At 42.3% G+C, this 58,192-nt stretch overlaps 1 protein-coding gene across 2 annotated transcripts; it reads left to right on the top strand.

Moving 5' to 3' along the window:
• The first annotated feature begins 35,827 nt into the window (after positions 1-35,827).
• On the top strand, positions 35,828-56,685 carry st8sia4 (ST8 alpha-N-acetyl-neuraminide alpha-2,8-sialyltransferase 4). Of its 2 annotated transcripts, none has more exons than XM_064943533.1 (5): positions 35,828-36,057; positions 42,296-42,421; positions 45,454-45,711; positions 47,625-47,918; positions 52,268-56,685. In XM_064943533.1, the coding sequence occupies exons 1-5, from the start codon at positions 35,945-35,947 to the stop codon at positions 52,545-52,547; spliced, it is 1,071 nt and encodes a 356-aa protein (XP_064799605.1). In that variant the 5' UTR covers positions 35,828-35,944; the 3' UTR covers positions 52,548-56,685. The 2 variants fall into 2 exon arrangements, with proteins under 2 accessions (XP_064799605.1, XP_064799606.1); XM_064943534.1 differs by having other exon boundaries at positions 36,050-36,122.
• Positions 56,686-58,192: the final 1,507 nt, after the last annotated feature.

The raw sequence follows: 58,192 nt of genomic DNA, 5'->3' as shown, positions 1-58,192 counted from the left end.
GTTTTCTCTTTGCATGCACATATCACTGTATCATCTGCATACATTTGAACTTCAGACCCAGTACAGACAGAAGGCAGCTCATTAATATACAGGCTGAACAGGAGGGGCCCCAGTATTGACCCTTGGGGCACGCCCACATCATAGCTAAGAGTGGGTGACAGCTCATTGCTCACTCTGACACACTGAGTTCTGCTTTCAAGGTATGATTTCATCCAACTCAAGGCATCTGGGGAAAAGTTGAACTTGGAAAATTTTGTGATGAGAACCTCATGGTTATTAACAGTATCAAAAGCCTTCCTTAGGTCCATGTTGAGATGTGTCTGTTACTTGAACTCCATGAAGCATTTATTTGGCCTGCAATTTCTGAGGCTGGTAACTCCAATGAACTTATCCTAACTCAGGGTCTTCCATTTCTGTGGCGGTCCTCACGAGAGTCAGTTTCATCATAGAGTTTTATGGTTTTTGTGACTGCACTTCAAGGAACTTTCAAAGTTCTTGACATTTTCCGTATTGACTGACCTTCATGTCTTAAAGTAATGATGGACTGTCGTTTCTCTTCGCTTATTTGAGCTGTTCTTGCCATAATATGGACTTGGTCTTTTACCAAATAGGGCTATTTTCTGTATACCCCTCCAAATCAAATAAAAAAAATGTTTTATTAGTCACATGTGCATTTTCAAAACAATACAGATGAGAATAAGAGATAAATGTAACAAGTAATTAGCAGCAGTAAAAAATAACAATATATTAATGGGGGTGCCGGTACAGAGTCAATGCGCGGGGGCACTGGTTAGTTGAGGTAGTATGTACGTGTAGGTAGAGTTACTAAAGTGACTATGGATAGATGACAACAGAGCGTGGCAGTGGTGTGTGTGTGGGGGGGGCAGGCAGGCAGGCAGGCAGGCAGGCAATCTACAGTTGAAGTCGGAAGTTTACATACACCTTAGCCAAATACATTTAAACTAAGTTTTTCACAATTTCTGAAAAACTGAACCGATGCTTCAGGTCCACAAAGGCTTTGTCGACAGCTGGAGACCATTTGAACGGTGAGTGCCATGATGGGGGGCCGCCAGGGTGCTGTAATCCCGAATGAGACGGCGGTAGAAGTTAGCAAACCCAAGAAACCTCATACCTCTGGACGTTGGTTGAGGCCAATCCACCACTGTCTTCACTTTTCCAGGATCCATCTGAACGTTGCCCTCAGCAATGACATCCCAGAAAGGTGATAGAAGACCGGTGGAACTCACACTTCTCGGCTTTCACAAACAATTGGTTCTCCAGGAGGCGCTGAAGGACCTGTCTGACATGGAGTACATGTTCTTGGAAAGATCCGGGAAAAAACGGGATGTCGTCCAGGTAGACAAACACAAACCGGTTTAGCATGTCCCAAAGCAGATCATTGACCAAATCCTGGAAGACAGTTGGTGAGTCAAAATGGCATGACCTGGTATTCATAATGTCCACTGGCTGTGTTGAAGGCTGTCTTCCAATCATCACCCTTGCATATCCAAACCAGGTGGTAGGCATTCTGAAGGTCCAACTTGGAAAACATTGAAGCCCCCTGGAGAGATTCAATCGCCAAGAAGAGGTAGGGGTAACATTTTTTGACAGTGATATTGTTAAGTCCCCGGTAGTCAATGCATGGGTGCAGAGTCTTGTCCTTCTTCTCTACAAAGAAAAACCCTGCACTGGCAGTAGATTCAGAAAGACGGATGGCCCCAGTGGCCAGAGACTCCTCTATGTACTCCTCCATAGCTTTGGTCTCTGGTCCGGACAGAGAATACAACCAACCCTGAGGTGGTATAGTGCCTGGAAGAAGGTCAATGGCACAATCACAAGGACTGTGCGGGGGAAGAGAAGTAGCACATGCCTTACTGAACACTTCCAGGAGGTCATGGTATTCAGTAGGAATAGCAGAGACATCCACAGTCTTGCTAACATCCTGAGGAGGACGACTTGGGGAAGGTAGTGCTGCTTGAACTACAACTCTGACTGGACCACAAGCTCCATCCTAACACATGACTGTGTTTTTGTAGCCAGGAAAATCCCAACACAATCGGAACATGGGGAGATCCCCCTCCTGAGTCAAGGATGTACAATGAATCTCTGTGGCTAGACAGATGGTGCTACCGTCCCAGTCCAAGTTCAGAAGCCTTGTACTCCTCAACACCTCCCTGTCTTCTTATCAGTCAGGAGAAGCCTTGAGATTATGAAGTGCATATTCATGCAATCTGCTGCAGTCCACTAGATTCAGACAGGTCCCCCTTTGGGCTCCTGAGTGGCGCAGGGGTCTAAGGCACTACATCTCAGTGCAAGAAGCGTTACTACAGCCCTTGGTTCAATTCCAGACTGTATCACATCTGGCTGTGAATGGGAGTCCCATAAACCGAAACATGGGGAGATCCCCCACCTGAGTCAAGGATGTACAATGAATCTCTGTGGCTAGACAGATGGTGTTGCCGTCCCAGCCCAAGTTCAGAATCCTTGTACTCCTCAACACCTCCCTGTCTTCTTATCAGTCACTTTTCGGCAGGGGAACACTATTTGGCATGACAGACCCCCTATGGGTCCTGGTCCAAAGTAGTGCACTATATAGGGAATAGGGTACCATTTGGAACGTAGGTTATGATTTAGTTGATGGATGGTACTCAGTCATGGATCTGAAGGGAATGGATCATTGTTACTTTTTTCTTTTGTTCTCCCCTCTGAAAAGAAAAAACAGACAATGCAATTACATAAACAACAGGTAGGTATTAACACACAACTGACTGTGTGTTGTCAGAAAGTAACCACACTTCTCAGCGGTGTGAGAAGATAAGAGGTGGAAGGCCAAGGTTTTTTTTTCTGGATTCTTTAGCAAAAACTGTAACATTTCAAAGACATTTCTGTCAAATAAAATGTTGGGAACCGTTTTTCTAACATATTAATACCCCACTGAACACTCACTTCTGACGTCTGACTTGGGTTGTGTTACTGAGCTGTTGCATCTCATTGCATGTGCTCTTATATCCCCATGACAACCATAGGCCTACTCAAGCCCCTTGATTTGAAAGGAATGTCATTATTCATTTCACTCCATCATTCCCATTCAGAACTGTTCATGTATAATTTATCAAAGAGACTATTCATGTATACAGTTTAATGGTGTGTAGATCAGTATGCAATGAAAAACACTTACATTACTTATTTGAAAATGCACGGAAAATTCTCTTTTGATTTAATTAAATAGAGACAACATTGAAGTACAAATGTTTTTATATAATAATAATATTTGTTGGTATTACACTATATGGGTAAGTTCTGACTTGATATTCACATCAAACAGTCAGTTGTTCAATATTCTTTGCTTTGGTTATCAAATTATCTATTTTTAATCATTTATTTAAGTCAAATTGAAATATACATTTCTTTTCATGATGCCTTCTAAGACCCTCCCTTCAAAGTACATGTTCCTGTCTAGGGTTACTGTAATGTAAAGATTAAATTGGAGTACAATAACTTTGTTGTGCAACGAAACCCATCAGGCCTTGCCACGATAGAAAAGGAATATTCATTTCCCAACATTACAGTAAGATATACAAACTGAATAGCGCCATTCATTTCCCAACATCATCACAGTAAGGTATACACATGGAAAGGAATTGGCTCTGAAGGAGAAAAAACATTTCTCTCTTCCTCATTTCTCCGTCCACCATCCTTTCCCCTACGTCTTCTCTTACACAAGGCTGTATGTTTCTTACCCATCATGCATGTATGGATGGTTCTTTTCCAGGCATATGAGGCTCTCTGTTTTTATTGCCTTCTGCCAGTCGTGATCCTGGGAGAGAGAGGGTCAATTCCTCACAGGCTGCAGTGGTGATCGATTGTGGACCTCCAAGGGTTCATTACTGGCTGGCCTACATGTTTGCGCTCTGCTCTCTCTACAAAGCCTTGGCAGAGACAAGTATGCACACACTGTATTCACACACGATGTGAAATGGTTAGCGGGGTGCGCGCTAATAGCGTTTCAATCGGTGACTTCACTCGCTCTGAGACCTTGAAGAAGTTGTCCCCCTTGCTCTGTACCCCTTGCTTTTGTGGAGCAATGGGTAACGATGCTCCAAGGGTGGCTGTTGTCTATGTGTGCAGGGGTCCCTGGTTCGGGGCGAGGAGAGGGACGGAAGCTATACTGTTACATTGATGCTGTTGACCCGCATCACTGGTTGCTGCGGAAAAGGAGCGGGTAAAAAGGGGGGTGAGTGTAACTGATGTGAAATGGCTAGCTAGTTAGCGGGGGCGCGCTAATAGCGTTTCAATCGGTGACGTCACTCGCTCTGAGACCTTGAAGCAGTTGTTCCCCTTGCTCGGCCGCGGCTTTTATGGAGTGGTGGATAACGATGCTTCGTGGTTGGCTGTTGTTGATGTGTGCAGAGGTTCCCTAGTTTGAGCCCAGGTAGGGGCGAGGAGAGGGGCGGAAGCTGTACTGTTACACTCAGATCCTCAAAAGGTTCTACAGCTGCAACATTGAGAGCATCCTGACTGAATGCATCACTGACAGGTATGGCAACTGCTCGGCCTCCGATCGCAAGGCACTACAGAGGGTAGTGCGTACGGCCCAGTACATCGCTGGGGCCAAGCTTCCTGCCATCCAGCACCTCTATACCAGGTGGTGTCAGAGGAAGGCCCTACAAATTGTCAAAGACCCCAGCCACCCTAGTCATAGACTGTTCTCTCTGCTACCGCATGGCAAGCGGTACACCTCTGCTGTTTTCAATCAAGATCTCAGTGATCACTGCCTCATTGCCTGCATCAGTAATGGGTCTGAGACCAAACGATCACCCCTCATCACTGTCAAACGCTCCCTGAAACACTTCTGCAAGCAGACCTTTCTAATCGACCAGGCCGGGTTATCCTGGAATGACATTGACCTCATCTCGTCAGTAGATGATGCCTGGCTATTCTTTTAAAGTGCCTTCCTCACCATCAAAAAATAAGCATGCCCCTCTCAAAAAATGTAGAACTAGGAATAGATATAGTCCTTGGTTCACGCCAGACCTGTCTGCCCTTGACCAGCACAAAAACATCCTGTGGCATTCTGCATTAGCATCGAATAGACCCCCTGATATGCAACTTTTCAGGGAAGTTAAGAACAAATATACACAGGCAGTTAGGAAAGCTAAGGCTATCTTTTTCAAACAGAAATTTGCATCCTGTAGTACTAAATCGAAAAAGTTCTGGTACACTGTAAAGTCCATGGAGAATAAAAGCACCTCCTCCCAGCTACCCACTGCTCTGAGGCTAGGAAACACTGTCACCACCGATAAATCCACTATAATTGAGAATTTCAATAAGCATTTCTCTACGGCTGGCCATGCTTTCCACATGGCTACCCCTACCCCGGTCAACTGCCCGGCACCCTCCACAGCAACCCACCAAAGCCCCCACCCTTTCTCCTTTACCCAAATCCAGATAGCTGATGTTCTGAAAGAGCTGCAAAATCTGGACCCCTACAAATCAGCCGGGCTAGACAATCTGGACCCTCTTTCTAAAATGATCTGCCGAAATTGTTGCAACCTCTATTACTAGCTTGTTCAACCTCTCTTTCGTATCGTCTGAGATTCCCAAAGATTGGAAAGCTGCCACGGTCATCCCCCTCTTCAAAGGGGGTGACACTCTAGACCCAAACTGCTACAGACCTATATCTATCCTACCCTGTCTTTCTAAGGTCTTCGAAAGCCAAGTTAACAAACAGATTACTGACTATTTCGAAACCCGACATACCTTCTCCGCTATGCAATCTGGTTTCAGAGCTGGTCATAGGTGCACCTCAGCCACACTCAAGGTTCTAAACAACATCATAACCTCCATCGATAAGAGACATTACTGTGCAGCCGTATTCATCGACCTGGCCAAGGCTTTCGACTCAATCACAACATTCTTATTGGCAGACTCGACAGCTTTGGTTTCTCAAATGATTGCCTCACCTGGTTTACCAACTACGTCTCTGATAGAGTTCAGTGTGTCAAATCAGAGGGACTGTTGTCTGGACCTCTGACAGTCTCTATGGGAACGGCACCGCAGTACCTCCAGGCTCTGATCAGGCCCTACACCCAAACAAGGGCACTGCGTTCATCCACCTCTGGCCTGCTCGCCTCCCTACCACTGAGGAAGTACAGTTCCCGCTCAGCCCAGTCAAAACTGTTCGCTGCTCTGGCCCCCCAATGGTGGAACAAACTCCCTCACGATGCCAGGACAGCGGAGTCAATCACCACCTTCCGGAGACACCTGAAACCCCACCTCTTTAAGGAATACCTAGGATAGGATAAAGTAATCCTTTCACCCCCCCCCTTAAATGATTTAGATGCACTATTGTAAAGTGGCTGTTCCACTGGATGTCATAAGGTGAATTCACCAATTTGTAAGTCGCTCTGGATAAGAGCGTCTGCCAAATGACTTAAATGTAATGTAAATGTGTGCCACAGGGTTCAATTCTCGGACTGACTCTCTTTTCTATATACATCAATGATGTTGCTCTTGCTGCTGGTGACTCTCTGATCCACCTCTACGCAGACGACACCATTCTGTGTACTTCTGGCCCCTCCTTGGACACTGTGTTAACTAACCTCCAGACGAGCTTCAATGCCATACAACTCTCCTTCCATGGCCTCCTACTACTCTTAAACGCAAGGAAACTAAATGCATGCTTTTCAATCGATCGCTGCCCGCACCTGCTCGCCCGTCCAGCATCACTACTCTGGACGGCTCTGACTTAGAATACTTGGACAACTACAAATACCTGGGTGTCTGGTTAACTGTATCTGTAAAGAGCCCATCTATCTACCTATCTCATCCCCATACTGGTATTTATTTATTTATTTTGCTCCTTTGCACCCCAGTATCTCTACCTGCACATTCATCTTCTGCCGATCTACCATTCCAGTGTTTAATTGCTATATTGTAATTACTTCTCCACCATGGCCTATTTATTGCCTTAACTTACCTCATTTGCACTCACTGTATATAGACTTTTTGTTTTATTTTGTTCTACTGTATTATTGACTGTATGTTTTGTTTATTCCATGTGTAACTCTGTGTTGTATGTGTCGAATTGCTACGCTTTATCTTGGCCAGGTCGCAGTTGGTCGCAACAACCATAAACCACCGTCAACAGAATAATTCAATAAATGGGTCAAACAAAACTCGGTAAATACCAGCATACCGTTGCACAAGCACTTCAACAAACAATTACGTTGCATAAGCACTTCAACAAACAATTACGGACAAGGACATGGGGGGAACAGAGGGTTAAATACACAACATGTAATTGATGGAATTGGAACCAGGTGTGATGGAAGACAAGACAAAACCAATGGAAAATTAAAAGTGGAACTGCAATGGCTAGAAGGTTGGTGACGTCGACCGCCGAACGCCACCCGAACAAGGAAGGGCCAACTTCGGCGGAAGTTGTGACAATTGGTAATGGTTTCTTTAGTAATGGTTTCTTTGCAGAAATTTGACCACGAAGGCATGATTCACACAGTCTCCTCTCAACAGTTGGTGTTGAGATGTGTCTGTTACTTGAACTCTATGAGCATTTATTTGGGCTGCAATTTCTAAGGTTGGTAACTCAAATGAATGTGTCCTCTGCAGCAGAGGAAACTCTTTTCATAATAATAATAATAAGGAAATGGTTCAATAATGTGTCCACCTTATAATGCCAACTTTGATACTTTGGAATAGAATTAGCCTTCCCGTTGAGTTAGTGAGTTAGCCTTCCCGTTGTGGTAGTGAATTAGCCTTCCCGTTGTGGTAGTGAATTATAACTTCCCGCGCCGACAGAGATGGCCGCCTCACTTCGCGTTCCTAGGAAACAATGCAGTTTTTTGTTTTTTTTACATGTTATTTCTTACATTGGTACCCCAGGTAATCTTAGGTTTCATTACATACAGTCGGGAAGAACTACTGAATATAAGAGCAACATCAACTCACCATCAGTACGACCAGGAATATGATTTTCCCGAAGCGGATCCTGTGTTCTGCCTTCCACCCAGGACAACGGAATGGATCCCAGCCTGCAACTCAAAACAAAGACGTCGTAAAAGAGGGAAACGTAGCGGTCTTCTGGTCAGGCTCCGGAGACGGGCACATCGCACACCACTCCCTAAAACCTTGGATCATTGCTATTCTAACTTCCGCGACGCATATAAGGCCCTCCCCCACCCTCCTTTCGGAAAAGCTGACCACGACTCCATTTTTTTTTTGCTTCCTGCCTACAGACAGAAACTAAAACAAGAAGCTCCCGCGCTCAGGTCTGTTCAATGCTGGTCCGACCAATCTGATTCCACGCTTCAAGACTGCTTCGATCACGTGGATTGGGATATGTTCCACATTGCGTCCAACAACAACATTGACGAATACGCTGATTCGGTGAGCGAGTTCATTAGAAAGTGCATTGACGATGTCGTTCCCAGAGCAATGATTAAAACATTCCCAAACCAGAAACCGTGGATTGATGGCAGAATTTGCGTGAAACTGAAAGCGCGAACCACTGCTTTTAACCAGGGAAAGGTGACCGGAAACATGACCGAATACAAACAGTGTAGCTATTTCCTCCGCAAGGCAATCAAACAAGCTAAGCGTCAGTATAGAGACAAAGTAGAGTCACAATTCAACAGCTCAGACACGAGGTATGTGGCAGGGTCTACAGTCAATCACGGATTACAAAAAGAAAACCAGCCCCGTCACGGACCAGGATGTCTTGCTCCCAGGCAGACTAAATAACTTTTTTGCCCGCTTTGAGGACAATACAGTGCCACTGACACAGCATGCAACCAAAACCTGCAGACTCTCCTTCACTGCAGCTGACGTGAGGAAAACATTTAAACGTGTTAACCCTCGCAGGGCTGCAGGCCCAGACGGCATCCCCAGCCACGTCCTCAGAGCATGCGCAGACCAGCTGGCTGGTGTGTTTACGGACATATTCAATCAAACCTTATCCCAGTCTGCTGTTCCCACATGCTTCAAGAGGGCCACCATTGTCCCTGTTCCCAAGAAAGCTAAGGTAACTGAGCTAAACGACTACTTCCGTCATCATGAAGTGCTTTGAGAGACTAGTCAAGGACCATATCACCTCCACCCTACCTGACACCCTAGACCCACTCCAATTTCCTTACCGCCCAAATAGGTCCACAGACGATGCAATCTCAACCACACTGCACACTGCCCTAACTTTTCTGGTCAAGAGGAATACCTATGTGAGAATGCTGTTCATCGACTACAGCTCATCATTTAACACTATTGTACCCTCCAAACTCGTCATCAAGCTTGAGACCCTGGGTCTCGACCCCGCCCTGTGCAACTGGGTACTGGACTTCCTGACGGGCCGCCCCCAGGTGGTGAGAGTAGGTAACAACATCTCCACCCCGCTGATCCTCAACACTGGGGCCCCACAAGGGTGCGTTCTGAGCCCTCTCCTGTACTCCCTGTTCACCCATGACTGCGTGGCCATGCACGCCTCCAACTCAATCATCAAGTTTGCGGACGACACAACAGTGGAAGGCTTCATTACCAACAACGACGAGACGGCCTACGGGGAGGAGGTGAGGGCCCTCGGAGTGTGGTGCCAGGAAAATAACCTCACACTCAATGTCAACAAAACAAAGGAGATGATTGTGGACTTCAGGAAACAGCATAGGGAGCACTCCCCTATCCACATCGATGGGACAGTAGTGGAGAGGGTAGTAAGTTTTGTTTCAAATATTTTTTATTAAACACACAGAAGAATGGTGTATAGGTATACAAGACAGGTATACAATTCTTATCTAAACATAAAGGAGCAGACAGGAACAAGACCCAGAGTTCTAGGTACAAAACAAATAATACAAAACACGACACAGAACAAGGACACGTAGAAAGAAAGAGGGAAGATGTCCCCCCCCCCCCAACTGCTCGGGTGGCAGGGCCAGCACATGCTGCCCAAAGGTAGATTCAAATATTACAATTGCGAGTGAGTTAATAAGTACAAATTCACAGCGCCGATCTGTCCAAGTAGGAGAGGAAAGGCTGCCAGATTTGATCAAATGTTGATAAGTTATTGTTCAGAATATATCTAATTCTTTCTAAGTGTACAGTGTTTGCCAATTCACTGAGCCATAATTTGGTAGAGGGCGCTTCCCTCCTTTTCCAAAACAACAAGATTAGTTTTTTTGCCGAAATGAGACCGTACGAGATTAGTTGATTTTGGGGTTGGTTAATCCGTTTCGGGACTCAGATACTCCCAGGATTATCAGAAGCGGGTCTGGATCTATTGAAGTCTCCAAACATTTCACACCAATAACCATGCAAGCTAGAGCATTGGGCAAAGCAGTGGAGTAGTGTACCCTGCGCAGCCTGACATTTATCACACATAGGGGAAGCATGTGTGGATATACGCCAAGCTCTCTTCCCAGTCTGCCACAGAAATGTCAGTCCCTAGTTCTTCCTCCCATTTTGCCTTGATGGCATCTGTAGAAGGTGTGCTAACAGATTGAAAAGCATCATATAGACCCGATATCAGTTTATCTGAGGTAGGGCATATTTTTATGCATCTGTCAAACATGGAAGGTTTAGCATTCCCAAATGTTGGGAGGTGTTTTCTAACGTAGTCTCTAATTTGTAGGTATCTGAAAAAATTACTTCTGGGAAGATTATAAGTTTCCCTCAGCAACTCAAAGGAAGCAAAGGTCCCTTCTATGTATAGATCCCCTATGGTACTTATCCCCAGCTCTCCCCATCGCTCAAAGGTGTTATCAAGGTTAAAGGGGGCAAAGGAGGGATTCCTGGCGACAGGGAGCATGAATGACATTGGTCTAAGCTCAAAGTGGACTTTAATTTGCTTCCAGATTCGGTCTGTGCTATGTATAATAGGATTGTTACAATAAAGTGACATCTCCAGATTGACAGGCGACAAAATCACAGCCCCAATAGAGAAGGGGTGACACTCCTCACGCTCTATATTAAGCCAGCTGGATGACAGAAGTGCGTCATCCAGCAGAAACGTAACAGCGCGGAGGTTAGCGGCCCAGTAATAAAATATAACATTTGGGAGAGACAATCCTCCTTCCATCTTGGATTTACAGAGGTGTTTTTTACCTATCCTGTGTGTTTTATAATCCCAGATGAAAGGATTGATAATTGAGTCCAGTTGTTTATGAAAGGATTTAGGTATGAATACTGGGACGTTCTGATATAGGTAGAGCAGTTGTGGGAGGAAGACCATTTTAATGGCATTAATTCTTCCGAGCAGAGAAATTGGGAGAGTTCTCCAAAATAGTATGTTTGCTTTGAGTTTTTGTATTAGAGAGGGGAAATTCTCTTTAAATAGTAAGGAGTATTGTTTGGTAACTACAATTCCTAGGTAGGTAAATTTTTCTGAAGATAACTTAAATGGGAGATGTTCTAGCCAGGAGGTGTTTTGCGACCGTATGGGCATTAATTCACTCTTGTTCCAATTTATTCTGTATCCCGAGAAGGTACCAAACAAATTGATCACATCAAGAATAGATGGGATACTAGCCTGGGGTTCTGTTACATAGAGGAGGATGTCATCTGCGTATAGGGAAATCTTATTTAGAGTATCTTTAGTATTATAGCTATGTATTGCTGCATGAGATCTAATCGTCTGAGCGAGCGGTTCGATAATTAGGGCGAAGAGCATAGGCGACAGCGCACAACCCTGCCTTGTCCCCCTGTTAAGGGTAAATCGGGGCGACAATGATTGGTTAGTGAGTATTCTGGCACAGGGGTTCCTATATAAAAGCTGGATCCAATTTATGAACTCATCTCCAATATTACATTTCTGTAGGACCTTGAATAGATAGGGCCACTCAACTTGGTCAAAGGCCTTTTCGGCGTCAAGAGATATGACGGCAAGGTCCACGTTGGGTAACCTCTGAGAATACATAATATTGAAGAGGCGCCTGCGATTGAAGAATGAGTTTCTGTTAGGGATAAAGCCGGTCTGATCCGAATGGACTAGAGTGCTAAGCTTGTTAGCCAGAGTTTTTGCTAAAATATTTTGGTCTGTATTAAGGAGAGATATTGGTCTGTATGACCCTACCTCTTCTGGATCTTTACCCTTCTTATGTATAACTGTAATGAATGCTTTGTCCAAAGTAGAAGGGAGAGCTCCATCCTCATTGGCCTGAACCAACATTTTGTGCAGGTAGGGAGAGAGCATGTTGCTGAATGTTTTATAGAATTCACCAGGGTATCCATCTGGGCCCGGGGTCTTGCCACTCTTTAGAGATTTAATAGTTTCTCGAATTTAATCAAGAGATATTTCCTTATTCAGGAAGTTAGAATCTTCCTGGTTCAGGGCAGGAAGATTACAGTCCTCCAAAAATGTTTGCATAATTAAGGGGTTAGGATCCGCTTTAGATGTGTATAGAGTCTCATAAAACTGCCGGAATCTGTCATTGATGTCTTTGGGGGAAGAGAGTAATTCCCCAAATGCAGATTTAACTTTGTGAATCATTCGGTCACTCACATTTTTTCAAAGTTGTCTGGCGAGTAATTTGTGTGGTTTGTCACCAAACTCAAAATATTTTTGCTTGGCATAGAGAAAAGATTTAGCAATTTTAGCTGAGAGATTCTGATTATATTCAAATTGTATTTTATGTTTCTCCATAGATGGGTGGCTAGCATTCTCCCTATCCAGTAAGTGAATTTGTCCCTCCAGTTCTTCCAGTTTTCCTCTGTTTCGCCTACTCCTGGCAGCCTGAAAGGAGATGATACAGCCTCTCAGATAAGCCTTCAGTGTTTCCCACAATAATGCTGGGGAGGTCTCTGTGTTGTCGTTGGTATCAAAGAAAATGTAATTTGGTCTTTAAGATATTCACAGAATGTTGGTTCTGTGAGGAGCTGAGGATTCAACCTCCAGACCCTCTCGTTTGGTACAATGTCACCCAATCTCAGGGAGAAGGTGAGTGGACTGTGGTCCGAGATTATAATATCATGATACCTCACATTACAGGTATAGGGGAGTAGTCTAGCATCCAACAAAAAGTAGTCAATTCGAGTGTAAACATTGTGAACATGAGAGTAAAAGGAGTATTCCCTACCCATAGGGTTAGCGATCCTCCATATATCAAATAAGTTCGAATTTTTTATGTAAGTATTCAAGAATTTGCTTGAATAGGAGGTAGGGGTTCGAAGGGTAGAGGATCTATCCAAATACTGGTCTAGCACACAGTTAAGGTCCCCTCCAATGACCAGGTTAGTATGGGAGATATCTGGAATCAGGGCAAGGACTCTTTTGAAAAAAGAGGGGTTATCAATGTTTGGCCCATAGATATTTAGTAGAGTTACTGAGGTAGAGTGGATTTCTCCTACTGCGATCACATACCGACCCTCTTTATCAGCAATAGTGGTTTTATGTAGAAAGGGAATTCCTTTCCATACCAGAATCGCTGTGCCTCTCGTTTTGGCAGAGAAGTTAGAGTGATACACTTGCCCCACCCACCTACACTTAAGTCTGCTATGAGAGTTATTCTTCAGATGGGGTTCTTGTAAAAATACAATATCTGAAGAGAGTGCTTTCAAGTGGGCTAGGACCTTGCCTCTCTTAATTGGTTCGTTTAAACCCTTGACATTCCAGGAAGTGAATGTAAGCCCCGCCCTCCTTTCGTTTGTAATTCCTATGGTGGCCTGCATACCATGTAACTTGATAAAAGGTAAGAAAGCGCACCAAACCATCACGATCAGCATATGTAGCACCTACACCCGAGCAGTATCCAACCCACCCCTCCCCCCTGCAGGCACCTTTACTTCCCACCCTGTTCCCCTAATTTCCCCAACATTTATCCCCCCCTCCCCCATCAACCCACATTTAACAGGCATGCACAAACAGGAGAGAAAAAAAAGGAAAAATAAAAATAATAAACACATTGTCTGGCCGATGCCAAAAAAGCACGGCGCGACCTCGAACAAGAGGTAAAACAAAAATAAAATCCCAACTATACGTTCACCTCTCACTATCCTAGAACTTCTACTAACATATGAACTGAGGAGGCTCCCGCGAATAAAGTGTTCAATTGGCATCTAATAAACCTAAACAGAATAAGTTGCAATTTAAACATATTGCGCATTTAAGCGTCATCCTGGGTCAATCCCAGAGCTAAACAAGATATAGCCTCAAGATTATATTGCTAAACACTGCCGGTCAAAAAATAAACCATCCGCAACCGACATAGTCAGCCGTACCTTTACATACTGTGGGTCAGGAGATCGGAACAAGGATTTGCTAAATTAAACGCCCCCCCCCCATTAAAAATAAAGTATTTCATAAAAAAATAAATTAAATAAATAAAATAAATAAATAAAAATATTTATACATATACATACACACATATATACATATACATACATACCCACACAAAAAAATCATATATAAAAAAGAATATGTATATACATCCATATGCACACATACACATACAAACATTCCTACCCCAGAATAACAATCTACACTGATTTAAAATATACACATACATAATACTAAAATGCTAAGAGAAAATAGTAATAAAGTACAAATAGTAATTATATGTACGCACACCTACACAGACATAAGCACTGCGTCTGCCCCTTCCCAACCATCACCTCCAGTCCCCTGCAAGCAATAAATAAATGGTATGGTAGTAAGAATAATGTAAGGATTGTAAAATAAATAACGAAACAAAACAAAAGTGGGGGAATATAAGTATATCCATCCGAAGGTGTCAGTGATCAAACCTGGAAGTAAAAATATGCATCGCTCTGAGCTCAGCCGGGATGAAAGTGAATTTAACGTTAAATGAGAGCTCTGACCGCCATCCATTGGTTGGCTCAGCGTCTTACGTGTTCGGTAGCCCTTGTTGAGCCCGTTTAATACGGTTTCACCCAATATGGTATAGTATGGATTCGAGTCCATGAGCAGACCCAACACGCAATGACAAGGCACTAACCTGTACGGGGGATTGGTGTCTATCCCGGATAAACTTCTCTGCGTCCAAAACCGAGGAGAGACAAATCTTCTCACCTGAAGGCGGGGTATTTCTTAGTCTTGCAGGGAAGAGTAAGGCTGGGCGAAGATCGAGTTTGTAGAGTTTGGTCATGACATCTCTGTAGTCGGCGCGATGCTTTGCCACATCGGGCGCATAATCCTCATATACACGGAATGGATGCCCTTTATGTGACAGGTTGCCCCTCATTCGAGCTTCACGCAGGATAAAATCATTGGTCTTGAAACTGTGACAACAGATGATTACTGGGCGAGGACGTTGGCCCGGTCCAGGCACTGGGACAAGGGAGCGATGTGCACGGTCCAGCTGGGGATCCGAGTCCGAAATTGATAGAAAATATATCACTAGCCACTTTAAACAATGCTACTTAATATAATGTTTACACACCCTACATTACTCATCTCATATGTATATACTGTACCCTATATCATCTACGGCATCTTTATGTAATACATGTATCACTAGCCACTTTAACTATGCCACTTTGTTTACATACCCTACATTACTCATTCCATATGTACAGTGGGGCAAAAAGGTATTTAGTCAGCCACCAATTGTGCAAGTTCTCCCACTTAAAAAGATGAGAGAGGCCTGTAATTGTCATCATAGGTACACTTCAACTATGACAGACAAAATGAGAAAGAAATCCAGAAAATCACGTTGTAGGATTTAAAATAAAAAAATAAAAAATGTAATTTAAAAAAAGAGGGGCCAGAAGTACACAGAATGGTGTCGTCTGCGTAGAGGTGTGTCAGAGAATCACCAGCAGCAAGAGCGATATCATTGATGTATACAGAGAAGAGAGTCAGTCCTAGAATTGAACCCTGTGGCACCCCCATAGAGACTGCCAGAGGTCCGGACAACAGGCCCTCCGATTTGACACACTGAACTCTATCAGAGAAGTAGTTGGTGACCAGGCGAGGCAATCATTTGAGAAACCAAGGCTGTCGAGTCTGCCAATAAGAATGTTGTGATTGACAGAGTCGAAAGCCTTGGCCAGGTCGATGAATACGGCTGCACAGTATTGTCTCTTATCAATGGCGGTTATGATATCGTTTAGGACATTGAGCGTGGCTGAGATGCACCCATGACCAGCTCTGAAACCAGATTGCACAGCGGAGAAGGTACGGTGGGTTTTGAATTGGTTGGTATTCTGTTTGTTAACTTGGTTTTCGAAGACCTTAGAAAGACAGGGTAGGATAGATATAGGTCTGTAGCAGTTTGGGCCTAGAGTGTCATTGGCGGGTTGCTGTGGAGGGTGCCGGGCAGTTGACCAGGGTAGGGGTAGCCAGGTGGAAAGCATGGCCAGCCGTAGAGAAATGCTTATTGAAATTCTCAATTATAGTGGATTTATCGGTGGTGACAGTGTTTCCTAGCCTCAGAGCAGTGGGCAGCTGGGAGGAAGTGCTCTTATTCTCCATGGACTTTACAGTGTCCCAGAACATTTTTGAGTTAGTACTACAGGATGCAAATTTCTGTTTGAAAAAGCTAGCCTTAGCTTTCCTAACTGCCTGTGTATATTTGTTCCTAACTTCCCTGAAAAGTTGCATATCACGGGGGCTATTCAATGCTAATGCAGAACGCCACAGGATGTTTTTGTGCTGGTCAAGGGCAGACAGGTCTGGAGTGAACCAAGGACCATATCTATTTGTAGTTCTACATTTTTTTGAATGGGGCATGCTTATTTAAGATGGAGATGAAGGCACTTTTAAAGAATATCCAGGCATCATCTACTGATGGGATGAGGTCAATGTCATTCCAGGATATCCCGGCCTGGTCGATTAGAAAGGCCTGCTCGCAGAAGTGTTTGACAGTGATGAGGGGTGGTCGTTTGGTCGCAGACCCATTACGGATGCAGGCAATGAGGCAGTGATCGCTGAGATGGTGTATTTGGAGTGCGAGTTAGTTAGGATGACATCTATGAGGGTGCCCGTGTTTTGGATTTGTACCTGGTAGGTTCATTGATAATTTGTGTGAGATTGAGGGCATCAAGCTTAGATTGTAGGATGGCCGAGGTGTTAAGCATGTCCCAGTTTAGGTCACCTCGTAGCACGAGCTCAGAGGATAGATGGGGGGCAATCAATTCACATATGGTATTGAGGGCACAGCTGGGGGCAGAGGGAGGTCTATAGCAAGCGGCAACAGTGAGAAACTTTTTTTCTGGAAAGTAGAATTTTTAGAAGTAGAAGTTCGAATTGTTTGGGTACAGACTTGGATAGTAATACAGAACTCGGCAGGCTATCTTTGCAGTAGATTGCAACACCGCCCCCTTTGACAGTTCTATCTTGGCGGAAAATGTTATAGTTGGCGATGGAGATTTCAGGGTTTTTGGTGGTTTTCCTAAGCCAGGATTCAGACATGGCTAAGACATCCGGGCTAAGACATCAGAGTGTGCTAAAGCAGTGTGTAAAACAAACTTAGGGAGTAGACTTCTAATGTTAACATGCATGAAACAAAGGCTTTTATGGTTACAGAATTCAACAAATGAGAGCACCTAGGGAGTGGGGCTAGGCACTGCAGGACCTGGATGAACTTCTACATCACCAGAGGATAAGTAGGATAAGGGTACGGCTAAATGCTATATGAACTGGCCGTCTAGCACGTTCCGAACAGAGAGTAAAAGGAGCAGGTTTCTGGGCTCGATGGCATAGATTCCAGGCATAATGTACAGACAAAGGTAGGGTAGGATGTGAGTACATTGGAGGTAAACCTAGGCATTGAGTAATGAAGAGAGAGAGAGTCTCTAGAGATGTTTAAACCAGGTGATGTCATCGCATATGTAGGAGGTGGAACAACATGGTTGGTTAAGGCATATTGAGCAGGGCTAGAGGCTCTACAGTGAAATAAGACAGTAATCACTAGCCAGGACAAGGCATATTGATATTAGAGAGAGGCATGCGTAGCCAAGTGAACATATGGGTTCAGTGAGTGGTTGGTCTGACTGGGGACACGGCGACTCAGACAGTTAGCAGGCCGATGCTAACAAGCTAACAGTTAGTAGGCCGGGGCTAAACAAGCTAGCAGTTAGCAGACCGAAGCTGGCAATCTAGCAGTTAGCAGACCAGGTTAGCATGCAAGCAGTGTGTTATAGCCTTTGGTTTTTCCATTTATATTTTGAGGTTGGCTGTTAGCACGTTAGCATCTGGGGTGCACCGATTGGTGTCACCTCGTTAGTCAGTATGTATTACACATGTGCTGGTTGGTTGTCCAGTCAGTGAGAAGGTGTTTCACCTGTGCTGGCCCAGGTGCTATTTAAAAGTGGCTTGACCAGTGCTCCAGTGGTGTTGAGAGACATGGCGGGTTAACAATTTTAGTTGACTCTCCATATTCGATTTCTAGACAAAGTTTATCTGATCTTAATAGTTTTCATTTTGCTCTACCATTTTGGTTTGCTTCCTGTCTCTAAGTTTGGTGTTGGTTTTCATGTTGTTTGACTGTTATTGGGCAAATTTAGTGGGCGAAATGGTGGGATTCTTTTAGGTCCCAGTTGTTGTTGCTAGTCAACTTTCAGTGGACACCTCCATGTGTCTTTCAGAACCTCTCCTAAAACCACACCTGTTCCACTTTGCCTGTTGTCAGTGACTCTTTGTTAGTTCCCCTTTCTGTTTGAGCAAGAATTTTGGGTTTTCTTGCTGGGGAATGTAACAAAATGGGGGCTCATCTGGGATCTTGTTTCCCATGAGTATGGTAGTCACTCTGATCACCTACTCTGAAGCTTTGCTGTGCCCAGATATTTGATTGTTCAAAATACACTTTTGTGGTAGAGTTTCTGTCACTGACAACCACCCTGAGGAGTTATAACATTGGTGGAATCAATTGAAAAGTTGCATAAACACACAGACTTATAAAATTAAAAAAGTTATGGACTTTAACATTTGGAAACATTTGTGGAAAAACCTACATGGGAAATTGCTCCACACCTGGTATTCTAGCAGAGAGACTGAGAAGTTTCACAGGTGTAAACATTGTAGAAGCTCTGGAGCTATCATCTGCTTTTAATTCATCCTCAGAATGGTCTGCGGCACCTCAGCAGGGGCAGAAGCCAATCAGATTCCAGAACGGCAAAGGAGAGTGGGGGACATTTGACATGAGTATTTCAATCAGATGAAAATATAGGTCCAGCCTGGTCAGCCTAGGGTAACTAGGGAAATAATTGGCAATCTCACCATTGGGGAGGAGGGACACATCAGGGTCTAGATAGGAGACTAGTTTGATTGCAGGCTGGGAGATATCAGGCTGTTGTCATCAATCAATCCAGCGTTATTGAAATGCAGCAGTGGGAAGAGATTCTAGTTTCCATGTTTATTAACAGCTGTCATGGATGGATGGGCCCGATGACAAACAATTGAAAAGAGAAATGAGGCTGAATGAATGTTGAATGTATATGTGCATTGCTTGTTGATCAGAAAGCCAAGTTTTTCTGTTATCCCATGTCTGGGTTTCAGTTATTGACTTTCAGTTATTGATATAAAGGCTTTACGAATGCTTTATGTAAGCTATGTACCACCACTCTAAAATAAAGTGTTTTCGAACGGATTTTTGCAAGACACACCAGTAATATGTGACCAAAGAAATGAACAAAAACTGATGTACGTGATTGGTGGAGGTTTTTTTTTCTGCCAAATCATTTTGACACTTTATCAAAAATGTAATATTGTACGAACGGAGAAGATTTCAGGTGGATGAAAATAATCGATTAATGTTGCTTTACTTGTAGGAATAAGATAGCCATAGTAATATTTTCTCTGTGTAAAATCAGAACAGAAGTGAAATATGTCATAATGTCACCAATAACCAGCACAGATATAGTACTGTCTGGTATGTGTATAAGTTAGCATAACTTATCATTGTGATTTTCTTGGATAGTTATCTATGCGCCAACCAACCACTGAAAAGAATGATGACACTCTGACAGTGAGAATTCAGTAGGGAAATCTGTCACGGAGAGATTTACAGAGATTAAGGGCTTTAAATCGAACCCCTCAAGCGTTGTGTTGACTTGACAACAAAGATGATAGCTGTCATCAGTACCAAAAATTGCTTGTTGTTACAGTTTTGTTCTTCAAATCAAGCTGTCAGTGACAGAGAGAGAGAGAGACCTCTGAAGTCCTGATCTGCTCGCTTTCTGAAAGACACAGAAGTCAGCAGCTGGGTTTAATATCTTAGATTTCCAAGAACATGGTGCCGTTTTTTTTCTGGAAGTTCACGATTTTTCTTACCGAATGCATCCAGTGTTATGGATGAGGACTAATGAAACATTCAAAGGTGGAAGTCTTGGGCAGAGCTGGCTGAGAATATATTTAAGATGAATGGATCACTGCTTCTCCTCCCCTAGGGAGACAAAGCCTTGCGTTGGTATATTAGTGAACCGGAACCCAGCCCACAGCCATGTGGTGTATGTTAAATCATGGTCTCAGTTGGTAGAGCATGGCGTTTGCATGGCCAGGGTTGTGGGTTAGATTCCTGGGGCCACCCATACGTAAAATATATGCACACACGATTGTAAGTAATATATTATTATATTTACAAAGCATGGTGAGAAGAATAAATCTACAATACAGAATCAATACACTATACAGTTGGCAGGGAGAGGGAGAGAGAGGGATAAGGTATTTATGGTAGTTAGACCTTTTCTAGAGGGGATTACACAAGTCAAGGACACTGTGCTACTGTCAAGTGAGTTATGGGTAAGAGAAACACTTCTAACAGAGAATGACAGCTCACTTCACTGTCCCCCAAAAAACAAGATGGGAGCCTGAAGAAGAATGGAACAACTTCCCCCTGATGTGCAATGGTGGGATGAGGGCTCCAATCAGGGGGATGTAGTGCTGCCTAACCTGTGGGGTTGGAGGTGGTGCTAAGATGGACAACTGCGTCACAAATGACATCCTATTCCCTACATAGACCACTATTGGTCAAAAGTAGTGCACTATATAAGGAATAGGGTGTCATTAGGGATTGCTTCACAGTGTTTTGCATCCAATACTGTACTGTGTATGTACAGCTGCTGTTACCATACCAACTGATGTCAACAAACATGACGTGCAAAGTGGTGTTGCATCAGCAGAGAAGTGGGAGTCTTCGCCCAGACCCTAGAGGTCCAGAGAAACAGAGATGTTGAACTGAGCCTTGTACTCACTGGTAACAGGTGCAAAAACAGTACCGCTGAGTTGGTTCTAGTGAGAGACAACAGGACTCTTCTGGAAGAGGGACACATTTATTTGTGTTTTATTTGGTAACCCCATGATGATATTCAATATTTGTTCTTCACATATTTTCTAGATTAGGGAACAGGTGCATTAGTACAAATGAAATGTAATTTAGCTTAATTTCACCATTTTGAACATGTTTTTTTTTTAAACATGCATTTTCCCAACACAGCAGCAATGTTAAACTTCCGGCCTGTTGACTAAGATAAAGCTGGTGTATCCAATCCCCCCCAAAAAATGAAAGTAGAGGCACAACCCAGATGGTGGATGGTGGTTGTAATACCTGTTTACAATCACATTGACCAAGATACCCTCAACTTCTCAATTCTGTCTGGAAAAATACAACTATTCATCTTAAGGAAACATAGACATTACATTTATAGTACCATTTGGAAAGAAAATCAACTAAAGGCTGTGAACAAACGTAAAGCACTAAAAGGGAACAAGGTGCCATTTTGGACACAGACTGAAGTTGTCCTCCCCATTCTCCTCTAGTGTTGGCATGTGACGGACAGAGTGTCAGAGGAGTGATGAGTGGGGACTGAGTGCCCGGGAGTGACTCAAGTCCTTGATTGATTACAGTCAGTGAGGGCGAATTCTGGACAAAGAACTAAGAGTGAGGTAGAGGGAAAAAGAATAAGCTGAACCTTAAGGTTGTCCGTCAGGCATACACACTGTAGTTCTCCAGTTCTGAAATGAAACAGTGTTTACACGGAACTTTTGTAAATGGATGTTGATGAAACATGGCACGGGATTGAGCGTGCATTACAAATGACTCCCTATTCCCCCTATACTGAAACTGTTATGGATCAGGGCTCACGGAGTCAAAAGTAGTGCACTAAACAGGGACTAGGTGCGATACGTGATACATGACTACAACACTGTAATAACAACATTGTATCACATGTTGTTCATTTAGTAATCACTTTGTAATCCGGTTCAGCAGTTTTACACAAGTGGATGGTGGAACAGTCCTGGCATCATTAGTTTTAACAACCACATCCTCTCAACGCCGTAGCAAATACTAAACACGCCACAACATGGTAATACAATGTCAATAGAGCAAAGTGTACATAAAAAGGTGTGAGAGCAAATTGTTACAGTAGAAGGGTGTGTACGAGAGTCATCTAAAACAACAATACACGTTTTCCTTTTGTAGATGCCATTATGCCATGCCTAAACCTACTGAAAAGGTAATTGCTGTAGAAAAGGAATAATGTTCTCACCTCTTACCTACAATTAATGTAGAGAATAAATATAATACCACAACTTTGTCTACTAGTCATCAATCAATCTAATTGATTTATAAAGCCCTTTTTGTTTTAAACATTTGTTTTTACATCAGTAGATGTCACAAAGTGCTTGTACAGAAACCCAGCCTAAAACCCCAAACAGTGACATCCTACTGTATGCAACTTGAGATCCACTGTACGTATTCATACGAATAGCTCTAGACCTGTCGAAAAAGACATTACCGAATGAAGGCAGAAAAGGCTACCCAAATGGACCCAAATGAGGAGAATAAATCACATTAGATAAACAGTGTGTCATAAAAAAACATTGCCTAGAGCAACCCACTGTCAGAGTCCACATAATGAAGCATTTTAGGGTGTGCATTGAAACCGGAGGAGATAAAATGTGCTGCATCGTAATTACTTGGGTTACATAAACTCTGGGGGCGAGATTTGCAAGACACACAATTGTGCTCAGCTGGTTAAGAATTCAGGAAATGTGTGCCCTTTGACTGCCTTATGTTGTTGTTGTTTATCTATCTCGTCAGGGTAAATATAGTGTGTGGTTGGATATGGTGAATTTAAAACTGTCTTAGACTGGATCTTTGAGTGTGCCTCTCTTTGTCCTGACCTGTTCTTCTGTTTCACCCTCTCGTTTGGTCACTTAACTGGAATGGGGTCGATGAGGACCTTATTAACTATACTGTGCGTTTTGAATTCGTACAAAGTAAAAGTTTGCACTAGTGATTTTGAGTAAGAGAATCATTATCAGATTGTAGTGAAATAAGGTAGAAAAAAAATCAAAAGAAGAATAAGAACTTTTACATTACAGGTTTATAAAGTCATTAATTAGAACTTTACATTATGGGTTTATAAAGTAATTGATTAAAACTTTACATTAAGGGTTTATAAAGTCATTGATTAGAACTTTACATTACGGGTTTATAAAGCCAATTTATTTTTAGCTTTCATTCCTCCTTGAGAAGAACAGGTGCAGCCTTTAGTAAATGAGGATCAAAGTGTAGTGTGAGTACATCAATAACTAATCAAGATGGGAGCCAGGCTGCTCTTTTTTTTAAACTTTCTGAACAAAGCCCTATAGGATGATCATACTGTAGTTCTGCTCTGGTGAATCACACCTGACCTGCACCTGTATGATAACCACTGGGACAACTCAAGACGCGACAAAGGACAACCCTGTGACAGAAATAATTATTTTTTAACTGTTTTTTTTTTACAGAACACAAGTGGCAGCAACATGCTGAATTGTGAGAACAATTTACATTAGAATTGCCCAATTTTTATATTCCAACTCAAACACAATAAGAACAGATGAAGCCAAGGAAAGATGAAAATAGAACAATAATATTCAAGATAAACAGCAGGCCAACCATGGCTGGGATGGCATTGCAAAGGAAACATTCAGTTCCAGTCTGGGTGTAGTGTATGTAGGCCAGGGTTTCACAAACTATGTGGAGGAAATTCTACTTTTAACAAATAATGAGGAGAGGCAAAGTCAACAATCAATCTAGGTATTACTTTTATTAAAAAGGTATTATAATAAGGAGTCTGGTCGCACCACCCACAAGTGAATGGGAGTGAAAGCACCCCGCACAAAGAGTACGGAAGCCTTGTAGAGTTAAGCTATCTTATGCAAGCATCTGCAAAACACGTGATCTTATGTATGTGTGTACAGAAGGAGAGACAAAACTGGGTTACGGGGTACAGACTATAATGAAAAGGTTTTCTCAGTCTGTCGCAACTGAGTGAGGACAATAAGTGCCAAAGTTACAGGATGTCACTGCAGACATCACTCACTCCAGACATCACTCACTGCAGACATCACTCCATCACTCCAACGGTTCCCCCAAGTTGAGCAAGTAAGCGCCTTTGAGTGTCGGCCAAAAGTATATACAGTGGAAAGAAAAAGTATGTGAACCCCTTTGAAATTACCTGGATTTCTGCATAAATTAGTTATAAAATTTGATCTGATCTTCATCTTAGTCACAACAATAGACAAACACAGTGTGCTTAAACTAATAACACACAAATTGTTGTATTTTTCTTGTCTATATTGAATACATTATTTAAACATTCACAGTGTAGGTTGGAAAAAGTATGCGAACCCTGGGGTTAATGACTTTTCCAAAAGCAAATTGGAGTCAGCTAACCTGGAGTCCAATCAATGAGATGAGATTGGAGATGTTGTTTAGAGCTGCCCTGTCCCCTAAAAAACACTCACAAATTTGAGTTTGCTATTCGCAAGAAGCATTGCCTGATGTGAACCATGCCTCGAACAAAAGAGATCTCAGAAGACCTAAGATTAAGAAATGTTGACTTGCATAAAGCTGGAAAGGGTTACAAAAGTATCTCTAAAAGCCTTGATGTTCATCAGTCCATGGTAAGACAAATTGTCTATAAATGGAGAAAGTTCAGAACTGTTGCTACTCTCCCTAGGAGTGGCCGTCCTGCAAAGATGACTGCAAGAGCACAGCGCAGAATTCTCAATGAGGTTAAGAAGAATCCTAGTGTGTCAGCTAAAGACTTACAGAAATCTCTGGAACATGCTAACATCTCTGTTGATGAGTCTACGATACTATATGTAAAACACTAAACAAGAATGGTGTTCATGGGAGGACACCACAGAAGAAGCCACTGCTGTCCAAAAAAAACATTGCCGCATTGTCTGAAGTTCGCAAAAGATCACCTGGATGTTCCACAGCGCTTCTGGCAAAATATTCTGTGGACAGATTAAACTAAAGTTGAGTTGTTTGGAAGGAACACACAACACTATGTATGGAGAAAAAAGGTACAGCACACCAACATCAAAACCTCATCCCAACTTACAAGTATGGTGGAGGGAGCATCATGGTTTGGGGCTGCTTTGCTGCCTCAGGGCCTGGACAGCTTGCTATCATCGACGGAAAAAATTAATTCCCAAGTTTATCAAGACATTTTGCAGGAGAATGTAAGGCTATCTGTCCGCCAATTGAAGCTCAACTGAAGTTGGGTGATGCAACAGGACAACAACCCCAAACCCAGAAGTAAATCAACAACAGAATGGCTTCAGAAGAAGAAAATAAGCCTTCTGGAGTGGGCCAGTCAAAGTCCTGACCTTAACCTGATTTAAAATGCTCTGGCATGACCTCGAGAGCGGTTCACACCAGACATCTCAAGAATATTGCTGAACTGAAACAGAAAGATGAAAATGGTAAATATGAATGGTCCAAAATTCCTCCTGACCGTTGCGCAGGTCTGATCCGCAACTACAGAAAACATTTGGTTGAATTTATTGCTGCCAAAGGAGGGTCAACCAGTTATTAAATCCAAGCGTTCACATACTTTTTCCACCCTACACTGTGAACGTTTACACGTGTGTTTAGTAAAGACATGAACATGTATAATTGTTTGTGTGTTATTAGTTTGAGCAGACTGTGTTTGTCTACTGATGTTTGTCTAAATTATATGACCAATTTATGCAGAAATCCAGGTAATTCCAAAAGGTTCACATACTTTTTCCTGCCACTGTATGTCCTACCCCTACAGAACCTTTCGACCAGAAACAGGCTCCAAACAGAACAACAGCTCTATCACTGGTGTGCAGAATATAACACCAGTTAAGCTAAGAGGAACCAGTTAGTTTCTGTCAACTCTTGGCTGAGCGCCCAAACATCATGGGGTCATTCTACACACACAGGGAACAGTTAGAACAGGCCTTTTATTAATACACACACAGTTTTCTATCATATGAGTTAGTTTCTTTAACAATCTCAATCCCAATGCCTAGGTTTAAAGAAGGATATTTTAGTACACAAGCGTTAGTAAGGTTTAACAGAAAATGCCCTCACAACTCTTAGAAAAAAGGGTTCCAAAAGGGTGCTTCAGCTGAACACATTTTGGTTCCAGATTTAACCCTTTTTGGTTCCAGGTAGAACCCTTTTCCCATGTAGAATTCTCTGTGAAAAGGGTTCTACCTGGAACCAAAAAAGGGTCCTCCAAAGAGTTATCCTAATGGGGACAGCGAAGAACCCTTTTATTTTTTTTTGTAAGTGTGTACCAGTTGATCATTGAGGAGCAGTCTGGTGTAAACTAACAGATGATCGTTGAGGAGTGGGTCTGGTGTAAACTAACAGATGATCGTTGAGGAGTGGGTCTGGTGTAAACTAACAGATGATCGTTGAGGAGTGGGTCTGGTGTAAACTAACAGATGATCGTTGAGGAGTGGGTCTGGTGTAAACTAACAGACGATCGTTGAGGAGTGGGTCAGGTGTAAACTAACAGATGATCGTTGAGGAGTGGGTCTGGTGTAAACTAACAGATGATCGTTGAGGAGTGGGTCTGGTGTAAACTAACAGATGATCGTTGAGGAGTGGGTCTGGTGTAAACTAACAGATGATCGTTGAGGAGTGGGTCTGGTGTAAACTAACAGATGATCGTTGAGGAGTGGGTCTGGTGTAAACTAACAGACGATCGTTGGAGTGGGTCAGGTGTAAACAAACAGACGATCGTTGGAGTGGGTCAGGTGTAAACAAACAGACGATCGTTGGAGTGGGTCAGGTGTAAACAAACAGTGGGAGCATATGGCGGTAGGGATCAGATTCTATAAGAGATCTTACGAAGGATCTTGAGAGACATTATCTGCATGTGTGTAGTGCTGGTAGGTCCAGTTTGCTGCGTCTGAGTGGGAGGTGTAGTCTGTGCCAATACACCTTGGCACAGCTCTTCTCTGGACTCTCTTGGCTAAGCCAGCATATTCCACTGGTGGTCGGATGTAGGTGGTGAATACCGTTACCAGGTTCTCCTTGGGGATGTGGAAGTGTTTAAGGCATTACTGGATGAACAGGCGTCGGCTGGCCTTTTCACCGATGTGCTCAACCTGTGTTGTCCATCTTCGATTGCCATGGATGAAGATTCCTAGGATCTACATTCTGGAGTTCTGTTTTGTTAGTTGAAAGGGGTGGTAGTTTGGGTGGTGACTTGATGGAGTGCACGTGGAGCACTTTGCACTTCAAAGGGTGCAGAACCATGTGTCTCCCCACTGACCACGTTTCCAGGTCAGACAGGTTTTCTTGAATGTTGGAAGGTGTTGTTAGTGTTCTGGTTTCTAGTAAGGTAATCCACAAACGTCCATTCCTTGACTGCTGTTTGCCTGGCTGGACCGTTGATGTATGCAATAAAGATTAGCGGACCAAGCAGAGTTTCTTGAGGTATGCCACAAGATACATTATACTGACACTGTCCGACAGCACACCATGATAGATCAGCAGACCAAACAGAGTTCTTTGAGTTAGGCCACAATGTAAACTGACACAGCATGATTCCTCACCACCTGGGGTCTATTAGAGAGGAAGTTGCCTATCCATCTGGCGAGTGATGGTTGTAGCCCAAGGTCTAACATCCTGATGAGGGCGAGGTTGTGACAGACACGGTCAAACGCTTTACTCAAGTCAGTGGTCCCCAGGGAGCAGATGGAACCATTCTTATCCCTCGACTTGAAGAGCTCTTTAGTTACCTAGATCTGCCAGACAATGCGTTGTTGTTCGGCCTAGTAGACATCCCTACTGCTGGGTGTTAATCTGGGGTAGGACATCAGTCAGAGCCCATCCAGTGATCAAGCTCTAAGCTACTTTGCTCAGTTAGTGAGATATGCCATATTTCACTGATAGAGGGTGGCTTAATTTCTTGTTAAGGGGACCACTGTAAGTTATTTTAATTCATCAGGAACGATGCCCTCTTGTAAAGATTAAGAATGTAGGTTAAGAATGTAAATCAGTGGTATGCTCAGTTCATATGCAAACTCTTTTATTCGTCTGCCTGGGATTTCATCTCGGCCCGCTTCCCTACGGGTTTTAACTAAGAAAGCCCGTTGTGGAGAACTGCTGGACAACAACAAGACCCAACACATTTCTTGTACATTTGTTCTGATGAGTGTAGCAACCAAGTAATATAACAGCATGGAAGCAAAATTAGGGATCGATCTCAATGCAATTTCCATTTCCTTTTACAAATTTCACAACCTATCGCTATTAACAGTTCGGTGGACTCCGAAACCGCAAAACAGATTGATGTGTTTATCACTTGTAGTTATTTCCCTTCCAACAGCACACTGAAACAGCGGCTTCCCTTCCGATAGCACATCGCAACAGCTGCTTCCCTTCAGACAGCACACCAACAACAGCGGCTTCCCTTCCGATAGCACACCGCAACAGCTGCTTCCCATCCGATAGCACACCGCAACAGGAGCTTCCTTTCCGATGGCACACCAACAACAGCTGCTTCCCTTCCGATAGCACACTGCAACAGCTGCTTCCCTTCAGACAGCACACCAACAACAGCTGCTTCCCTTCCGATAGCACACTGCAACAGCTGCTTCCCTTCAGACAGCACACCAACAACAGCTGCTTCCCTTCCGATGGCACACCAACAACACCTACTTCCCTTCCGATAGCACACTGCAACAGCTGCTTCCCTTCAGACAGCACACCAACAACAGCTGCTTCCCTTCCGATAGCACACTGCAACAGCTGCTTCCCTTCAGACAGCACACCAACAACAGCTGCTTCCCTTCCGATGGCACACCAACAACACCTACTTCCCTTCCGATAGCACACTGCAACAGCTGCTTCCCTTCAGACAGCACACCAACAACAGCTGCTTCCCTTCAGACAGCACACCAACAACAGCTGCTTCCCTTCCGATAGCACACCGCAACAGCGGCTTCCCTTCCGATAACACACCGCAACAGGAGCTTCCCTTCAGACAGCACACCAACAACAGCTGCTTCCCTTCAGACAGCACACCGCAACAGCTGCTTCCCATCCGATAGCACACCGCAACAGCTGCTTCCCATCCGATAGCACACCGCAACAGCTGCTTCCCTTCCGATAGCACACCAACAACACCTACTTCCCATCCGATAGCACACCAACAACAGCTGCTTCCCATCCGATAGCACACCAACAGCACCTGCTGTCATGCCTGCTCCCGCTCTCCCTCTCCTGCGCTCGAGGGTGCCAGACTGCCTATCATTACGCACACCTATCCCCTTCGTTACGCGCACCTGCGCCTCATTGGACCCACCTGAACTCCAGCATTATTTGATTGCCTCCCTTTTATCTGTCTGTTTCCTCTGTTTGTTCCCTGTGTCTGCATTGATGTCGTTACTTTGTCCCCTGTCCAGACGCTGTTCCTGTCCTGTTTCATGCCCGTTATTTATTAAATGTTCTCCCTGTACCTGCTTCCATTCCAATAGCACACCACAACAGCTGCTTCCCTTCCGATAGCACACTGCAACAGTTGCTTTCCTTCCAGCTGCTTCCCTTCCAATAGCACACCACAACAGCTGCTTCCCTTCCGGTAGCACACTGCAACAGCTGCTTCCCTTCCAGCTGCTTCCCTTCCAATAGCACACCACAACAGCTGCTTCCCTTCCAGCTGCTTCCCTTCCGGTAGTACACTGCAACAGCTGCTTCCCTTCCGGTAGCACACCACAACAAATGCTTCCCTTCCGAAAGCACACCACAACAAATACTTCCCTTCCGTAAGCACACCACAACAAATGCTTCCCTTCCGTAAGCACACCACAACAAATGCTTCCCTTCCGTAAGCACACCACAACAAATGCTTCCCTTCCGTAAGCACACCACAACAAATGCTTCCCTTCTGAAAGCACACCACAACAAATGCTTCCCTTCCGATAGCTTAACACAACAACTGCTTCCCTTGACCACGTGCTGTGATGCATGATGTTCCAGACAGCCTTATGCAGTCTCAGGTTTCATATTAGGAGGTTTGGGCGAGATGGCGATTCCTTTAAAAGGCTCCCTGAACGGTGCTGGATTTACTGTAATCTGAACACCTTCTCTAAAGTGCTTTCTACATGCACCACACACAGGTCTGCTATGGCTTTTTCTAAAAGGACTACAGTCTGCTCTACATTTGCCTTATGTCTCTCATGACTCAATTTGTTCCTGCTGAAAGCTTGACAAGTGCACTGAAGACCACTTTCCTAGTAGGTTGTATTAACCTAGTGTTTCTCAAATCTCTCCAGCTCCAGTTCCACTTACTTGATGTATTCCAGTACAAGCATACTTGATTCATTGGTTCACTGATTCACTGATTCAATTGGTCAACTCATCATCAAGCTCTTGATCAGCTGATGCAGGTGTCAGCTCTGAAACACATAAAACATGTGGAACTGGCTGAGGGTAAGAGAAAGAGTTCTCAACGATGACATTCTATTCTAAAAACGCACCTCATGTACTCCTGGGACTGAACAGCCTTTCACCAAGTGTGAATTATTTCGGTGTGTAATGCGCCAGTACTTAATTCTCAACTATCCGTGTTTGTTCAATTACACACCTCTTTGCAGTCCTCTTCCTGAATGTGAGAGTGGAACCAGTCGACTATTATTAGGTATTTATTTTTCTACCTTTCTCTGTTCTCCCTTTCTCTCTCTGCTGTCCATCAGTCCCCTCTCCCTAACTTGTTCTGTCCATCATCTCCTTAATTTAATTTAACAGCCCACCCGGGTCTGTAAGCAATTAGATTCTCTCTCTCCTGCTTTACCTCCATCTCCTCTTTCTTTCCATTCATTGTTTCAGCTTTCAAAATCAATCTTCAGGAGCTTTCCTTAACCTCCCGTGCTTAACCTCCCGATGTGTACATCTCTTCTCCCATATTCTGTTTTTCGCCAGGGCCTAAAAAAGCTGGACATCTTTTTTTTGCTGTTGCTTGGAGCTGCCTCATCTACAACCTTATAGCCATTTTCTTTTCTAATCTGATCCCCCTGGCTCTCCTCAATCTCAAATGTTATTCTGTTTCCTCTGTCGCCTTCTGCTGCAACCTTTTATCTATGATCTATGTCTTGGATCACATCTGGCTCCTCTGCTCCCTAATATTTCCTGCCTACACAATTTGTTGATTTGCCTCGCCTACGCCATTTTGGCTCGAGTCCGGCAGTCCTGGGTTCAAAATCGATTTGAAATCTTTAAAATACTTTGAGCGTTTGCATTAGCCTGCCTAGAGTGCTTGGTGGGTGAGATTTGCAGTTTGGGATTTTTCTATTGATTCCATTGCAACAGGCAGGCTCAGTCAAGCTCAGCTAAAGTACTTGAAATGATTTCAAATAGTATTTGAACCCAGGTCTGGAGTCCGGACGCTTTTTGTTCTTCACACTTTGTCTACTGTCAGGAAGCAGTGTTGCTCTTTTTTTTGGTCTATTTTTATTTATTTATTTATTTTTACAGCTGCTGTGCATATACCAAGCAGACACGTTTGATTTCTCTGTTTGATTAATATTCACTTGAATCTCAGATATTGTCTGAAGTCTTTGAAATAAAAATGTTGTAGGAATGTGAATGCTAATGATATAAACGAGGAACGGTCTTCTCGGCCACATATTTATCATCTGCCACTTTTTTTGTGTTGACCTGAAAAATAATTAGTGTGACTAATTTAGATGAATTTAGATGAATTGAAGATTAATTGAAAAGCTGATGTTGCCAAACAGACAATGGACATGTTCTATTTTACCCAATCAATTTTTAATCAGTTTGATGAGAATTTTAATCTGCACCTCTAATTAGTAAAGAGCTCAGTAAGAGGGAAAATCAGCAATCACATTAGGTCCATGGAAACAATTAAAAGACTTAGGGAGCTTCAACTCTTTCTGTCACCGGTATGAGTAAGGAGTAAACAGTCTCTCGTGAAAAGTGTGACATTTCCTTCTTTGTTCACGAGAGCGTCTTGTGTTTATTTTCTTTCCCGTGGCAAATAATAGTGGAAAAGAATGTGAAATGCCAAAATGAATTAAGTATATATTCGGTCCATTCCATGCCACAAGGCTACACCTGGGCCAGTGTTCATAAAGTGTCTCGAGAAGTATTGATCCAGGATCAGATCTCTGATGTCCATGTAAAAATCTGTCGTTCTATGGCAAGGCAGTTAACCCACTGTTCCCAGAGGCGCTGAAGACGTGGATGTCTATTAAGGCAGCACCCCGCACCTCTCTGATTCAGAGGGGTTGGGTTGAATGCAGAAGACACATTTCAGTTAAATACATTCAGTTGGACAACTGACTAGCTGTCCACCTTTTCCTTTTCCCATGTAATCTTATTTATTGTGATCTAAAGGCAATACTGATCGTAGATCAGCACTGCTACTCTAAGACGTTCTGAGAGTAAGGGAGCAGATCGGAGTGGGGTTTTGTATATTATATAGTTTTCACTTACCAACAAGTATGTCAGTTCAACTCACTCTTGGCTCTCTTCAAATTTCATCACCTGTCAATCTTTAATATATATATTTTTATTTATTTAACTAGGCAAGGCAGTTTAGAACAAATTCTTATTTACAATGACGGCCTAGTCCGGCCAAACCCTAACCCGGACGACGCTGGGCCAATTGTGTTCTGCTCTATGAGACTTCCAATCACAGCCGGTTGTGATGCAGCCTGCAATTGAACCGGGTTCTGTAGCGACACCTCAAGCACTGAGATGCAGTGCCTTAGATCGCTGTGCCACTCGGGAGCTCAATATAGTTTAACAGGCATAATTTTGAAGGGCTATAGAGCTAACAAAATATTGTTTTACAGGAACTATACTACCAGGTATGATACTGCGAGGGTGATCTCAACCATATCTCCTATCCATAGATTTCACCGAATGTCATTTTGAATGACACTTGAGAATTTTATTGTGACGATCGCCGACCCAATTACATATAAAGCATATTTCATCATGTATTTTCATTCTTCGGAATTTTTCCTTCAATTATTCTTAGAACTGTTCCAGTTGTATCATGGGATTTCACCATGAAAGACCTTACACCACTTTTTGTTTTATTTTATTACTTTTTTCAGTTTTTGTTGGCTCAGGGATACCTCCTGGTGCAGTATCGGAACCCCTCAGATTTCAAGCCCATTGTCTATCACGCTCTATTTGTCGCTAATGAATATAATACGCTTATCACTCTCTATTTGTCAAGAATGAATAGAATAAGCTTATCACTCTCTATTTGTCTCTAATGAATAGAATAAGCTTATCACTCTCTATTTGTCTCTAATGAATAGAATAAGCTTATCACTCTCTATTTGTCAAGAATGAATAGAATAAGCTTATCACTCTCTATTTGTCAAGAATGAATATAATACGCTTATCACTCTCTATTTGTCTCTAATGAATATAATACGCTTATCACTCTCTATTTGTCTCTAATGAATAGAATAAGCTTATCACTCTCTATTTGTCTCTAATGAATAGAATAAGCTTATCACTCTCTATTTGTCTCTAATGAATAGAATAAGCTTATCACTCTCTATTTGTCTCTAATGAATAGAATAAGCTTATCACTCTCTATTTGTCAAGAATGAATAGAATAAGCTTATCACTCTCTATTTGTCTCTAATGAATAGAATAAGCTTATCACTCTCTATTTGTCAAGAATGAATAGAATAAACTTATCACTCTCTATTTGTCTCTAATGAATAGAATAAGCTTATCACTCTCTATTTGTCAAGAATGAATAGAATAAGCTTATCACTCTCTATTTGTCAAGAATGAATTGAATAAACTTATCACTCTCTATTTGTCTCTAATGAATGGAATAAGCTTATCGCTCTCTATTTGTCAAGAATGAATAGAATAAGCTTATCACTCTCTATTTGTCTCTAATGAATAGAATAAGCTTATCACTCTCTATTTGTCAAGAATGAATAGAATAAGCTTATCACTCTCTATTTGTCTCTAATGAATACAATACGCTTATCACTCTCTATTTGTCAAGATTGAATAGAATAAACGTATCACCCTCTATTTGTCTCTAATGAATAGAATAAGCTTATCACTCTCTATTTGTCAAGAATGAATAGAATAAGCTTATCACTTTCTATTTGTCAAGAATGAATAGAATAAGCTTATCACTCTCTATTTGTCAAGAATGAATAGAATACGCTTATCACTCTCTATTTGTCTCTAATGAATATAATACGCTTATCACTCTCTATTTGTCTCTAATGAATATAATACGCTTATCACTCTCTATTTGTCTCTAATGAATAGAATAAACTTATCACTCACAATTTGTCTCTAATGAATATAATACGCTTATCACTCTCTATTTGTCTCTAATGAATAGAATAAGCTTATCACTCTCTATTTGTCTCTAATGAATATAATACGCTTATCACTCTCTATTTGTCTCTAATGAATAGAATACGCTTATCACTCTCTATTTGTCTCTAATGAATAGAATACGCTTATCACTCTCTATTTGTCTCTAATGAATATAATACGCTTATCACTCTCTATTTGTCTCTAATGAATGGAATACGCTTATCACTCTATTTGTCTCTAATGAATAGAATAAACTTATCACTCTCTATTTGTCAAGAATGAATAGAATAAACTTATCACTCTCTATTTGTCAAGAATGAATGGAATATGCTTATCACTCTCTATTTGTCAAGAATGAATGGAATAAGCTTATCACTCTCTTGGTTACTTGCCCTTTTTTTATTCTCATCTTCTCACTTGCATCATTCTTGTCTCACTTCTCATCAGCTGGGTTGTCTCCCACCCAGGCCTTTCTCTGAACCTACTAGATGATGTTCAGGGTCATTTCTGACTAACTAGTGTGTCCTTCAAGAGATCCAGAGTTATATTCTGACAGTTCAACATCTGATTGGTTGTTAATTTTTCTTAACCCTACATTTCATCATGCTAAGACTTCCTCCCAAGTGGTGTAGCCTACATCTCGGTGGTATTCTGTGCCAGTACTAGGCCATAGGGCCCTCAAACTCAACTCTGAAAACAAGACATTTTAATGCTCATGAAGTCGGTAGGTAGCTTAGCGGTTAAGAGCATTGGGCCAATAAACGAAAGGTTGCTGGTTTGAATCCCTAGGTCGACTAAACGAAAAATCTGTGGATGTGCACTTGGGCAAGGCACTTAAACCTCCTGTAAATTGCTCTGGATAAGAACGTCAGGTAAAATGTAAATATAAGGAGTTATAACTGCATCCTAATGTTTCATACCCGCAGGATAAAGGTAAACTGTTACCATGTTTGAACGGAAAATGGGGGCACATGCGCTGCAGACCTGGTCTTTGCGATAGGCAGCAGGGCGGCCAGAACTCCTCCGCCTACTCAGCGTCTACCGGTCTTTCTATCTGTTAAATGTTACGTCTGGCCAAGCTCAGTGTGCTATAGATCTCTAACGTAACTTCAAAGTGAAAGTTCACGCCCTTCTCTATAACCATTGGTTTAGAGAACCAAGAATATTTGCATGGGCAAAACGGAGTGAGATGATTGGCTATGTTGCCTTTCCATCACGAAGATGGACTTCATACGATGGATACGGTGTAGTTGCTGTAAGTCATGGTAATGCGCGCAGCAGAAGGAGACAAGCGCTTCGAAAGGGGGACAAATCTAACCAATAAAGGGTTTTAACGGGGAATCTATCGCTAAGGATTCTGTCATTCACTCTGCGAGATGCGTCTCTCACGGAAACGCTGGACTATTTGCACAATAAGCATCCTGGTAATCTTCTACAAGACGAAAGAAATAACTAGAAGTGAAGAACATCAGGAAGCTCAAGGCACTGGGTATGATACGTTCTTTTGCCATCGATATGGCCAATAGAATAGCTGGAACACGCTTGGGAACACAGGTATTACCATAAGGCGCGCTGCAGAGGTTTTCTACTTTGAGACTTGGTCAATGAATGCATCCTCGTGATACATTTTCGTTTTTAGGACTTTGTTTAGATGTATATTGGTAGATATGTGCCAGTGTCCTGCAATTGGACACCTCTGCCATTGTCCAGCCCGTAGCAATTGTATTGGGATGGACGCTTAATTCTCCTTTGTTTGATCTGAACCGGTGAGCACAATGTCAAAACGACACATTAGTGCAGATATTCAGTATTTTCTAGTTATTTAATTGGCTCGTATCATATTCACTGTGGCATGTGAGTGGATTCTTCAGAGATTTTACACATTTCTCTCTGAATGCTACAGAGTCGACGAGGCATGCTGACAGACTCCTTCAGAGCCTCAGCCACACACATTGGGACACAATCTCATTATACAGAGAAATATAGTTTTTTAGTTGATAGGATTTCACTTTGTTCAAAATACTGGAATGCAAACAAAATCAATCAAATCTTATTGCGTTACAACATTGTGTGTGTGTGTGTGTGTGTGTGTGTGTGTGTGTGTGTGTGTGTGTGTGTGTGTGTGTGTGAACCCTCAAGACTCAATCACTAGTTTAAGGTTACCATATTTGGGACTCTTGAGTACAGGTGAAGGTTGCCATGTACCTCAACTCCGCCACTGAAATCAGCGCAGACCAGAGTTTATTTATTTTTTAAATGGACCTCTTGACTCTTTCCAGTCACTATGCGTTGATACTTCAAAAATGTACATTCTTAAACTCTTACTTGTGTACCTAGGTTTGTCCTTTGTTGTTACGTGCCTTTGTTTGCTGAAATCCATACTTTTTAATAAAACATTCATCAAATACAACCACGGACTGTTTCGTCATTGCTGTTCCTCTAAGAGGACGACGAGGCGTGAATCCGCATGTACCCATTTGAATCTCAACAAGGAAACAGTCGGTGGTTGTGTCTGAGATGAGAAGGGTGTAATTACGGATCGCAATTAGGGGTGTTTTCTGAAATACTGTAGGCATTACTTGATTTCAAATTGATGCTTGCCATTGGTCCTTGGCCGTTTCTTTTGCGTCGGTTCTTGACAACTGTAGCATTGTAGCTAAACAACCATTTTCCTAACCTTAACCTCAGCCTCCTAACCAGCCACGTTAATTATTCTAACCTGCCACGTTAATTATACTAACCTGCTATGTCAACAAATAATCTGTGTCGAGAAACCATCAGTCTCTTAACACCAGAACTGACCAATGGCAGGTATCAATGGGCGTTTCCTGATATCAGGGAACACCCACAACAAGAAAAACCTGAATTGCGGTCTGTAATTACACCAAATTCCCTGATTTTTGTACCACCATCAAAACACCAAATGATGTATGATAGAGTTCCAGACACTTATAGAATCTATGCCAAGGAGCATTGAAGCTGTTCTGGTGGCCCACACCCTATTTAGACTCTAGGTTGATGTTTCATTTATTTTGGCAGTCACCTGTAGCAAATCAAAGTTTATTGGTTGCGTACACAGATTTGCAGATGTTATTGCAGGTGTAGCGAAATTCTTGTGTTTCTAGCTCCAACAGTGCAGTAATAATACCTGGCAATACAAAACAATAGGCACATATTCCAAAAAGAAGGATGTCAGAGTCCGGAACATATATAAAGTACAGCATAAAATGGTATGTGTGTGTGTATGTACACTAACTTACAAATGTTTGGGGTCACTTAGAAATGTCCTTGTTTTTGAAAGGAAAGCTATTTTTTTTGTCCATTTAAAATAACATCAAATTGATCAGAAATACAGTGTAGACATTGTTAATGTTGTAAATTACTATTGTTGCTGGAAACGGCAGATATTTTTTTGAATGGAATATCTACATAGGCATACAGAGGCCCATTATCAGCAACCATCACTCCTGTGTTCCAATGGCATGTTGTATTAGCTAATCCAAGTTTATCATTTTAAAAGGCTAATTGATCATTAGAAAACCCTTTTGCAATTATGTTAGCACAGCTGAAAACTGTTGTCCTGATTAAAGAAGCAATAAAACTGGCCTTCTTTAGACAAGTTGAGGATCTGGAGCATCAGCATTTGTGGGTTTTGATTACAGGCTCAAAATGGCCAGAAACAAAGAATGTCCTTCTGAAACTCATCAGTCTATTCTTGTTCTGAGAAATGAAGGCTATTCCATGCGAGAAATTGCCAAGAAACTGAAGATCTCGTACAAGGCTGTGTACCACTCCCTTCACAGAACAGCGCAAACTGGCTCTAACTGGAATAGAAAGAGGAGTGGGAGGCCCCGGTGCACAACTGAGCAAGAGGACAAGTACATTAGAGTATCTAGTTTGAGAAACAGACAAATCACAAATCCTCAACTTGCAGCTTCATTAAATAATACCCGCAAAACAACAGTGAAGAGGCGACTCCGGGAGTTTGGCCTTCTAGGCAGAATTCCTCTGTCCAGTGTCTATGTTCTTTTGCCCATAGTAATCTTTTATTTTTATGGGCCAGTCTGAGATATGGCTTTTTCTTTGCAACTCTGCCTAGAAGGCCAGCATCCCGGAGTCGCCTCTTCACTGTTGACTTTGAGGCTGGTGTTTTGCGGGTACTATTTAATGAAGCTGCCAGTTGAGGACTTGTGAGGTGTCTGTTTCTCAAACTAGACACTCTAATGTACTTGTCCTCTTGCTCAGTTGTGCACTGGGGCCTCCCACTCTTTCTATTCTGGTTAGAGACAGTTTGTGCTGTTCTGTGAAGGGAGTAACTTTGATTAGCTAACACAATGTGCCATTAGAACACAGGAGTGATGGTTGCTGATAATGGGCCTCTACGCCTATGTAGATATTCCATTAAAAAATCTGCCGTTTCCAGCTACAATAGTCATTTACAACATTAACAATGTCTACACTTTATTTCTGATCAATTTGATGTTATTTTAATGGACAAAAAAGGTGCTTTTCTTTCAAAAACAAGGACATTTGTGCAGGTCTACAATTTTATCCCTGATGTCCTTGCCCAGCTCTCTGGTCTTGGCCAATGTGGAGAGGTTGGAGTCTGTTTGATTGAGTGTGTGGACAGGTGTCTTTTATACAGGTAACGAGTTCAAACCGGTGCAGTTAATACAGGTAATGAGTGGAGAACAGGGGGCTTCTTAAAGTAAAGCTAACAGTTCTGTTAGAGCTGGAATTCTTACTGGTTGGTAGGTGATCAAATACTTATGTCATGCAATAAAATGCAAATGAATTACTTAAAAATTATACAATGTGATTTTCTGAATTTTTGTTTTAGGTTCCGTCTCTCACAGTTGAAATGTACCTATGATAAAAATGACATAACTCTACATACTTTGTAAGTAGGAAAACCTGCAAAATGGGCAGTGTATCAAATACTTGTTCTCCCCACTGTAGATGGTGTGTATGGAGAATATATGAATAGAAAAGGTGTGTACAGCAGTAGTTATATAGGATGAACCTTGACTAGAAAACAGTATATAGTATATACACTGTACATATAAAGTGAATAAAACAGTATGTAAACATTATTAAAGTGACCCGTGTTCAGTTACTCTATGTACATAGGGCAGCAGTCACGTCGATGTGAATGGGGGCATGCTCTCTCTGCGGTCTCCTGTAGTCCACGATCAGCTCCTTCGTTTTGTTGACGTTGATGGAGGGGTTATTTTCCTGGCACCACTCCGCCAGGGCTTACACCTCCCTGTAGGCTGTCTTGTTATTGGTTGGTAATCAGGCCTACCACTGTTGTGTCTTCAGAAAACTTGATGAATGAGTTGGAGACGTGTTTAGCCACGGGTGAACAGGGAGTACAGGAGGGTGCTAAGCACGCACCTCTGTGGGTCCCCCTGTGTTGAGGATCAGCGTGGCAGAGGTGTTGTTGCCTACCTTCACCGCTTGGGGTCTGCCCATCAGGAAGTCCAGGACCCAGTTCCACAGGGCGGGGCTCAGACCCAGGGCTTAGTAATGAGCTTTGATGGCACTATGGTGTTGAAGGGTGAGCTATAGTAAATGAACATCATTCTTACATAGGTATTTCTCTTGTCCTTGTGGGATAGGGCAGTGCAATAGCGTCGTCCGTGGATCTGTTGGGGTGGTATACAAATTGAAGTGGGTCTAGGATATCAGGTAAGGTAGAGGTGATATGGTCATTAACTAGCCTCTCAAAGCACTTCATGATGACAGAAGTGAGTGCTATGGTGCGATAGTCATTTAGTTCAGTTACCTTTTTTATTTTACCTTTATTTAACCAGGCAAGTCAGTTAAGAACCAATTCTTATTTTCAATGACGGGCTGGGAACCGTGGGTTAACTGCCTGTTCAGGGGCAGAACGACAGATTTGTACCTTGTCAGCTCGGGGGTTTGAACTTGAAACCTTCCGGTTACTAGTCCAACGCTCTAACCACTAGGCTACGCTGCCTCTACCTGCCACTACCTTAGCTTTCTTGGGTACAGGAACAGTGGTGGACATCTTGAAGCAAGTGTGGACAGCAAACTGGCATAGGAAGAGATTGAATATGTCTGTAAGGATGCAACAAAAAGGGTATTTACATCTTTACCGGGAACTGAAAATATGTGATTTCTTGTATGAACAAGCCTCAATGGGAGTGTTTCCCATTTATTCCCACTCAGTTAAAGTTAACACTGAAGGGTTCATTTAAGCTTTATAAAAGAGAAGTGAGGTTCAAATTATTGTAATAATTATGTTACAATCACCAGTCAGTAGGTAAGTAAGCCGTCTTGTCCATAACGGCACACGATCACCAGTCAGTAGGATGATACAATCAAAGAAAGGATGTGCTTTGTTTCAGTTTTTATACGACTGGACTTAAAGGTGGAATGTTGTCTCTCTGTGTGTGTGTGTGTGTGTGTGTGTGTGTGTGTGTGTGTGTGTGTGTGTGTGTGTGCACGCCAGTGCCACTGAGCAGTAGACTGTGAGCCTACGCAAGAGACCTGCGGTTCCCCTAAGCAGGAAGTGTCAAACGAAAACAACAGCCCGTCTATCAACTGATGTTGTCATATCTGTTCATGAGAGTTAAGACTGTTCAAAATGTAATTAGTATTACAAGGATTTAGAAAAAATATAGATTATTGTCTCTTGAACCACCACTGCAGTTAGCTTGAAAGGTTACACATTTCAATATCTAAGCTGTTTTTGTTTTAAGCCAAACAATTAGTTTAATCAGGTTGCAACAACAAGTAGGAAGTGACTTCAGTGGTCGTTATGCGTGTGAACAACTAAGTCCCAACAGTAGGGTATTTCCCATTGTGTCCACATATCTCTTGAAAATCATAAGTTCACACACAACCGTGCCATTGATCCCAGGCAACCCTGGCAGATGCTGTGAGTCAGATGCTGTGAGTCATCTAAAATTTGAGAATGTCTGGGGCTCGAGGCTTTGTTCACTGGGGTAACCATGCATAGACATGTTAGGGTAGGGGAATGGACTGGGAGTAGCTCTTTCAGAAAAGTACAAGTATTTTTGTGGATGGTGCTTCACTCTAATCACACGTACATACGTGTTAAAGATATCAGTACACTTGTTTTTGGAAGACTCTGAAAGCTGTCATGACTTCCTCTGTAGAGCACGTCTCTAAATATAAAGGAAGTTACAGAAATAACCTTCCCGAAATCAACTGTCCTTGCCAAGAGTAGGTGTAGCCCAAGCAAGGACAATAGACCTTTATGAGAGACTGTACAGTGTGATGGATGAAAAACAATGGCAAATCGACAGTGGGTTCAAGGTGTCTCTTTCAGGAAACAACAGAGCTTTCATATTAAGGACAAAAGACTGGATGCACATGGAACTCAGGGTGTACTGCTGTACAAATCAAGCCTTCTTTTCTTAGTCCACTATCTCTCTAGTACCTTTTTCTGCCATTCATTCCAATGTAATTACCGGTGCAATCACCTCAATGAGAAATCACATCACATTAAAACAAAGAACCTGAACACACGTGTGTGTGTGTGTGTGTATGTGTGTGTGTGTGTGTGTCAAGGGTCAAGTACTCATTACATTTACATTTAAGTCATTTAGCAGACGCTCTTATCCAGAGCGACTTACAAATTGGTGAATTCACCTTCTGACATCCATTCATGTGTGGGGACATTGGACAATAAAGTTGTTGTTTTTTTCTATAATTTTTTTTCATTTCTGCAACAGTGAACTCGGCACTTCAAGACTTATGGTCAATAGTTCTGAGAAAAGCAGCAGGAGTGGTGTGCCTTCCTTTTTCCAGCACTCGGTCGAAGGATGGCGGGTCAATTCGTCACTAGTTCTCATGATAAGGTGAGTCACCACTTGTCCAGTTATTGATATTGGATTAGAAGAGGCTTGAATTGACACAATGGAGGTCTTCTCTACACCACCAGCCCCAAGAGCACACATTGTCTGAGGATTACTAACCTCATCCACCACCATTGTACAACAGCACCCAGCAATATGGGATGCTTCCAAAACGGCACCCTATTCTCTACATAGTGCACTACTTTTTTTTACCAGAGCCCTATACGCCCCTGGTCAAAATTAGTGCACTGTATAGGGAATAGGGCGCCATTTGGGATACAGTAGGTAACCACTGGAGACTATGAGGAGGATGAATCATTGTCAGGGTCAACATTATCTCAAGCTCATTGCTTTGGTGACACAGTTCAACCACAGTGTCAATACATTCGTAGATCTAATTTGACTGCATTTAATGGCATAAGAATCTATACCGAAGGTCGTTCATTACAAACACTCTTGTCAATAAGTCTATATTACTTATGTACTACTTCTGAAGAAGTCTGTGTGCTATTTCTATACATGATATAGTTATTATACTCTTACAACACTGTTGTATTATACAGTAACTTTGGGGAGGTTGTCATTGTAGAGGTTGTCTTCCATTTTAGCCACCGACTGGGGTCAGTCGTGTCTGACTCGGCCCACCCAGTGGGGAGCCAAGTCCACCCAATCAGATTTGTCTTGTCAGTGTTCCAAACAGGACATTTTTTGGGGTATTTTTACCCAAACATGCAAACACCGTCAGATAGAATTTATAGCAAACAGTGCACTGGGTTAGTTAGATTTGATGAAATATAACATCAAAGGTGAACTGGGATGACATTCACTCTCACGGGATGTGTTGCCAAAAATAACTAACTGAAAGTCACACCCCCAATAAGCTATGAATATGACTGCATTGAGGCATCTGTCACTGTGTTTCTATAGCTACATGCACCATGCCACAGATTACTTAATTTGTTCATTTAGCAAACAAGACAGCGCCTTTATCACAGCCAACACACCGTTATTTTAGCTTTCATTTTTTCTCAGCCTCATGGCAAAATGTGTAGAATAGCATGAGATTAGCTATGAAACTGAAACTTTGCCCTATTGCAAAATGTCTATAATTGAAGGAAGTTAGCTCCAGGCCCACCCACCAGCTAATTTCTGCCTCCGCCACTGCGTATACGCTTCATTTGCGGTGAGACAACTTTTCTTTTTATTGGGCAAATGTTCCTTCCATGCCTAAGAATAGCAGCCTGCCCCTCTGTCTCCGTGTCTAGGGAATCGTCGACGTAGGACTGCAATAGAACACATAGCCCTGTGAGACAGCGAAAAAGAGACAGAAAACCGCAAAACTCTCATTACTGTATGACATAAGAGGCTTTTTGCCCATTTAGCCGAGTCTTTGTTCTGGGACTTATTTCCGTGCTTCTTTTTTCCCCCATGCAGCATATTGTAATTACAAAGCCAATCAAGATATTGCTATATGACTCGCTGTGAAAAATGTAGGCCATTTTTGCTCATTTATCTTCTTGATTTTTTTTCTGACCCACCTAATGTTTCAAACTTTGCAGCAGGTTGACTGGAACACATTGCACCAGCATTTTAGGGTGCTTTATATACTGTGGTTTCTGTCTTTCTTTCTTCATCATCTTGCTTAGTGTTAGACGTTTTTGAGACACCATACTGTTTGTCGCTGTCATGTTGGATACATGCTTACATCTGTCACAACAGGAGGCCTGTAATGAATCAAAACAGAGCATTCCCCCCCATTAAGATTTCATCATTAACAACCAGAGAACTGTGACATATTTTCATCAAATATAGAGCAGAGGTGTGTGGCTGTCATCCCCCAACATCAGAAGAACTGAATCAATCACTGTCAACAGACAACGGAACTTTGCAGAGGTTGCAAAAACTGTCTAAACCCTTATCATGTGCTGAAGCCAACTCTTCTATCATTGCCATGTCATGTAGAAGAGCAGCACATACAGTAGACCTATGGGACAAGTCTATCATACAGTAGACCTATGGGACAAGTCTATCATACAGTAGACCTATGGGACAAGTCTATCATACAGTAGTTCTATGGGACAAGTCTATCATACAGTAGTTCTATGGGACAAGTCTATCATACAGTAGTTCTATGGGACAAGTCTATCATACAGTAGACCTATGGGACAAGTCTATCATACAGTAGACCTATGGGACAAGTCTATCATACAGTAGTTCTATGGGACAAGTCTATCATACAGTAGTTCTATGGGACAAGTCTATCATACAGTAGTCCTATGGGACAAGTATATCATACAGTAGACCTATGGGACAAGTCTATCATACAGTAGTTCTATGGGACAAGTCTATCATACAGTAGGGCTATGGGACAAGTCTATCATACAGTAGTTCTATGGGACAAGTCTATCATACAGTAGTTCTATGGGACAAGTCTATCATACAGTAGTTCTATGGGACAAGTCTATCATACAGTAGGCCTATGGGACAAGTCTATCATACAGTAGGCCTATGGGACAAGTCTATTATACAGTAGACCTATGGGACAAGTCTATCATACAGTAGTTCTATGGGACAAGTCTATCATACAGTAGGGCTATGGGACAAGTCTATCATACAGTAAACCCAAACCTCGACCAAAAAGCCCTTTCAATGGAGAAACCCATTAGGTCGGTTTCCGAGACATAGAATAACCCTGTTTCTGGACTAAAAAGCCCTTTTAATGGAGCTTCTCCATTGTGAATGCTTTTCAGTCTGGTACTTCTCTTAATCTGTCTCTGGGAAATCAGGCATCTTTCTTTCTACATGTCCTTGTTCTGTATGTCGTGTTTTATATTATTTGTTTTGTACCTAGAACTCTGGGTCTTGTTGTTCCTGTCTGCTCTTTTATGTTTAGATAAGAATTGTATAACTGTCTTGTATTCCTATACACCACTCTTGTGTGTGTTCAATAAAAAATATTTGAAACAGGAAATCAGGCATGAATTAAGAGTTGACTTACGTCACTACAGTACACTTCTCTTCTGACTAACATACAGGAAGGATGTCCTACGTTTCCTGGATGCTGAGAGGGACGTTTCGGTTGTGAAGAGCAGTTTCAAACCAGGCGACACTATCCACTACGTCCTCGACAGACGCCGGACGCTCAACGTCTCCCACACGCTTCACAGCCTACTACCGGACGTCTCTCCACTCAAAAACAAGCGCTTCAGAACGTGCGCGGTTGTGGGCAATTCCGGTGTGCTTCTCAACAGCGGATGTGGCAAAGAAATCGACAGCCATGACTTTGTGATACGGTATTGCCTTTTTTTAAAGGATAGTTCACCCAAACACTTTTCAGTTTGTTTTGTTCATATTCTGTGTGTCAGCGTTGAAGTTTCAAGCTCCACAAACTGATGATGCATTTTGAATCATATGTTAGAATTCCTTTAAGGATACCATGTCTGGTCTATGTTTTACCGAGATTAGGACCTCTTAACACAGATATTCTCTTTGATTTATTTATTTTGAACTTTATTTAACTAGGCAAGTCAGTTTAAGAACAAACACTTATTTTTAATGACGGCCAAGGACCAGTGGGTTAACTGCCTCATTCAGGGGCAGAACCACAGATTTGTACCTTGTCAGCTCGGGGATTTGAACTTGCAACCTTTTGGTTACAAGCCCAACACTCTAACCACTAGGCTACCCTGCCGCCTATGAGAGAAGGTTGGATCTTTTTGCCCGGGCAAAAAAAGCCATAATGCAGTTTCCCTCCGCTGTCATTAGCCTGTGGTTAACACCTCCAGAATGTATATATGTTCATAGAAAACACTCAAGGTAATGACAATATTAGCTGTCATTATCTGATGGATAGAAGTCACATATTGGATCAACACTTAAGGAGATTGGCTCTTAGCCAGAAGCTTGGTCAATTTATTCCCCCGTCTGCATTTAATGAGGGGTTCTTGGGTTTATGTGCCCATGCGGGCCACATTAAATTAAATCAGAAAAATAGCATCACTCTTCTCTTGTCTCGTGTTTGGTTTTGCCTCCAGCTTAGTGATGCTTACATAAAAAATGACTAGATGATATGAATTTAAATTACCCGAGTATTTATAACAGTTAGGTTCATAGGTCATATTGCATGACATGACATCGATAAGAAGATTGTTATTGTTGTGAATATTAAATAGACAAAGCCAGAAGCACATACTGTCAGTGTGGATCAAATATGCTACTTCTGAATAGTCTGACTCATGATACAATACCACAACCTGTTGTTTAGAAAAGCACAGTAAAGAGGAAGGAAGTACCTTCCACTACCGGCAGGGTAGCCTAGTGGTTAGAGCGTTGGACTAGTAACCAGAAGGTTGCAAGTTCAAATCCCCGAGCTGACAAGGTACGTTCTGCCCCTGAACAGGCTGTGGTTGTCATTGAAAATAAGATTTTTTTCTGAACTGACTTGCCTAGTTAAATAAAGGTAAAATAAAAAAAATAAAAAAATGTAAATTCCATTGTGCCACCAGCCCAGTTCAGACATAATGATGTCGTCCCAAATGGAGCCCTATCCCTGACAGTGCCCTACCAAGCAAAAAAGGCAGTAACTGCTCAATTGGTCTAAAAGGAGTTTTGTCATTTTTGCTACATTAAATACATGCTTAATCATGTGGACAAGAATCCTGCCTCTATTGTGTTTTGGATCAAATGGGGGCCATGTTAGCAGTAACTGTATAAAGTTACTGTGAATCAAAGATAAATAAAAGCATTTTTTTTCTCAGTTCCACATTCTGAGAAGTTACTGTCTTTTTGCTTGGTAGGGTAGTAACAGTAGTGCACTACTTTCGACCAGGGCCCAAAGCTATTGTCTGCAGAGTATTGAGTGGTGTTGTATGTACAGTCCTAGCCTCTCTAGAACATTACTCTTCATTCCTGGTCCTGTAAAGCTACAGGGTGTACACAAGGTTTTGTTTCAGCCCAGCACTAACACACCTGATATAAAAAAGAATATAAATAAATCATATAAATAAGGTTAGCGTGTAAGTGCAGGGCTGGGACAAAGACTAGAATTAACACTTAGCTTCTCCAGGACCCAGGAGTGAAGACTGAAGCTTGACCGCCCTTACAAAGAACAACATTTATTCTCCCACTCTTTAAGCTTATTGGTATTGTGAAAGAGCCACGCTGTTCGAGGTTGTACCCTTTCTCAAATGACTCGTTGTTGATTTAGCTGTAACCTGCCGCCGCTGTCCGAGTTCGCCGAGGACGTTGGGCTCCGGTCCGACTTCACCACCATGAACCCCTCTGTCATCCAGAGGGCGTATGGCGGCCTGAAGAACGCCACGGACACGGAGAGGTTCGTCCAGCGCCTGCGGGGGCTCAACGACAGCGTTCTGTGGATCCCGGCCTTCATGGTGAAGGGAGGAGAGAGGCACGTGGAGAGTGTCAACGAGCTAATCGTCAAGAGGAAGCTGAGGGTGAGGACTGCCTACCCGTCACTGAGGCTCATCCACGTGGTGAGAGGGTGAGTTGAGTTTTGCCACACGTGTACTACACTACCGGTCAAAAGGTTTAGAACACTCCAGAGTTTTTCTTCATTTTTACTATTTTCTACAGTGTAGAATAATAGTGAAGACATCAAAACTATGAAATAACACACATGGAATCAGGTAGTAACCAAAAAACTTTTTGGTTTTCTAAAACATTTGACCGGTAGTGTATAAGCATGCACACATTGACAGACATTCTCACATACGGTATACACTACAGTATGTTCACACACACACACACACACACACACACACACACACACACACACACACACACACACACACACACACACACACACACACACACACACACACACACACACACACACACACCCAAACACACAGTCAGGTAGCTGTTTATAAAGAGTTGTGGGCCATTAAATGCTTGCCTATTATACAATTGGTTGCATCTTACAGCTCAGTATAAAGTAAGCCATGCACACTCTATTCCCTGGTCTAAAGTAGTGCACTATGTAAGGAATAGGGGACCAGCCCTGGTCTAAAGTAGTGCACTATGTAAGGAATAGGGGACCAGCCCTGGTCTAAAGTAGTGCACTATGTAAGGAATAGGGGACCAGCCCAGGTCTAAAGTAGTGCACTATGTAAGGAATAGGGGACCAGCCCTGGTCTAAAGTAGTGCACTATGTAAGGAATAGGGGACCAGCCCTGGTCTAAAGTAGTGCACTATGTAAGGAATAGGGGACCAGCCCTGGTCTAAAGTAGTGCACTATGTAAGGAATAGGGGACCAGCCCTGGTCTAAAGTAGTGCACTATGTAAGGAATAGGGGACCAGCCCCGGTCTAAAGTAGTGCACTATGTAAAGGGATAGGGGACCAGCCCAGGTCTAAAGTAGTGCACTATGTAAGGAATAGGGGACCAGCCCTGGTCTAAAGTAGTGCACTATGTAAAGGGATAGGGGACCAGCCCTGGTCTAAAGTAGTGCACTATGTAAAGGGATAGGGGACTATCCCAGGTCTAAAGTAGTGCACTATGTAAGGAATAGGGGACCAGCCCTGGTCTAAAGTAGTGCACTATGTAAAGGGATAGGGGACCAGCCCTGGTCTAAAGTTGTGCACTATGTAAGGAATAGGGGACCAGCCCTGGTCTAAAGTAGTGCACTATGTAAGGAATAGGGGACCAGCCCTGGTCTAAAGTAGTGCACTATGTAAGGAATAGGGGACCAGCCCCGGTCTAAAGTAGTGCACTATGTAAGGAATAAGGGACCAGCCCTGGTCTAAAGTAGTGCACTATATAAGGAATAGGGGACCAGCCCTGGTCTAAAGTAGTGCACTATGTAAGGAATAGGGGACCAGCCCTGGTCTAAAGTAGTGCACTATGTAGGGAATAAGGGACTATATGGGAAGAACCCTAGAGGTCTGAGATCTGAGGTCTGGAGGATTAATGCATTCTATCAATGTGTCATTAATTGCAAATTATGTTGGGAGAGAACCATTTTAAATTGTTGCCTGATCCCAGGTCTGTTTGTGCTGTATTACAAAAACACCTATGGTCACTGTCACACATGTTGTCATGACAGTTGGCAAGGCGGCACAAACAGATTGTAGACCAGACTATACTGAAGTACTGCCTCTCTAAAAGCTTTAACATTATTTTTACACCTAGAGAAAGAGCATTCTCTGTTTGTTTTTATCTAATTGGAACCCACATTCTTACAAAGGGAAATATTAATGAATTTCAATCTGGTGTCCTAAACCCCATGAATCTGGCCGTACTGCCTAGAAAGGGAGGCTACGTCTCAAATGTCACCTTATTCCCTATATAGTGCACTACTTTTGACCAGGGGCCATTGGGGTGACTACATAGCAACTGCCCACCAATGCTGACATCCAGCATCAAAGGGGGTGTAGAGCTAGGAGGAGCTACCTGCAGTGACCTCTAAAGGGAGCGTGGAGCTAGGAGCTAGCTACCTGGGGTGACCTCTAAAGGAAGCGTGGAGCTAGGAGGAGCTACCTGCAGTGACCTCTAAAGGGGGCGTGGAGCTAGGAGGAGCTACCTGCAGTGACCTCTAAAGGGGGCGGTGGAGCTAGCTACCTGGGGTGACCTCTAAAGGGGGCGTGGAGCTAGCTACCTGGGGTGACCTCTAAAGGGGGCGTGGAGCTAGGAGCTAGCTTCCTGGGGTGACCTCTAAAGGGGGTGCGGAGCTAGCTACCTGGGGTGACCTCTAAAGGGGGCGTGGAGCTAGCTACCTGCGGTGCGTCATGTTAGTGTGTGCCGCTTCACGCAGCATGGTATAGTAACCAGGCAACCCGCCAATCACATCCCCCACGCCACAATCAGCATGCCATTCCACATGCCTTCTCGGCAGGCTACATTTTCATAAATCAAATCAAATTTATTTATATAGCCCTTCCCAGCTGTACAGAAACCCAGCCTAAAACGCCAAAGAGCAAGCAATGCAGGTGTAGAAGCACATGTGTGCTCATGTCTTCATACGCAGATAGATTGCTAGGTATAAGACAATGTCAAATAGGATTGGCTTCAATTCAATTCCAATTTAGAACTCTGCGAGCCGTGGAGGAAAGGATAGAGGCAGTGAAAGAAGTGATGAGAAAAACGTCTTTGAATGGAGAAAGTGTGTGAGACCTTATCATGAAAAAAAGTATTTGAAAGGAGAACGTGTGTGAGACCTTATTTTGAAACATTGTTATTATCATGAACATACGGCTTACGAGCTCGAGCTTCTCCGTAGGAGTTAAAGAGAGGGTCATTGTGACGCTTGTCATTTCCCCCCGGGACAAATTCACAGCAATGTATTAATTGTCCAATTGACTGGCTGATTAGTTAATTGTTTTGTGGGTTGATCGTTAGCCGTGCAGAGTTCCCCCAGGGGCACGGGTTGTGACTGTCTGATTTTATGGGCACATTCGATGTCCTTGTGAGTTGCCATAGCAGCCAAGCACTGTGTTCTTTCTGTTCTGTCTATCTGCTACCCTGCCTCGCTGCTAAATATAGTTTGGTTGAAGGAGGGACATGGCTAACAGGTCCATGGGACAGACCTATCTAAGTAGTCTTCATTTGAAGGCCCAACCTGTCATAGGTACAGCCATTTTTGATTGTTTAAATTAATGATATATATACTATGTGTATATACACTGAGTGATTTCTAGAAGAATATTACTTATGGATTTTTATAGTTCAATTGTGTCTATCATGACACAAAACAATAAGGTTATTTTTCTCAATTGTCTATGTAAACAAATAATGTGTATAGCTTCAAAATGTGGTTTAAACTATCATGTTGACCTCATGGACTGTCAGTTACATTTCTCAAGCCGCCTCTCCCGGCTTTATAGCAAATCAAGTCTATAGCAGACTGCCGTTGACTGAAAAATAAAGATTGTGTAAAACAAATATATACGTTTAGGATGGCACTGGCCTTTATAATTGCCATTATCTGTGATAATTTGGGTGGGATCAAGTGTTAGCCACTCAGATAGCACACAAACCTCAACGTAGGTACGACGTGTACAGGATACATCAGTAATATGTTGTTTGGACATCTTTTTAACATTGGCAAGAGTATTGACGATGTATTTCAAATGTCTACGTTCTAAAATCTATTATAATATCTCTGTGATGTCTTTCCAATGTGCAAACGCTCTCCACATTACGTATGTCAGCTGAGCCAGACGTGTACATGTTTACTGGGCACTGACACACTGCAAATAGTATTGTTATCCTGTACACTTCAGGCTCTATTCAGTTAACTGGACAGTGCATTGTGTTATTGTAAAAATATCAAATGCAGAGGCAAATAATAATCTAGGTAAGTCGGTTTATTTGGTCTATAGTAATAAGGACTTGGATTTGTTTCCCCAGCATGAGAACGTGCTATTTTTTTCATCCAATCCAAATGATCATTCTCCTCGACACACACATCTGTCTTGGGAATTGAAAACTGTCGGTTGTTCTTTAATTCATCAGTCGTTGGGAGTCTCTCCCCCAAAATTTCCCTTTTCTGTTTCGAATCCATTGATGTGTTGAAGCCTCCGAGGATGCAGCCCATAAGCCTTCGGCGTGAATATAACTTGAGTACGGAGGAGCTGTCATTCCATTCAATTAGTAGTCTGAGCTGTTATTCTATCACAAAACAACATTGCCGCCAGCATTATTTAGGCTACTACAGAGAATTGGGGCCATTTTGAGTGTTTTAGGGAATACGTACCTGGCACTCTGCTGTTGTATTGTGGATTACTAGAGATAATAGCAGTGAGATGTTTATAGTCATCTGTATCAGTGATGGAATCATGTTTACTGTAAGTCTGAGCGAGGCTTAGTAAAACCATTTGTTCTTGTTTTCCAGGTACTGGCTGACTAACAAGATCAATATCAAACGGCCCAGCACCGGATTGTTGATGTACACTTTGGCCACGCGCTTCTGTGACGAGATTCACTTGTATGGATTCTGGCCCTTTCCGCGGGACGCAAATGGAAATATGGTGAAGTACCATTACTACGACATGCTCAAGTATCGATACTTCTCCAACGCAAGCCCTCACAGGATGCCACTTGAGTTCAAAACGCTGAAAATGCTGCACAGCAAAGGAGCTCTGAAGTTGACGACTTCGAAGTGCGAATCTTAAAGTGCTCTTCCTCGACAGAGTGCCAGTTCGTGACATACACTGACACTTTGTGTGCATTGCTAGAAAGCACACAAGGCTGTAAGACTGCTGAGTTGATTATGAATAATTGCAAAAGTAGTAAGTAAAAGTGAGCGTGCCTTTTTTTTAAACTAACAATGTAAAGGTACAAAACCAAGAATGTAATTGAAAAATGATTAGTCTATCTAAATGTCAGGTTTGGCATTGTAAGCATCATGGCTGAGAAATCAGGAAATCAATCCTTTGGATGGAGCATCAGAGACAACCAGATTGATTACAATACCATGGATTTCTACATTGGTCATGACAGCAGTTGTCTAGTAGACAAAGCACAGAGACCAACTGTTAAAAGCAGCGTTGGACGCGGTGTGTTAGCGATTATCTGCTGGCTGTCGACCAATGTGGGGATTCAACATGCGGAATCGTCAGAAAATGACAGTCCAAGGGGATATTCTGGTCAGAGGCAATAGGATGGCCCCCAGCAAACATTAACCCCATTGGCCCCATGTGGGTGTTCGATGGGCAAGCCCACATCTGCCCGAAACGGGCTAGCCCACAACGAGTCCAACACAGGCTACCCCACACCAAGCCCACATCAGCTCAACACTGGCCAGCCCAACGTAGGGCTTTCCCACACCAGCCCAACGCAGGACTAGCCCATACCAGTCCACCTGATCTTGGACACTGCCAATGAGGAAGTTTTAATATAAAAACTTAAATGAGTGACATGAGAAACTTGTGTTTCTGATGTAATGTAGCAAGTTCCCTAAATACCTTTTTAAGGCTTGAAAATTATCAAATGTATGCATTGAGTTGAATTGTAATAAATATATAATACATAAATAAAAAAACATTTAAATTATAGAATAAACTGATAAATTGGCATAGGACCAATACCATGAGCTCATAATGGGCAGCTGATCCAAAGGGAATGCTTATTTCAGGCTAAGTGAGGGTTGCCTTCACCAGATATGGTCTGCCCGTAATGGGCCACACTGGGCCAATGCCTTGGGAGCCTGCAAAGGTGTATCGGCCCAATGTGGGCAGCCAACATGGGGCCAAAATTTTTGCCCACATCATGCCAATGTGGACATGTTCGCTGGGCCACCGCTGGTTCCAACCGTTGTCGTCGTCATGGCGTGTTTTGTCAGTAGGAAAAAGCAGAGAATACAGGTTATGCTCAGTAAATTAGATTTTGGGATATAAAAAATATTTAAAAAAGAATGTGCCCAGGGAAGTTGATTCCAAAGATCCCATGCCAATTTATTTGCCCTCACTACAAAACAAGGTTACGTTCTTCACAGCTGAACTTTCTAGGAATTAGAAGCCTCAGGGCAAAATTATTTTTATATTTGTCTAGATGTCAGATTAATTTATACATTTTAAATATGTATGCTGTTTCTAAGTGATTCATCTCATGTTATCTGAACACACCTTTTGTAAACTTGCATGTTAAAGGGGAATGGGAACGTACCTCAAGTTAGGCCTTTTTAGACAAATGTTATTCATTTGTATGCATTATTGGACTGTATACAACAGGTGGGTCTCATCCTGAATGCTGATTGATTGAAACCGCATTTCAGTTGGTGTCTTTTCCACAAATTATCACCGGCTAAATCTATGACGTTAAAATGCCTATTTATTCTGTTCCATCTGACTGCGCAATTCACTCTCTCATCAGCCCAGCCAGGCAATTTATAAACTTGATCTCCACTATAAAAAGCATCTAGACATTGTCTCACATTTCTTGTAGACTAACATTTAGTTTTCAACAAAGGCAATTTGTATAAACCTCGCTGTCTGTCTCTTCGACATTTGCAACATTGTTTCAGTATTCAAATTCGATCTCCAGCTGTCCAAAAGTAGTCAGTTGAAGACAGACAGGCAGCGTTTCTCAGCCAGTCGATATCTTGAATCAGCTGGCATAATTTTCATGGATTTATATACAAAGAAATATAATTTAAAAAAGGTCAAACGAAAGGAAGTGCAGCTAGTTTGCAGTCTTTCCAGCTTCTGTTTGAAGTGATAAGTGATTCTGTTAGCTGTGTTGTTGGCTAGCTCCTCTGAACAACAGTGTCCTGACAAGTGAGCACATTTTCTATCCCAGGCAAAATCGCTCCTCATTTGCTCATCGTTATGGATGTATCCAAATAAATGTCACTAGAAAACAGTTAAACAAATGCAAATGAAGCCACTTTGCTGTTATTCTGGCTGCACTTTTTGACGTGACTGTATGTTAGCCGTTGTTGGCTAGCTAGCAAGCAAGGTATAAGAACATTACCAGCCAGTATGGCAATGGAACATTTAGAACGATTGTCCATAGATAGAGAACAAAAAGACTGAACGACTGGGTCGCGTCTCTGGCAACCGATAGAACGAATAACCAGCCGGCCTGGGTAGCAACCCCAAGATTTGTGTCGGGACTATATCTTGTAAAAGGATGAAATAGTATGAATAAATCAATCAAAATAATGTTTTTAATGAAAATATGTTAAATCATTATTTGAATATGTTGGTAACCTGTTGTATAAAAGTGATAATGCCCTCGAAACCGGTGTTTGGAGGATATATTGAAGAAGTCTCGGGCGTAACAGCACCCGTGCCAATATATCCTCCAAACACGGGCTTCTCTGACATTATCACTTAAGCAAAGTATTGCACCTTGCGGTAGGGTGGATTGTGAGGTTACAAAGCGATGGCAGAGCCTCTACAGAGGACCCCCGGGGGAGTATAAATAGCCACTGACTGATTCATCTGCTCCAGTTCATTAAACGTTACCATTCCCCTTTAAACAGCTGAATGTAAACACAGCCTAATACCATTGGAATTAATTGGTCTATGTAGCCACTGCAAATCTAAAAATGTATAAGAAAAAAAGCCGACAGGAAAGATGTGGAGGTATGGAGTTTTATGTAAGCCTATGAATTATTCATTAGCAATCAGATCTTTCTGTGATTGTTCTTAGTAACAGGATTCAACATCAGTCTGTTTCACTGTTGAATCTCTTTCATATCTCACACAGAAGTACCTCTTAGATATTTGATATATTTGAACTGCTGCATGCTCATGCTATCCTGTAGTAACTTCAACTTCCTGTATTTACATAATGTCAAGACAACTACCCTTTTCCAGTTTATTTGATAGGCTTGAATGTAAATGCATTTATCTCACAATATGGATGATGTCATGCAACTGCTAACGAATGTTAAAAAAGATCTGCCTCGAGGAGACATTGTATGCTGAAGGAATTCTTAATGACATTTTCTTTACATACCAATTTAATTTTTTTTGTTTTTTTACTCTCAGTATTAAGAAAGTCCAGTTGCTTACAGCTAAAAGATTGTATGTATCTAAGGGGCCTATATATGAAAGTCTGGGACCGTGTTCATAAATCTTCCCACAGAAGTCGTGCTTGTCTGGGACCATGTCCTCTCTGTCCATGTAATGTTATTCTGATCTAAAAGTAAATACTGATCCTAGATCAGCACTCCTACTCTGAGCTGCTTTATGAATAGAGGCCCTGGACACCAGTGGAGACTGGAGCCCATCCTCCTAACTTCTCCTTCCACCAGCCTCCACTGTAAGACACCAACTTCTGGTATATGGTGGCATAAATGATGTAAAATGTCCAAAAACGTTGCTTTGTAATGAATAATACTGATGTAATTGGGTATGTGGCAGGTCATTTGTAAATGAAACACTGTCAATGACAATGAGATTATGGAAATGTACATACATGGTAACATTGAATAAGGAAAACAATGAACGTTAATTAATATATGGTAGGCTAACCATTATAACGAGACATAAGGTTGAATAACTTTCTTCAATACTGCCACAAGCCTTTGAAATGACTGAAATTGTTACGCCTCGTTTGCTTTGTTACACCGTGTGTCTGTTTTTGACTGTTCATAACTCTGTAATTTATACAATTCTTGTTTGATGTTTAATATGTAACACCTGAAGTTTGAGTCAATCCGATCAGGTGCTGAATGTCGTGGTAGATTTTCATCCTTTTTGGTAAAATTTGATACCATTTGTTTTACAGCTTCTTTTTTATGTCAGTTTTCTATGTTTGTGAAAATGCATTTTAGAAAAGTTAATAAACTTGTAAATTGAAGTAATCATTTGATAGGTTAATTATTCATGGATGTTTCATCATCCATCTAGGGCCCTGTGTTTTGGCCTATCATGTCACATGACCTAGATTTTAAACTTTTATTTTAATCCTTTTCAAGAAATTTGAATTACACCAAGAATAAAAGCAATTGACTGAGGATGGTCCTAGACCACTTGACATAAAAAGAAAAGAGGACAGTTTGATGAAAAAGCTTTAAATAAAGGTTAAAATTCAGGTCAAGTGACATGATTGTCCAAATCACAAGGCCATAATAGCAAATGCCTTATACACAAAGATGATAGCCACAGTCTCTAACATTACCAGTGTAACTCAGTGTATGTGGGCGTTGCCCTGCCTCTGCCCAGAGACCGGCACGGTTCAAGTCCCTGTTGCAGCTCCCTTTCCCCTGCTACACTGATGGCAGTAGTGGGCTCACTCCAGTGGTCTCACGTGGAGTTGGGAAAGCGTGCTCTCTCTCTCTATGCTTTTGTGGCTTGGTGAGGATGCTGCTTGAGAGAAAGAGAATAATGTAACACTGCATTTGTCAGCATTGCACTGTCTGTCCTAAGGCCTGTGCTTTTGTGGCAGTCTGTTTGACGCTCGTCTATGCACAGTCGGAGCTACAGTTTGATTCCCCATTGCAGCTCTCCCTTTCTCAATTACACCAGTCATTTCTATTAGTCAAAATTACACCCAGATTGGAACCAATTTAGTTTTAAGGCAATAGCCTAATAACCTGCAACATATTACCTGATTAATAAACAAAAAAATAATGTAGATTCTAATTATAAAAATTTAAAAAAGGCCCTATAATGTAATGCTGTTTTTTATGGAATGTATTTCCTAGAGCACTAAGCCTACCATTAGAAATCAATGGGATGTAGGCTACACTTCCTTCAATGTTGTTTAGCATACCCTTGTTGGTGGTCCACTCTTTGATGGTAAGAACATTATAGAGTATATCATTGACTCATTAAGATAAATGAATATGTTGCATACTCAGGAGGAAGAAGTAGGTACATGCACAGGGATCAGGTGCGATGTCCTTGCAGGTGCAGACTTGGTGATTTGGAGGCCCCAGGTAGAGGCCAGTATTTCTAATGGGTTATATAGTAAATATGTCATTTAACTTTACAAATGTATTACCTTTTAATGTGCCATGAACACGACCAATCATGATGTTTTTTTATCTGATTGTCAAACAAATCACTTTAAAAAAGTAGGTTACCTTCGCATATTCATCCAAAAATAATTACAGCATCTGAACAGGTGCACTGTGCACCTGCCAACTCTCCTTAAATTCATAAGTGTCTGAAACTCTCACCAGAGAAAGCATCTGAGCGAGCGAAACAGCTCCCCTCTGTCTTACTATATGTAGACAATGTATCTGATGCTGTCTGGCCAAAAAGACATGCCATACTATGTTTGGCCTGTCAGCATCAGGCACATGGGCTACACATACATGTCCTCTGTCTCCACGACGTTGACAGTATTAAAAACAGCACTG

Source organism: Oncorhynchus masou, chromosome 28, assembly GCF_036934945.1.
Source record: "Oncorhynchus masou masou isolate Uvic2021 chromosome 28, UVic_Omas_1.1, whole genome shotgun sequence".
NCBI lineage: Eukaryota > Metazoa > Chordata > Actinopteri > Salmoniformes > Salmonidae > Oncorhynchus > Oncorhynchus masou.
The sequence above is the reverse complement of the archived record's forward strand: the minus strand, read 5'-3'. Positions and strand labels throughout refer to the sequence as shown.

Coding starts and splice junctions, on each gene's coding strand:
- st8sia4 (XM_064943533.1), top strand. CDS start 35,945: ATGCGTCTCTCACGGAAACGCTGGACTATTTGCACAATAAGCATCCTG. Junction 36,058..42,295: donor CAGGAAGCTCAAGGCACTGG/GTATGATACGTT, acceptor TTTCTGCAACAG/TGAACTCGGCACTTCAAGAC. Junction 47,919..52,267: donor CTCATCCACGTGGTGAGAGG/GTGAGTTGAGTT, acceptor CTTGTTTTCCAG/GTACTGGCTGACTAACAAGA.